Raw genomic sequence first — 56,303 nt, forward strand, 5'->3', positions numbered from 1 at the left:
TTTGTCTCAAGAGGTTTGTCCCTTACACAATCGTCTGATCCCTTTTAATTGTTAGCGACTAACCCACGCGAAACATAAAGATTCAAGCAGGGCCAAACTAATTTCTCTAAGAAGACAAGCAAATTCAAGTTAATTACAGAAACTGCATAAACTAATGGTTGTTATGTAGTAATTATGAGAATTGATTTTTTAACCGTTTGAGGGAAAAAGTGGGTCCTGCCTTTGTATGAAGAAGTTAAAATATGGTTGGAATAGTGAAATAACTGGAAAAAATTGATTTTTTAAGGTGAAAAATTACTACCAAATAGGTGTAAAGAAATAAATTATAATCTAAATTTCAATTCGCCGTCGCTTTCCCCTTTCCAAATTCATCCACGTGAAATACAGACAAAGGGGTAAAAGAGAAATATAAAATAAATAAAAAAGAAAAATCAAATGAAAGCAGCAAATCGAATTTTGTTAGGAATTAACTGACCATCGCAAATTCAGTGAGACTCATTATATTGCCAATAATCAACTGTCAACGATCGCTCGGTGGCTCTCGCGAAACCATAGGGATTACAGATTGACAAATTAAAGTATGGTACTCTTTCAAAAACACTTTAAGCCCCTTAAGTTGTACTTCTGAAATATGAGGAATTAGTAGAAGATGGCCAGCCATCTGGCCTTTAAAAAAAAAATGAAAAATGCAAAAATGTTTAGAACTTTAAAAATCAATGAAGTCCATTTATAGCCTCCAAACTTAAAAAAAGAAAAAGAGAGAAAATACACTGTTCATTTGATTGGAATCTAGACGTCGAAAAAAGGAGAGAAATCGACCTCCAGATGCTGATCATCACTTGACGCCGATCAAAAGCCAATGAAATTGGAAATTTTCTTGCAACCATTGTGGATAATCAATTTTTCAAATAAATCATGCTTATTCTTGAATTTGTTCAAAAATGTATGCAAAAATAATAGTATATGATCATTGTATGCATAAAAAGTGAATTGTGACTTGTTTCGGTAGTAGAGATCGTCGAAAATGGCAATCTCTACTATTTTTTCCAGTGCCTGCGATAAAGTAGGCAGCAACGATGTCACCGTCTAGATCAAGATGAGCCAGACAGCTAGCATACCCATACATTGGGCCTACAAGCCCAGCCATTTTTTTAAATATTGAATTTAATTGTTTATAAATATTTCATGAATTATGTAAATTGTTTATTTAAGTAAAATAATTAAATTTTTTATTTCATTTTATTTAAATAATGAAATAAACAATTTAAATAAATATAATAAACAATTAAAATAAATAAGAAATTAATATAAATAATGAAATAAAGTAAATAAATATGAAATAAACAATTAAAATTAAGTAATTAAAATAATTAATTAAATGGAGTAATTAAATATTAAACAAACAATATACATAACCAATTAAAATAATAAATGATTTAAATAAAAATTTATTTAATATTAAATAAATAATTTAATAAATCAATATTTAATTTAATTGTTTATTTAAATATTTAAGTGATTACTTTAATTGTTTATGTACGTTATTTTTTTAATATATAATTATTTATTTTACACTTTATTTGTTTATTTAAATATTTCATGAATTATGTTAATTGTTTATTTAAGTAAATAATAAATTACTAATTGAAATAATAAACTAATTGAAATAAATATTAATAAAATAATTTAAATAATTAGAATTCAATAAACGAGTAAATTAAATATTAGTTAAGCAATAAAAATAATTAATTAACATAAATAATAAAAAATAATTTATGTAAGTAATTAAATATTAAATAAATAATTTAAACAAACGATTGAAATAAATAATTAGCATTTAAATATTAAATAAATAATTTAAATGAACAATAAATATAAATAATAAAAATAAGTAATTTAAATAAGTAATTAAATATTAAATAAACAATTTCAATAAATAATTAACATTTAAGTATTGAATAAATAATTTAAATGAACCATAACTATAAATAATAAAAATAAGTAATTAAATATTAAATAAAAAATTGAAATAAATAATTTACATTTAAAATAAACAATTAAACATTCAATTAACAAGTAAAATAAATATTAAATACACAACTAAATAATTAAAATACACATTTTAAATAATAATTTAAATAAGTAAATAAACAATTTAAATAAATAATTAACAATTAAATATTCAATAAGCAATTTAATTTTCAAATATTATGCTTCATCCATTGTCTTTTGCACAAAATCCTAACATTTAAAATTTTACAGGATGGATTACCATTTGGACTCCACCATGTGACAAATTCCCAACAAAGTTACATCGAATTATAACTTTGTCAACTTCGTATTAGTCTTAGATTTGTTGGATGAAAAGCACGCAAATATATTACGTCGATCCTACTTCCGACGGTAACTTTGGCATAGTTAGGAGACGTATTCAAGGAATGCAACGATATGCCTGACAAATTGTGTTTATGTTGGAGAGCATACTGAGGTGTCATCACAAGAACCAATTAAGATAATTAATTAATGAAATATATAAAGAATAAATTAAATTAAATTTTAATTTTCTATTCAAATAAGTGATTGGATAAAGTGATCAAATATTAAATAAATAATATACATAACCAATTAAGATAATTAATTAATGAAATATAAAAAAGAATAAATTAAATTAAATATTATTTTTTTATTTAAGTAGGTCTTTAAAATAAATAATTAAATATCATGTCTTATTATGATAGATGGTATTTTAGACGTACGTCTACGTCCAGGAGTACGTGGTCCGACTTTTGGTGGCAACAAATTATTTAGATAGAGAATGTGGTCAATAATTTCCCTCTTGGCTTCGTTTGGTACATGAAATATTGTTTCGACATACGCTGATCTCCAATAATCAGTCATGTAATAAACACTGCATAAGGTGTGTGGTGGAAATCCTGAATGCATAACCACTGGAGTTTATCTTCCACACATACTTTTCTTGTACACATACATTTTAATTTGTTGATGTATATTATTTACTTAGCCCTTGTTTGAGCTATATCTTGCCAAAAAAATGTAATTTTGAATAGTGTATTGATGAGAAATGTGTGGTTAAAAAATAAAGAAAATTTTTAGATTTGCGTCTAATATTATTTTAATAAAAAATATGTGATTGAAATGGAGTTAAATCACTGTTGAAGAATATCTTTTGATAGAAATAATTGGGCTTAAACAAGGGCTTAGTATTTAATTAGTTATTTAATTTATTTATTTCAATTACTTATTTTAATTGTTTATTTCATATTTAGTTTCATTTTTTTAAATATTTCATCAATTATTTTAATTATTTTTATACTATTTATTTACTCTATTCAATTATTTATTTTAATTATTTATTTTATTTTAATTTATTTATTTCAAATCCTTTTTAATTGTTTATTGGATTTTTAAATAATTATTTGAATTGTTTATGTGTATTATTTGTTTAATATTTAATTAATCATTTAATTCATTTCAATTAGTTATTTATTATTTCAATTATTTAATTAATATTTATTTAACTACACAGCATTTAAAAAAAATTATCCAAGCCGGCCGTTATTGTGCCCATCTGCTTTATTTGACGATTTCATAGACGACCATGAATTTTTTCTGAAATAATATGCATGCAGATGAAATTTTTTCTCGTTTTTGCTTAAAAAAGTATAAATCCTTTTAAGATTGTAGAAAATTATCTGTCTACCTCGAAATAAGATTTAAATATTCGAACAATATACTAATTTAACTAAAATGAAATTAAAAAAAGGGTTTGGATTTTTTTTATCTAACTAAAACGATTTTTTTATATCTGTGTTGGAGAAACTGATTTGGTTTTAAAATTCAAGTGGAAAATGTTTGAATTTATTTATAACTTAAAAAAGGTATTATTGTTTTTTGAACAGTAAGATATTTTTGTAATTACAAAACATAATATGTGTAAAAACGTCATGTAAACTTCAAAAGGCCATTGTGATGAATGACAAAAAAAATTGGTCAATGTGAAAAATGATTAGTTTGACTGGGCCAAACTAAAAAGTACCCGATGAAATATTAATGCTTGTGAAAAGTGAAATATAAGAAGCGTCTTAAAAGTAGAATTTATTAGAAATAAAATACAATTCTAGGGAGGGTAATTATATTTATGTTTTTATTTTTTCAGCACATTTTAATTACATTCAAATACTTAAAGTTTTCGATCTTTATTCATTAGAGTACTTATATTCCTGAAATTTTTCATATCATTCTTATCCTCAATTTTTCATTGCATTTCTATCCAAAAATATGTCGAAGGGCATAAAACATCTTACTTTCCATCATATTTTTATAAAATAAATTAATACAAAAATGCTATAAATATATTTTCCTAATTTAAGAATGAAAATAAAACATTTTGACAAAAATTATCATCCGAACAAAATCTATTCATTAATGGGAAGTTGAAAATAAGATTATAAACTAAAAAAAAAAATAAAAAATTAGAGATACACTACAACAAACAAAGATGACAAATATAAGTACAATAAAAATGTGGGGGCAACAAATTAACATCGTGGGGTCAATGCAATCACCCTTCTACAGATACCCATCTTATTTCAAAAATTACAAATATATCCCATAAGGTTTATTTTTAAAAAATGAATCCCATTGTTGGCCAAAAGTGTATTTTTATTTCTTATTTTATCATAGAATATTTATAATATATAATAATATCTAAGAAAATTATATCTTATTTTATCTTTATTTTTTGCATTCATAGCAATTATTGGGATGCTCATGGGACGACCGGTTAAGGTGGCCGTCCCTCACTCTATCAAAGTTTTTAGATAACTAGTGAGTGAATGTGCGTTACATATTAATTGGTTAATGTTTAAAATAAATTTATGTAAATTTTAGAAAAAATCATTTATAAATTTGAAAAGTATTCATAAATTTGTTGAAATTGACTTATTTTTCGTCAATTATCTCTATATATTTTTTTATTCTTCATACGAACATTTGAGAATTTGCATATATTTGTACAAGGCATTTCCATGTACAAAATCTTGTAGAATTTTTTTTTATGCGGAATATATTTTTCTATATATATTAGCTGAGCCTAAAATATGATTTAGCCCACTCAAGCTTTGTCCCTAATCCATACTATGATTATAATAATTAAATATCATCAAGATATATAACATAACAATATCTACACTGTTGCATTAAAAATGGTTTTTCATGTCGACAGGCACCATACAGAATTTTAAATTATAGCTTAAATGTTATATGCAATTTCAAGTATTAATTTTCTTCCAATGACCTGATTTTGTTGTCATTGGAGCTTAACTGTAAGATTGCAAAAATGTCATTAGAATATTAGAAAATAATGTAAACATGGCATAACCATAAATGAAGAAAACCTCTTCAAACTTTTTAAAGTTTAATTAAAAAGAGATTTTAAATTGAACAAAAAATTATATATAATATGAAGAAAAATGAAAATTTAAAACAATTTTCAAAAAATATAATAAAAACAAAACAAATTAAATAAAAGAAAGTTACGAAAAATAAATAAAGAATATATAAATCTTATTTAATTGAAATTGAAAAAAATTAAGTTTTATCATATAAATAGAAAAGAATTTCATTTTTTATCACGAGAGCAAAAACTACGTCGTGTTGTCTTCAATTATTTCTCCATTTTCACATTCACTTTACTGCAACCATCTCTTCCATTGCAATATTTCTCCATTTCACACACCACTTCACTTCATCCAATCCAATACCTATAAAGAAAAGAAACTAAATAATTTAACAAATTAAAGAACGAAAAAAAGAATTGCAAACAAAAAAAATATTATTATGAACTTTTTTAATTAAATTGAAATAATGAAAATTAAAAATAAATATTATTTTTTAAATGAAATTGAAAAAAATTATGTTTTATGATAAAACAAAAAAATTAAAAAGAATTTTAAATCAAAGAAAATATTTATAATATGAAGACAAATGAAATTTTAAAACAAATTTCAAAAAATATATAATAAAAATAAAACAAATTAAACAAAAGAAAGTTACGAAAATTAAATAAAGAATATATAAAAATTATTTAATTAAAATTGAAAAATTAAGTTTATTATTAAGAGAAAAGAATTAAAAAGAATATTAAATCGAAAAAAATTATTTATAACATGAACAAAACAAATTAAAAAAAGAAAAATAAATGAAAAAAACAGAAAAAGAAAAATGAAAAATAAAATCTCTGATGTCCGTGGGATCCAGGATGGACCATGGAGAAATTTTCCATTTGTAGTGATTGTAATTTGATGTATTTTAAGGACTCCACTTAGCGCGAGATTACAACAAATTAATCCATTTATAAATTTGTAAATGAAAATTACAATTAATCTAAAAAAGAAATCTCCAAAAATCTTGCATACTCCGTGCAGCACAAAGTGCACTCTCTGTGCACAGAGAGTGCCAGTGATCCGTGTTGCACGGAGAGTGCTGCGTCACTCTCCACGCAGCACGGACCAGCGCAATGCTCTAAATCCTACAAAACGCCATTGTACATAAACAAGATTATAAATTATTTTTTCCTTTCTCAACATTGTTCATCCGATCTACCTAATAAAACATGTACAAAATTCACAAAATTTCCATCATTTCTAGATCTAAGAAGACACATGTTTTTCCATGAAATATGTAAGCAAAAAGAGATTTTAAAATTTAAAATGAAGTGGGAGAAGTGCACAAACCTGGTTATTGGACTAATTACTCTATCGACGAATTTTACCCCAAATGAATCTCTCTCTTTGAGTCCACCCAAAACCAACACGGTCTACCATTTTCTCCTACTCTTGTCCAATAATCACTATTCAATCTTCGAGATTGGCCTTCTATATCCCTTTAATACGAAAGCAAGTGTGAAATTTACAAACATTTCTCGCCGTTGAATAATTTCTACGTAAGATAAATTAATCTCAATAGTATAGTTCTTACAAAATTATCTCAAAAGCTACAATTCACCATCATCTCAGAGCTATCTTTGAACAAAACAAATATCATGCCCATTTATGCAAACTTAAAACGAAACACGATAATTGAATAAAAATTTAAGAAAAATGGTGATTAATTCAAAATCAGATGACGAATCACACACAACACACACTTAGTGATTGATAAACAACATTTTATGTATTATTCTGTAAATTTTTGGATAACCATAACACCGGACAGTTAACTTACAGACGTGCACGGAAAAAATTCTTCTCCTACAAGCTTTCGACAATTTCGTTGATGCTTTCTTTAAGAGCCATCTCGTTTGGAATGGCGGATTTTTTGAAGAGGCATGGTTGGTAGTATAGGAAAATGGAAAAAGGGTGTTTCTTTGTCAGATTGACTTGAATTAAGAAAATGTGAAGGTATGACCGTGTTGAAAAATCGTGATTTTATTAATTTTGTGTAAAAAAAACTGAAAATGAAAGAGGGAAATCTATACATAATGATGTATAATTTTGACATGTGTCGAACCCATTCATTCGCACTTTTATATATGTGGGATGGGGCAAGGTTAAGGTGGGGCGAATGGTATTTAAAATATCCTCGTTTACCATTTCATTTACTTTAATTTTTAATATAATTTAACTTTAAAATAATAAAATAAGTATAATAATCGACGTAGGTTTGTGAAGGCTAATACGTGACGAGTTGAGGTATGGTATTTTTGAGTTGGATAAAGATATTTGTACAAAATTTTGTTGACAAAATAGTATACCCACTCTGACAAAATTAGCGGACCCTGCGTGAATTTAAAAAATGTCGACTTGTGGTCCACATCTCAATTTTGAGTAGTGAGTAAGGAGTTTGTACATGTAGCATGATCCGAATTTAGTTAATTGTCCCAATAATCATTGAACTTATATCTATATTTTCAATTGTTTACTAAAGTTAAAAATATTAAAATTTGACTGATGAACTTATCCAAACAGTGGATGTTACTCATTAGCTTAACTTTCGTTTATAACCTCTAACTGAAGTGATGACGTGGTCGACGAAATGTTCAGTTGGCATCACATCACCTTTACCACATAAAAAAATGTTTTTCATTGCTCATTATACTTTTAGAAAATGTTTTTGAAAATATCATTAGCCATAAGGAAGGTTTTTGAAACTTACCCTTTTTAAAGGACCAATACATAATTCTTATATAAAAAATTCGCATTTCAAAATTAACGAACTTGTCAAATTATTTCAAAATTCATATATTAATTCTAATTAATAATATATATAATATATAATTAATTGAAATTAATTATCCCCACCCTTCTCCACCACCATATGCCCCACCTCAGGCCACCCCTCTCTACCCATCCAACCCAATCCTACCAGTACAAAATTTTCAGAACTTGAAAACCCTTTCTAGAAATCCCACCCCACCCCATGCAACCTATCCCTACATCCCAAAAAATTTCCAAAAATTAAAAATTGGAATCACATCCCACCTTACGGAACCACCTACCCCACCCCGACCTCCCAAGAAATTTCCAAAAAAAAAAAAAAAAACTGGAGGTTACATCCCATCTTATGAAACCATTATACCATCCCCACAACAACCCACCCTACCACATCCATCCAGAAAAATTTCAAGTCTCCGTATATAACCAAGTCACTGACATGTGCTATCTGTGATTAACCGTGACCAAGTTTGTATTCAATGTGATTAATTGTAATCAAATTTGTATTCAGCGTGACTGTAACCAAATCAGTATTAACTGTGACGATATGTGATCAAGTCACAATCAATTACAATCAACATAGAATTAATCACAATTTTCATAATAAACACGTACTTGCCAACAAAGAGTCACCCCAAGCAAGTAGTAATCTAAGATGAAGTTCAATGAGCATTGATTTAATTAACTCAGTTTTAGAAAGGTTTAAAGTTAACATCAAAGACGCTTTATTTCAATTCCAAATCTAATAATATTGATCAATTTCCTGAATTATTGCAAATATGCGAATCAATCATTTGCTCACCAATTATCGAACTCCATTCAATTTATTTTGATCATTTCAATATTATTGCTATCATCATTCCTCTGTTTCAAGATTTTTTGAAACAACTAAAAATTTTTAATTTAAGTTTTAATAAAAAATTAACTTTCCTTTTAATTGATTCTTTAATATCCTTTAAAATAGGCTAGTTCAAGTTTTTTTGTTTTCGATTGCTTAGATTTTTATTTCTCAAGGGGTGTGGGGGGCGGGAGTAGGGGGGTGTTGAAGAAACTTATTAAACACATCACTATAAGTAACATTTTTGTTATTTTAACTGTTAATCTTCGAGTTCTAAAATTTGACAATTTACATGCACAACGCTTACCCAGTGCATCCAGTTCACCACATTATGCATCATACTGCATGCTATACGAGTTTGGCAATGAATTCTGCCAATTCAACGCATAGAATGCTGCTGTGTGCCATGGAGTTTTAGGGCTCACATGACAAGTAATGGCTCGAATATCAGTTTGATGTCTTAATAACCTCCAACTAATTTTTTCTTCGTCATATACCTAATCTGCGGAGAGGTCGGCTTGATATTTGATAGAATAAGCATCTCCTTTGATAGATCACAACACCCAAAAACAAATACTCTTAGCTAATCCAAGTTATGTTCATCTGATGTTCCTACCAAGGTTCGGAACCTAAGCCAGTCTCATTTTCTAAAACAAAAGTTGTCTCGGCTGTCCAAAACTCACCTTTCTTGTTCCACCTTATTGACTCTTGACTGTCATTATCATCTAAGTCATCCTCGGAACTGAAATCCTCAAATTGGAATAGATCATCTAAACCATCATCGTAATCATCATATTTGTCATCATCAACTTCATCGTTCAATTGACTAGCATTACTTTTCGAGACATCAACTGAAAGATACTCCTTTCTCTTCTCTCTTCTCAATTTCTTCCCTTCCCTAACCAGCTCCATCAGCTGATCTTTTATAGCCAATATCTCATCCTTCTCCAAAAGTGCTCCCTTATCATCATATCCCTCCACCAGAAAGACAGAGTCCCTTAGCCCCTTTAAGCTCACGTAAAACAACTCCGGGTGCCTCACTAACATTCCTCTTAACTTATTCGGCAATCCAAACTCCTTCCTGAAATGTGTCAAATGGTCCACCAATGTTCTCTTCTCGACTGTCATTCCCAATACTTCTCTCACCAAAGCACAAGCCCGCTTCTCCGCTTCAATGGATTCTTTTAAAAAATCTCCTGCTTTAGTCTTGTACGGACACACATCTTGGATTTCCTTGAACTTTATGAGATAATCATGATGACGCCTCTTGATGTTAAGTCCCTTACGAAGTCTTAAATGCTTAAATTTCAACGGCCTGTCTACTATCAATCCAAGTGCCTCTACTTCATCATGCGAGGGTAAACACTTAGCCAGTTCATTATCCCACGAAACAAGCTCAAGTGCACGTCCATAAGAAGTATCCACGACCTTAAATTTATCTGGATGATCATTACAAAGGCGAGAACGGAAGTTAACGGGCATGCCAAGGTCAGGAGCCAAATGAACAAGCTTGGACAACAAAAGCCTGTTGTGTGGTGAGGCGAGCATTAGAAGCTTTTGGAGCTTTTTGGCCAAAGAAATGGACATACGTTTCTTAAGATTGATTTCTTTTTTTGCAAGAGCTGTAGCAGCTGGGGTAAGGCGAACACAGAGTTGGGATAACGGTCCAGTGGCATTGAACGGTGTGGGAGGAGTCGGGACTGAGAAGAGCTCGAAAATGGTGGGGTAACGACGGATCATCGATATGATAGAACGTGGACTAGGCAATGACAAGTAAGCACGGCATTTGTAGAGAATTTGGATGGGCATAAAGTGTTTAGGCTTGGAAAGGAGGAGAGTCTTGAGCTTCTGAACAAACCGTATCTTGTTTTGCTTTACAACATGCTTGTCCAACCTTGGATCACGGACTAGTTTGTGAGAAGATGAAGAACATGTAATAGCTACAGGAGCAGAAAGCGAAGACTTTTTGTTTTTAGGACAATTGTTTCGTTTTATGGTGATGGGCAATGGTGGGATGAGATGGGATTGAAGTGAAACAAACAGTGTTGCATGAATTTGGGATTGAATGGCACCCGGTGGAGCCAATAATGGTGTCATTTGCGAATACTTATCAAGGTTCGATAATAAGTCCCACAAAGTTCCAGTTGGACATATGATCAAACACTTTGTGGGCGACGTATAAGAGGCGATATCATCACCTCGCAAATTATTCCAATAGCAATAGTTAGCGGCTAGTTTTCCCGAACAAGAATATCAATAATTAAGAATGGCTATAAACTGAAATGATTTATGACAGGAGAGGATTAACGGAGAGCCCCAATTCAAGTTGTTGGAGTTGACAGTTGGGAGTGCCGATATTTTTGGAACGAAATCGCTAATTATGAATAAATGCGACTTCTATGCGTTAGAGTCGCTAATCAAGACTAGCGATTTTAGTTGAAATTGGATGCGATTGGAGAAATTTAAAAACCTATATTCCGGAATTTCTTTTCAAAAACATATTTCTCTATTCGTCCTTCACTTATCAGGTTAGTTGCAATGTCATCCCATTCTATCTTCTACAACATCTCCAAACTAGGCCAATTCAAATATATATTTAAAACATATATCTGTTACGTGTTGTCATACGTAGCCAACCTACGTGGGCCTATGGCCCACTCAATCTGAACCACATAGCACTCCAGTCGAGGTGGTTTGTATATCTGAGGCCCTTCAAGCCAAGGCCTGTAAAGATAGTCGAAGCCCTAAAGCGGAAGTACTACATGAGTAGCAGAAGTCCCGAATCTGAAGCTGAAGCAGAAGCAGAAGCAGAAGCCCCTGAACCATGAAGGAACATCTTCCATGATCACTTCTCCCAAGAGATCTTCTATGTAAAGATCTTGTTAGAATGATTGATGAAACGTTTGTCATAAGTATACATGTCAAATCTTGTCATTAGCATGAGGGTTCTGCATAAATAATAAATGCGAAGCAAGCTAGCAAGTCAAGGATGATGTATAGGATTGGATGTTTGAATTAAAGAGATGAGGCCACGTGCCACATTATCTAAGGGTTGCCATTTCACAAATAACACTATAAATACTTCCCTTGTATAACATTGAAGGACTAATATAAGAATCAATACAAGAAACCACACTTTACTCTCTCTTTCATATTAGCTTACAACATAATACGAGTTCATACATATTTACATTCACATTCATGAGCACTGATTGGTAATTATTGAACAATCGGGTTACGAACTTCCCGTCGGACTCCGAACGTTCTCGTCCCGCATCGTTGAACTACTCCCACGCCCCTGATTCTTTCGTTCTAGACCGTTCACATGTTTTAGCGTGTAGGACCTTCGCTCACATGTGAGCGGGTGGATCCAACATCTGTTGGCAACACTTTTTGGAGTCAACAATATCTATTAAGTCCCTATTTGATCTTCTTTCTATAAAAACTCATTTTTCCTCCAACTCATTTTTAACCACGCATTTTACCAAAAAATCACTATTACAAGACTTTTTTCCCCCAAAAATTGAGATTCACTTTATGACAATTCTATCAACATTATATTTACATATTTCAATAGTGTCCTGTTGGCTATTGATCCCACTGTATTATATTTTTATTCAACTTTAAGAAAGAAATAGTCAACCCATTTTTGTACAATTTACAAATATGAATCTAAACCATTAATTTCCATTAAATTGCCATTATTAAGTTCACGTTGAGCATTCATTCAACTTCAAGCCTATTTATAGATTCAACATTTTCCAGAATTCAAAACCATAAAAAGATACATATGCATGTGAAATCACTAATGAACTAAATTGAAAAAAAAAAAAAGAAGAAAAAGAAAAATCCAAAAGAAACGAGCAAAATCAAGTAGAAAAATATTATTTGTATACCATGATTATCACTCCGATATACACTCCCATCTTCTTGTGAGGGGAGTGTCCAGTGTTGATAAAAAAATATGCACTAAAAACAAATTGTTGGCACATTCACTCATCAAAGAGGCATTGGGTTGACATGCATATGTGTCACCTAGCATGTGCTTGCGTCAAAATGAAGCCCAAGTAAGGGGCTCTGGATGCCCATTTGATCTGAGGAGCCGCGCTACAGTGTTAGCGAGGATGACCACGAGGTTGACACAACACACATACATGGAGGTCGAGATTATTTTATTCTAGGGGATCCACGTTGGGGCATGTGAGGGCGCGGTCATCCTTACGGGTCGTTTGGCTTTTTCCTTGATCTAAGTGACGTCCATGATTTCTTTGCACCTGTTTGTCGCCATTTAAAAATTTTAAATTATTTGCTATAGGAATACTTTTCATCATACATTCATACAATAAAATATTTTATGCACAGATCAATAAAGTTTCTTTATTTTTTAACCACACATTCTCCAAAAAATATTATTCAAAACTCTTAGTTTCTAAATAATAGGTGACAAACAAGCTCTTAATATGTAATTGGGAAAATTTCATATCTAAGAGAGTAAGTATAAGTTATTTCAAAATTAAGAAACAAGGTTTAAAACTTCAAAAATCATACATTTATTAAATTTTATTTATGAAATAATTAAATAAAAGTATATCTTATTAATTAAACATATTGAGGTCACAATTTTGCATAATTTGGTTGCAAATTATCAAATTAATTGGTCATAAATTTTTACTCGTCACAAATTACAAATTTTATAGGTCACAAACTTATTTCTCGATCAAAAATTTATCAAATTAACATTTGACATATTATTCTTTGGTCACAATTTTTTTTTTATAAGTCAACTTCTTTAATGGTCACACAATATCAAATTAATAAGTCGCAATAATTTTAAGTAACAAGTTATTAAATTATTGGTCACAATATAACACATTTTTAGGTCACACATTATTTGCTGATATTGGTTACATATTATTTATTGGACATACATTAATTAATTTATTGGTTACAATCAGCCAAATAATTTGTGAACACTTCTTCGACAAACCACAGCCACTAGACCACCACCACCACTGGCTCTCGACAACCGATATCAACACCACGAATTTCACCATCTCAAACAAATCAATTGCACCACCGTGACCACTACAACCACCATTTCCACAACACCTACACCACCATCTATACCATCACCTGCACCATCGTTGAACACCGTCGCTTGTGCCACCATTGAACACTATTGACTGGACCACCATGGCCGCCAAAATAAATGGTCATAAACTGGTGCGAAAGCGTTATAAAATTCTTGTAATAAGAATTATATAATAAACTAAGAAGAATATTAGAATAACTTGCTTTGATATTGATTGAATAATGATTAATTGTTGTAAAAAGTGTACAATAGTCTTATATATATAGACAATATTATTTCCTACTTCCAATAGTATCAGAAAATTGAAACTAATTTAAACTATAATTCTAATCAAATAGAATATAAAAGTCTTATCACAACTATACAAGAAAACTAAAAAGATAAACATAATTGAGACAATAAACACCTAGAAAAGATAAAAACATAATTATAGTAAGGAACTATTAATTGTAGTTATGATGTACTGCATCAATCCCCTCCACTCGAAGAAAAACTCGTCCTCGAGTTTGGTTGAAGAAAAGAAAATCAATCAACCGGGAGGAAAATATTCAAGTACTGATATTGAAGGAATTTCTATTTTTTGATGTGCTCGATAAATGTTATATTCTCCAATTCCATTGTTTGAAGCACAGATAATCCCTATGCAATATTGCTTCATAAATGAAGCATGGTTTGATTTCTCATCCTTGAGTCCATCTTCATAAAAACCATTGATGTTATTTTCGATTCTTCACACTTTTCATCTTTTACTATAATATCTAGTGATACTTTCTTCAATATAAAAAAATTGGTACAAAAACTCAATCCTCATTGTCAGTATTTTCCTTATTCTCATGCAATTTATTGGCACTGAAATTGTAGAAAAGGTCAACAAAATTTTTATTATCAATTTGACACGCCTCACCTTTGATTCCTCCGTGGTGGAAAATTTTAATTCTCTCATCTCTTGTTGGAAAATTCTGAACTTCAACTAGTTCATCATCAAAGTGCAGCTCAATCTTGGGATTTTCAATTGTAATTTCACATGAATGTTTTTCATCTTTACGCTTATTTTTGTTGTTAATTTCCATGTATAAGGGATCACTAGGTTTTGAGTTTTCAACTTGCACATGCTTTTCTTTTTCTGTTGTAGTATTACTGATAGTAACATTTCGATTATCTTGAATTATGGCTTATTTAACCTCATCATCTACCTTGTGGACCTTTTTCTCATTATTTACACTAGTACTCACAAATTGCTTTTCATATGCTACCAAAACAATCTTCTTATCATACCATCAAAATATATACTTATTATCTCAACGTTTGTAAGTGGCATCTACATTACAGTATCATGGTTGTCCTCAGAGTACATGACAATCGTCCATCTCTACTAAGTTACATACAATCTCATCTTTGTAGTATTTTTCCAAGAGAAAGTGAAATTTTGTGTACCTCCATGTATTGCATTTCTTGCCCCCTTTTACCATGTGAAACTTGATAGGAAGATGAATATTTTTCAGTCTTTAAATTAAAACTTCCACTAATGCTTTGGATACCAAGTTCTCACTATTTTCATGATTTATTATCACTTTGCATACTTTATTGTTGATGGTACATCGTGTTCTAAAAATCTTCTTACACTTCAAACTGGACTCTTTTATATCTTCTCCATAAATCGTCATAGAATCCTTAATAACTTGCGTGTATTCAAACTTAACAAGGACTCAAGAAAATTCTCTAGCCACCTATTGTCGTGTTTTAAGATAGTTGAAGCAACCACCATTTATAGCTGTTAAAGTCTGCAAATTCTTACCAGCTTGCTTCCTCATGGGCTCGCGACTCCTTCAAGACTCAACGCTACCATCATCTGCTTGATGTTATGAAGGGTTTCGTCGATCCTCTTGATTCGTTGTTCGAGTTTGTCGAACCTCCGTTTGTCATCAACAGTTCAACTGTCACCAGGACCATTGTCAGCTATCAGATTAAAGCAATTTCCTTGCTCTGATACCAATTTTGGTGCGGAAGCATTATGAAATTCTTGTAATAAGAAGTATGTAATAAACTATAAAGAATATTGGAATAACTTGCTTTCATATTGATTAAATAATGATTGATTCTTGTAAAAATTGTATAGTACTCTTATATTTATAGGTAAGGTTATTCCCTACTTGCAATAGTATTATGAAATTGAAACTATAATCCTAATCAAATAAAAGATAAAAGTCCTATCACAACTATACAAAAAAATAAAAAGATAACATAATTGAAAAGATAAAACATAATTGTAGTGAGAAACTATTAATTGTAGTTGTAATGTATTACATCATAAACTCTCTCCCCAACGCACACAACCACCACATCGTATTGCACACCACCGTCAAATCCATTGTCGGTCCAACAAAACCCGTAGCCGCCAAATCCACTACCACCACTAGCAAAAACCATCACCACCACGAATCACTGCTCGAGGCGCCTTTGCCATCATAACACTGCCACCACCCACAAACGCATCGAGTCCAACTGCACCAACAATCTAACCCCAATAGCATATCACTACAGGGATGCCATCGCAACGGTGGCGCGCTGCTCGATTTGTGCTGACAACTGTCGACGATGTTGCTCGGTGTGGTAGAGAGATAGAGAGAAGGAGAGGTAGAGTAGAGAGTAGAGAATTGACCAGAAAATAATGAAAGAAAAATGGATATTAGGGTTTGGGGTGTGAGTATATAATTAATCGAATTTTATTATAATATTATTTAATATCAAAAATTATATTATCATCTGATTTTTTTATATGTAAACTACCATTCTAATTTTTGAAATGCAATCTTTAAAAGTAGGCTTCTACGTTAATTTCACTATGTAATTTCCATCTTTGATTTTTTATATACTATCCCAACATGACATTATTGTAAAATTGCCTCTAACAACTTTAAAACTTCGTGTTTGGAGTCTAGACTAAATGTTTGATCCACTCCTCAAGATATTCTTCCGACAAAAATATCAAATAGAATAGAGAAATATAAATATAGAATAAAAAAAATACGAAAAAACTCCAAAATCTAAGAAAACCAATATTCCACTATAAAAAAAATATTACAATCATAAATAAACTATCACGCACCCCAAACCTCTCAACGAATCAAAATAAATAAATAAATAAATAAATAAAAATAAAAATAATAGTAATAATAAAATAAAATAAAATTTGTTCGAGTTGAATCTTCTAAAGATTTCAAGTTCTCAGCACAAAATCGCTCATTACTATCTTCAAAATTGAGATAAATTAAGAAAATGGAGTAATTTATTGTTTCCTATTTGAAATATGACTAGTTAATCATGTCCTATTATCCCTTGTATTTCCTTAATTTATCTCAATTTTTAAGATAGTGATGAGCGATTTTGTGATGAGACTTGAAATCTTTTGAAGTTTCACCTTGAAAGATATATATATATATATATATATATATATATATATATACTCCATTGTTTTTCTGGTTCTTCCTTTATTGCTAGTAGATTATTCCATTTATCTGTGATTTCTAGTCCTAATTGTCCTGGTAATTTATGAAACAATTTATTACCAATTTCTTGATTAAATGTATTTCCTGATATTGAGGTTAAATAATGATATTCATTTAAAAAATTCTTAACATATCTTCCTTTAGTCCATATATAAAGACTAAGTTGTTCTAAATCTCTCATAGTTTTTCTTTGTATACTCATATGTCCTGAATTTGGGTCTACACCTGTTATTAATATTTGTATTTTATTAACAAAATTATAAGGATTACTTCTCATATTAACTAATTGTTCAAATTCTTCTTTCTTTTCTAATTTAAATGCTTCCCACATAACTTTTACACTTTCTCCTAAAAATGTTTCTAAGTATCTATACATATCTAAAGCTTCCATTTCTTGAAAATTTCTAATATAATGTCCTATTATAGTATTATTCCATACATCTATTACATTATTCCATGTTTGTGGGTCATGTGTTGTAATATTTAAAATTTGTGCTTTATGATCTGATTGGAATTCTATTTTCTTTTCTAAGGGTCATTCACTTCCTCTTACTATATATTTTCCTTCTGTATTATTATATAAAGGATAAGCTCCTCTTGGGGGAAATCCTCCACCATAAACCATTGCTTCATGTTTAATTGTTCTATCAAAAGGAGTATCACTAAAGGTTCTATATGTATTAGAATCTTCCATAAGTTCTTTTATATAGCCAAGATCCGAATTATCTGAATTATTATCTTCTTTAATAATTCCTATTCTTATATTTTGTTCTTGATCATAATATAAGTATTCAGATTTTGTAATTGTCTTATTAAGATACATTTGGTCTTCTAATTCTAATAATTTTTTATTATCTAAATTCATTCCTAATTCTTTTGGATAAATTATTCTATCAATTTCTTCATCTATTAGTTCTATATGAACTTATTTTGAAATGGTTTATTTTGTTCTTCCTCAGGATTGGTTTCTTCTTCAAAATCATTCTGCCTTTGTACTTGATTGTAATCTAAAAATCTTAAAATAGTTCTTCTATGGATATCTTTATAAGTTAATGCTTCCTGTTGTGCTATAATTGTTTCTTGATTTTCTAAAAATTTATCCATATCCCATTCTAATCCTGCTAGTTGTTCTGATGAATATTCTTTAGATTTAAGCATATTAATTCCTTTACTACTCATTAGATTCACTACTTTTATCTATATAAATTTTATATTTTGTCTGAGAATTAGTTGAACATCTTCCTAAAAATCATATACTAATTAATAAATTATCACCACTTTCTACTTCTTCATATCTTTTTGTTTGAATTCCTATTTTAATTTTATCTGAAAAATCTTTAATAGTTAATAAAAAATCTGGATTACAATAAATTATACCATTATTATTATTCATATCTACTTCTGTACTAGCAATTATGCTTTTATCTATATTATTAATTCTTTCATCATATATAGTAACTAAAACCTTACATCCTAATTTTTTTCTCATTAATCTTTTTATTCCTATAACTATTAATCCTAAATGCATAAATCTAAAGTTTTTCTTTTTTAATTCTCTCTTAGAATCTTCTGATATTAAATTTAATTTTCTTACTTGGTTTCCTATACACTGAACAGATACTTCTCTACTATGTCTGAAAAATTGTGTTTTTGTTTCAAAAATTCCTCTATTATATAATATTTATGGGTTAAGAATTCTTAATCCATTAGTCTGAAATTTTAAATAATCTTGTTGAGGATCTATAATTTCTTCTATATTTTGTTTATATTGTACTGGTCTATTTAAAACTCTTTCTATTATATTTCTGCTTATACTTGAAATATTATGTCTAGATGTAGATGCTTCTTCATTTATTGTTCTAGATCTTCCTAGGAAAGGATTTGTATTCATCTTAGAAATTTGTATTCTTTAGGTAATTTCCTAGTTACCTTTTCTTTTCCTGTTTCTTTAAAACTTAATTTTTCTAATGTATTTGTTAATGATTTTAGGTCTTTTTCTACACTTGATGTAGATCCTATTTCTATTTCTTTAGATTTATTAGAATCTAAAATTCTTTTTATTTCTGTTAAATCTACTTTAGATGGTATTTTTTCTAATTTAACAAGTTTTTCTAGAATACTTAAATTTTGATTTTTAATATAATCTAAAGATTCTTTTATATTTTTAATCTCTTGATTTCTGGTTATAATATTTTCTTTTATAATTTCTAGATAACTATTTTGCTTTTTATTTTCTAATTCTAAATTTTTTGATAAATTTATAATTAGATCTAATAAACAATTCTGACTTGGATCTTCTGAAAATAAACTATGTAATTTATGCTTATTGTTTAAATTACACTTGATTATATTATTATCAATAGTTTGTACTTTTTTACTAGTGTTCCTTAAATCTAAGTCTAAATATTCAAGCTTTCTATTTATATCCAGAGTTCTAAATCGTAAGAGATTCTCTCTGTTATAAAAATATGACTATATTCTTCTACTAAAATTTTCTTCATAATATTTTCTCTTCATTCAACAGGTAAATCTTTAATAATTCTTAAAGTTTCTAAAATTTCAGTTTACTCTTTATAATATGTTCCTACAATATTATCTTCTTCAAAATAACCACAAATATCTATACTATATTTTACTTGGTAAGTTAACAAGTTATCTCTTATACCAGTTAGTTCTAATATCATAAGCTATTTTTTCCTATCCCGATCACTACTTCCTTTTTTGCTCTGATACCAAATGGGGGGGGTTATGCTGTTTTAATAAGCTGTTGTTAATGGACTGTTGTTTTAATAGGCTGTTTTGTTCAAACTTTTAACTTTTAATAACTTTAATCCTACTCAGTACTCTCCTTAGTTTTCTATAAATCCTTCTTAAGAGTCATATATAAATCCCTCCTTTTTTTTCCATCACCTATGACATATAAACTTGAACCTGATTTCTTTTTATAAGGTTACCCGTGGCACTCCCTTACAAAATTCTTAGATTAATTTTTTCTCTTTCCCCAGCATCTCTAGAAAACATCAAAAGGCTCACTCCGACCAAAAATTTTCACTCATTTGGGTCACTCAGGATTAACCTAAAAGCAGTATGGCTTCTAGAAATCAAGTTATGCTTTTATTATATGTATAGGATGAAATGATGAACATAACAAATATTTACTTAAAAAATATAAACATAAAAGAGTAAAATATAAATCAGGGATTTATAAATTCATCTTTAAAGAGATTTACAACTAAGGATTTCCCTTTCGGGAAGTCCCTAAAGTTCTAAAATAAACTTAATATAATACAAGAATACCTTAAATATTCACAAAGATGCTTCAGCTATACAATATTTTTTGGATTGAGAATTTTTCTGAAGAAAGGGTTTTAAAAGTTTTTTGGATAGCAGAGAGTACACAGGTTGTAAACTTCTGCCTATACCAAATGAAACTCATTCCTTAAATAGAAAAATTTTTGGGAGCAAAAGGTCTAAACTACCCCTGAGGAAGGCACTCGTTTCACCGAGAAACTTCTAGCCATTCTGACAAATGGTAAAAATTTCTATGTCTTTTTGCTAAAATTTCTAAAGGTCTACAGTTGGAAATTTTTATTTTACAAGATTTCCATCAACTTTACAAAAAAGCCTATCAAATGTCTAAAAATTCAAATGGGAATCTTTTCTTTTTCAAAAAGTCCCGACACCTTCTCTAATAATAGAGCTTTTTTCTAAATGTCTACAGTATAATGATAAAAGGTCTTTTATCTTTTCTTCTTTTCTTTTTTCAGTTCTGTCTTGTTATGCATCATTGAAGATCTGTATCACGTATCAAGATTGTGGCGTGCCACTGATGAAAATGACATTCCACTGTCTGAATTATTGTATTCTTCATCTTGTGGATCTTCGTCTTCATCTGAAAGTCTGGAATTACTGGCTTCATCTTTTTCTTTTTGTTCTGGGCATTCTAAAATTTCTTTTTCTTCTCCATGATTCTTTTTTAAAATTGTCTCAAATGCTTGATTGACTGCTTCTCTAATTTGTTCTTTCAATCCTTCATCATTTTTCTTCTTCTTAATCTTTTTCTTTTTTCTGGAAGAAGTTCCTTCATCTTTTTTGGATTGCTTCTGAAATTCTTCAATTTTTTCAAAAATATTTTCTAAAGAAACAGTATCTGGATTAGGATCTTGTGATTCTTGAAGAAATAAACAGTCTTGACTATCTTGGGCTAACATTTTTTCTTTTCCTTTACTGGATTGAATTTCTTGGGCTTGTGAAAATTCTGGATTATTTGAAAAATGTTCTGGAGAAAAATGATCTGGTGGACTGTATTTGACTAGATAATCAAATTTTCCACTGGGCTGTCCTAAAAGATCCCAAATTTCTTTACCCTTTTCTGTAGCAGATTTATCAATCTACTGAGTCTGATTATCTAATTTAGTAGAGGAATCAACAGTCCCCTGAGTCTGTTGGGCTTTTGTTAAGTCCACAGCCTTTAACGGATTTGATAAGTCTTTACCAGCTACCGTTTGGGCTGGACTAGCTATGGACTTCTTGGGCTCCATAGTACCTGTTGGATAATGGACTTTTAGATCCAAAATCTCTTTTTCCAATTGAGCCACTTTCTTTTGGAGTTGGGTTCTTTCTAGTGAAAGATTCTGGTTGGTTTCATTGATAACTTTGTAATTTCTCTGCATACACTCACAATGTTGGCAGAAAATATTCTGGTTTTTACTTGGAGAGAAGTCTAATGAAGGATCAGAGTAATTCTTTAGAGAAGAAGATAAATAAAAATTTATTCCTATCTGTTGTCTTGCTACATCTAATGCTTCTTGAAAATTCGTGAAACCTTTATAAAAAGGGTCTGAAAAATTTTTAATACAGTCTAAAACTTCTATCCAAGAATGAAAAATTCTCGGAGTCTTTCCTTTAATAACAACATAAAATTTAAATATTTGCTTGTTCTGACTAAAATGTTCTGACAATGCATTCATACATGCAAGAAAATATTTTTGATCTTTTGGGTTCTTATTATAAGAAATCCATAAGTTATCTAAAATACATTTTTCTTCTTTAGATAGAAAAATATGAGGTAAAATTTTAAAAGAAATATTACTATTGGGAAAAACTATAAGTTCTTGGTTTCCAAACCTTAGTCTGTCTTGTAACATTGGTCTGTTTTAATTAAATGGAGTTTGTGGTAAAAGTCTTGATGCAAATGAATTCCCAGGTAGAATTCCTGATCTTATAGGCCTTGGTCTTGTCATCTGTATAAAGAAATTATGTTAAAAAAATTTAATAATTTCTATCTATTATTATTTTACTTAATATATCTGCCGCCTTATTATCACTACCTTTAATATGCTCAAATTCTATATTAATTCATGTATTTGTGATTCTATCTATAAAGTTTAACCACTTTCTTCTACTACTTCTTTTTTAGTCTATTTTCATTTTATTAACAAAAGAAACTATGGCTACACAGTCTATTCTTATAGTTATTTCTTTCTTAGATATAATAAACAATTCAAAGCTATCTAATGCATAATTTATAGCTAATAATTATGCATCTATGCTACTTAAATTTTCTTTTTTCTTTATAGTTTCCACTATTATACCTACAAATTCTTTCTGTACTTTTATCAGTATATTTATTAGGTTTGCATATTAATATAGCTCCCCATCCTGTCATACTTCCATCTGTTTCTATAATTAGATATTCTGAATCTAATGACATAGCCAGTTCTGGTAGAGTTTTTATCTTTTCTTTTATTTGTTAGACTAATTTTATATCTTCTTGATTAAAAAATCTTTGTCCTGTAGGAGATGTCTTTGCATATAAAGGTCCTGCTACTTTTCCTAAATCTTTTATAAATGGTCTAGCATAATTTACTAATCCTAAAAATTTCTGGATTTGTTTCAAATCTTCTAGTTTATCTGAAAATTCTAAAGCTTTCTTAGCAATATGTGGTTGTAACGTAATCTTACCTTCTCCTATATTAACTCCTAAGAAATCTATAAATTTTTTAAATAAAATCATTTTTTTTTACTAATTATTAAACCATGTTTAATGAATTCTGAGAATACTATTTGTAAATGTCCTCTATGTTCTTGTTTATTTTTATTGAATACTAAAATATCATCTATGTATACTATTACAAACTTACTATGTCTATTAAAAATACTTTCCATTTTTCTTTGGAAAATACTTGGTGCATTCTTAATTCCAAATGGCATTACTAGCCATTCAAAATGTCCTTCTGGACAGGTAAAAGCTGTCCACTTAATACTTTCTGGATGCATTTTTACTTGCCAAAATCCTGACTTTAAATCAAATTTACTAAAAATTTTACAGTTTTGGATTTTATTTATTAAAATTGTCTTATCTGGTATATTATAAGTATCATCTATAGTATTATCATTAAGTCTTTTATAATTAATGACCATTCTACTTTTTCCTTTGACTATTTCTGAATGTTTTCTAACTATAGAGGCTGCTAATCTATGAAGACTATCTGATTTTCTGATTACCCCTAATTCCAAGAGTTCTTTTATATGTGTTTTAAAATCTTCTAAATATAAATTTGTTGCTTCTATTTTCTAGTTTTAATTATGTATTCTGAATTCTTGATTTTTAATTCACATAATATTTTATCTTTCTCCCAGTATTTTAAAACATTTTTTCCTATTATTTTCATCTTTTCTAATCTAGAAATTAAATTTTCTATTTCTTGTTCTGTTATTAACATATCATAAATCTTTTCATTATCAATTAATTCTATAGTTCCAAAATCTAAATTATCTTCTTCTTCTTCTGGAATTTTAGAATTTATTTCCTCTAGATTGTCTTCTATTAGTTGACATTCTCTTTCTTTTTCACACTTACAACTGTTACTGCTGCTACTACCACCACGCTTCTCTACGCACTCTGATGGAAAATAAGTAGTTTGTGTTGGCGTAAATAATGTATGTATTCTTTTGGTAGGGTATATTCTATACTTCTACCACAATTTGTCTCAAAACTAATCTTACTATTTGATTGTAATAATTCTGTATAAGTATAAAGTTCTCCATCCATTTGTTGTGCTTCTATTGGTTTATCCGAATATGTTATATATTGTTTTGGAATTAATTTTTTATTAATGATACAATTGCTACATCCTGAGTCTATTAAACCTAGACATTTTATTTTATATTGTTCTATTCTTATATAACATTTTACCTTAATACTTTTAAATTTTTCTAAATTACATATTACCTAAACATATTCTTTTTCTTTATATTCTATACCTTCACTTTGTTCTTCTATTTCTTTTGTTTTTCCTTTATTATTATATTCTAACATTTCTATCTTATTTATTATAAATTTTTGCATTTCTTCTAAGCTTTCAATTCTTTTTATAAGAATTTTTATCTCTGAAATTTCAATTTTTTCTTTTAAAATTTCTGAATTGACTTCTTCTTTTTCAATAAGATTCTTTTCTTCTAAACATTTTATACATGCTTCTTTATAGCATTCTAAGCATTTGGCTATAAGTTTTCTTACCGGATACCAATTACATAAATAGCAAGCTATATTATCTGCTCCTTTATATTTTTGTCAATTATGTAAACATTCTATAATTACGTTATTCATTAAATTTAGTTCTTCTTCTGATTCTGATTTTTCTTGTAATCTTATATTAGAGAATTCATCTATTATTTCATAATCAGATTCTTTATTTTCTTCTAAATTTTTATCTTCTATTGATATAATGCTATAAATGGATTCTTTATTTGAGATATATTCATCTAATTGTATTAGATCTTCATTAATGCATTCTATTAATGTACTTTTCTTATCATAATTATTTATTCTTTTTGGACAAATCTTAGATAAATGTTCATTACTATTGCAAACATAATAACTAAGTCTATTTTTATAAGTTCTTTCTGGTTTAAATTTCCTCACATGTCTTTTTTCATCTAAATATGGTTTTCTTTTATTGGATTTTCTAAGAAAATATCTTTTTTTAAAAAGTCTTTTATTCTTTCTTTCTTTATTACTATATTTGTTTTTTCTTGAACTAGAGGCTCTATAAGTTTGTGAGATAAAAATATCTTTACAGAATTTATAATCTGTCTTTTTAAGTTGTTTTTGAATTTGTAATTCTACACATTTATTTTCTAAACATCTTATTACATGTTAAAGTCCCGACACCTTCTCTAATAATAGAGCTTTTTTCTAAAAGTCTACAGTATAATGATAAAAGGTCTTCTATCTTTTCTTTCTTCAGTTTTGTTTTGTTATGCATCATTGAAGATCTATATCACATATTAAGATTGTGGCGTGTCACTGATGAAAATGATATTCCACTGTCTGAATTATTGTATCCTTCATCTTGTGGATCTTCGTCTCCATCTGAAAGTCTGGAATTACTGGCTTCATCTTTTTCTTTTTGTTCTGGGCATTCTGAAATTTCTTTTTCTTCTCCATGATTCTTTTTTAAAATTGTCTCAAATGATTGATTGACTGCGTAAATGAATAATAGAAATTAAATTCATATTTTAAGTAGCACAAAAATGAATCATGTTTGACACAAAAATGCAGTTGAATAAGAATTTAAATAAATCTCAGCTTTGATGACAGCCTGTTTGATTGCATAAATACGTAATATTCCACAATATCTATCCTATTTAGAATGTCAGCCATTAATCTGTCGTGAATGTAATTGAATATTAGTAACATTATATGTAAACAGGGTTAAAGGATTGGTTCGTACCTCAATTCATTGACAAGCTGGCAAAAGGTAGGTAAACTTCAAATCATCAATACTTAACCACTAAACTTTTATAATACTATCAATTCTGTCCACATAAACTAGTGTCGAGTCAGATTTAGCTTGCAACATGCTTTTGTTGCTTGAGCATGAACGTTAATTGTTCAAAGAATCCATATGTGACTCCTTTAAACATAACACATTATTAGGGATGTCAACGAATTGAATCGAACTCGAGTTTCGAATTTGTAAAAATGGTTCGAAATTTTTTTGGCCCAAGCAAAAAATCTAGGTTTAACCCGAACTTTCGGCTTGGACTTTATCGAGCAGAGCCAGCTTGCTTTTTTTCTTCTTATTCTTCTTCTTTTTTTATTATAGCTGCCAGCTATAAGTAGTAAGTAGCTACACTAAGACAGCGGTACAACAAGGCAATTATTATTATTATTTTTAAGTTTTGCAGATTTTATTTATTTATTATTTTTTTAAGGCTCAGTTTGTTACGGGCCGAAAATTACCCGTAACATTGGCTGGTTCGGGCAGAGAGTCGACTCTAACTTTTCCTGACCTGAAACATGGGCCGCCTAAGTCAGCAAGCTAAATTGACACCTCTATCTATTATCCATCAGGACACCCAAGTCGATGAGCCAAATTGATACCCCTATCTGTTATCCATCAGAATCATCAAACAACATAAAATAGATAAGGTCGGAACTCGGGATAAATAAATTTTTGTAATAAACACCATCTAGTTGGACGGTTAATATCTACGATTATACTACATAAGCGTATTGTAAGTCAAATCAACTTCGCTGTTAGTTTGTGCAGGATAAAAATTATAAAATCCAATGACTAAATATAGACAATTTAAAATTTAGAGACAATTTCTGAATATGTCTAAAGTTAAGGAACTAATATATAAATATGATGTTAATTATATTGAAAGTGGGGATAGCCTTTTCCCACTTGTTTAGATTATAAAAGAGAAACGCATATCAGCTGTCCCATTTTGCACCGATTTCCGCTGCCAAATCAACAACTAATTATTATGCATATAATTTCAAACTAAAAAGCCAGCATATAACATTAGCACTGAATAAATTGACACATTAGATTACACATTCTATTAATTAAAAAAAAAAATTAGTACCACGAGAAATTAGATTTGATTATTGAAAAAAAAGTGCCACTTATGGTGTTCGACTAGGAGTGATTTTAAGCCGATGGTTCTGCGAAATATGTGAATAAGAAGCATGTAATTATTATGGATTTCACGAAATATTTGAATAAAGTATAAATTATATTTAGCCCCTTTTTAGTGTTATTCCCCTATCTGAACCACTTCAGAAAGTTTTCCACTGTGTCATACAAGGTGTCCAACATCCATTGGAAGTGACTCCATCACCGATGTTGGCGAGCTGCTAACATGCTGCGAGGCATGAACAATTGTACTGAGCCAACTGAAGCGTTCTTGGCTTTGACCTCGAAGTACAATGCACTCCGACGACCTCTGTCAGAAGATCCGTCGCCAATTTCAGAAAAAGATTTGTGTCAAGATACTCTATTCCCCCAAAGTTTAATTGATTTGACGTCTCTATGGGCCTAGTTGATGTGACATATCAACTTTATGTCAACTCAACTCGGGAGAAGTTATTATCCGCCCGCTCTATAGACGCGATTGATTGACGCCTATGAGCAGATGTCTCACACTGTCAGATGTATACACGTGTCCCACATCTAACGGTTCTCTTCAACAATAAATACTCAAGGTTTGAGAAGATGTAAATGTAATAAAACTCTTACAATTTAGCTCTTCATAACAAGTAAATATATATTCTCCTCCCCACCCTTTTCGCACAACCTTGGCACTTTTTTGATCACCAGGAGTTGACTTGACCGTCGAAATGTATGCGGCTGCCGCCACCCCCGTTGGTTCCGGCCGTGTGCATCTAACCGTGCGTTGATTGTGCTCGGAGAGGATTTCGTGGAGCAGCTATCTATTGGCCACGTGGAGGGTCCAATTAGCGAGGTCAACATTTAGTGTTAGCTAAAAACAAAAATTATAATAAATATTAATAAAAGTTGAAGAAATGTGTGATTGAAAAGTTAAAAAAGTTGTGGGTTCAATAAATATTTGATTAAAATTAATCGTTAACTTAAACTTTAATTTTTATTAACTTTAATCTATACGATGGCTAAGTATTTCCAAACATGCACTAAATTAAGATAAACCCAAAACACTAAAACCGACAACCTTATGAGCGGATTCCTTGTCAATGACTTGCTGGGAATAATAATATTCTTACAGAACCATACCAAACACATTTATAATTTATTAAACACGTGGGATACTGTCTTTGTTAGGATTTTATCTTTCCATTATTACATTGAACTTGTTTGGCTAAGTACGACAAAAGTAAAATTTATTTGTAATTAATTTATTGTTTTTGAACATATTTAAACTTACCTTTTTAAATAAGAATTTACTTATTTTTAAATTTTTTTTTCTCATACTCATTTATTTGGAAAATTTGCATTCTCAACCTATAAACCATGTGTGTCACTACCGTACTTGAAATAGTCCCCGACCTACATGGTAAGATTAGTAGACAGTTACATAAAATTCAATCAACAAAATAATTAAATATATAGATATCACCGTCGTGATAAAATTGTAAGGTCAAAAAAAGAAGTCAAAGACTCGAAAGAATTACACCGTAAAATTCGATTTTATGAAAAGGATATATATAATTGAATCATGATCCTAATATTCGACAACAATCGAAATTCATACATTTGTATGTCCTTTTTCTCTTTCTCTAATGATTTTAGTTAAGAAACTAGCCATCATGCCACATGCTTAAATTTATATATTAATTTATCATTTTCCTGCCAACGGTGGGAGCGCACTTCCTCCACCATTATCTCCCTCGATTTCTCATTTTCAGTTGACTACTTCTTCAATTTCTTTCTCTCATTCTCATTCTCATTCTCATTCTCATATACATTTGTATGTCCTTTTTCTCTTTCTCTAATGATTTTAGTTAAGAAACTAGCCATCATGCCACATGCTTAAATTTATATATGAATTTATCATTTTCCTGCCAACGGTGGGAGCGCACTTCCTCCACCATTATCTCCCTCGATTTCTCATTTTCAGTTGACTACTTCTTCAATTTCTTTCTCTCACTCTCATTCTCATTCTCCCTCCCTCTCTCTCTCTCTCTAAGATAGTAAGGTACACGTTGTCTGGGAATTAATACAACTTAAATTATGGAGATTCAGTTACGTTCTTGCTGTAACACGATTGTTCAATAATTTCTGAAAACTCACAAATGTAAAGAGAGATATATAGAGTATCGGATAAATGTGTGGGTTGGGTGTTTACAGTGTATGATCTTTCATTCTTTCATGGACGATGACCAAGTCTTCTAACTTTGTAAGTCTTTCTTTTCTATGCATCCATTTAGTGCATGCACGTCGGTAGATGCATGTATCCACCCGTTAATCTTATCTTTTTGGGGATGTCATATTATGTTTTGTGCTTTTATACATTTGAATCGATGATTATTTTGATTCTGTGATGTTCTTTTGAGGTTTTTAAGGTGATTTAAATGGGTACTAACGATCATGTCAGGTTGTTTGGGATCCAATTTCTGTTTTTTTGTTTCTGATAAGTTCATCAGTTCAAAGTATAAGCTATTGAATTTTGATTCGATTACGATCCCATCATCAACAAGTTAAAAGCTAGAGTAATTATTTTATATGTACACATCAATTTAGTAACAAGAAAAATAAACTCAAAGAGCTTGTAATGAAGGGTAGAACTCACCTAAAAATCGGCTTGTGTCAGGTTGTTTGGGATCCAATTTCTGTTTTTTTGTTTCTGATAAGTTCATCAGTTCAAAGTATAAGCTATTGAATTTTGATTCAATTACGATCCCATCATCAACAAGTTAAAAGCTAGAGTAATTATTTTATATGTACACATCAATTTAGTAACAAGAAAAATAAACTCAAAGAGCTTGTAATGAAGGGTAGAACTCACCTAAAAATCGGCTTGTAAGAGGCGGGTGTCCAAAGTGTTCACAAACCCAGAATCGGAACAAATTGGGCGAAGAATAGTGTAGAGTTTAAAGTGTAGTATACAAAAGATTATTACAACTACAATACGGAAAATATAAACTATAAGTGTAAAACCGAACCAAACAACCCAAAGCTTTTTCAACACCACTAATGGAGTCTCCTATGATGTTGAGCTCAAATTTGTGTCACACCGGATCATACACTGTCGTCCGGGAATGGCAATAGATATACCGAGAAAAAATCCACTGAAAGCCACCAAGAATTTCGCCAGAGATGTAGAATGCTCCCACTTAGTTACCTCTATTCTTTCTCTTCAATGTTATGCCAAGTCCAAAAATAAGAGAATGGAGAAGTCTTGTAATTATAGAGCCAATCGATTTGAATTCAAAATAATTCAAATATTTTACTATGGCAAAGTAGAAAGTAACAATACTAGTATAGGATAACTGACCACAAAATTAAATCCAACTATTGGATTTAATCTATGGTCCATATTATTCCTAAACTAGCGCAATCCACTTCACACTCTCTAGACCAATCAACTAACACCACCTATAGGGTGTGATCCGCCTTACAAATAGTATTCTTATAGCCGAACTCAAATTTATGGTAAATAAGGCTTAAACCTGCTTTCTACCTCTTCCTTTAGTTTTCGGCTGACGAGAGTATATCTTAGTATTAATTAGATATCTCTAATTTCTTCTGTGGTTCTTGCAATATCATGAAATTTCAGTGACTCAGGAATGCTCAGGTAATTAGATTCTCAAATTAATCCTATTTTCTCACAGATTTTCTGGTTGAGCTGCTTAGCTAATACTATTTAGTTTAACGTGAATATCCAATTTTGCACTAGAAGAACTGTGCAGTGTAACATAACTAGAGTTATGGGTTTCTGATCCACATCTCAGAAATTGCTAAACTTACTACTATGCTAAACTCGCTGCTCGTGATCCTTTTTCTTAACAAGATGAATATGTACATCTTTGTACGAGGTTGTCCCCCCAACAATGCGCTTGATAATTTTATCATCACTTGCATATTTTGGACAAGTACATGGTTTTCTGTTTATTCTCTTCGTTTGACAATAAACGGCTCGCTTACGTCCACTTCAAAATTTTCATGTAAGACTAGAGCTTGTTTTACTTAAGTATAGCAATTCATTTGAAAAAAAAATTATATTTGATTGATATTGTCGTTATTGGTTTGTTGATCCATCAGCTGCCTTGTACTTCTCAGGCATTGGTATTCAGAGATCCAAAACATAGAAGGTTCTGTTTCTGCGGTTTCCTTCCTGCAGCTTCTCTATTCTGTCTTGTTCTTTTCATATGGAGTGCGTTGATAGCTCAAAATAGTAAAGAGGTTATTGACGTTCTTTACTGACGTTCCTCTTAGGTTTCTTCGGCCGTAATTGCTCAAGAACTCAAGTTCATGTTAGATTTAGCTAACTCGGAATTTTTATGCAGAATTTCTTGATATGGGGCTTAAGGGGGAGTAATGCTAAATATGGTGCATGCAAGGTTTGTTCGTCTCTCAAAATATTCTTAAACCGATCCTCTGTTGGACCTGAATTCAGCTTCTATATCTAAATGTTAAAGGGTGAATCAAACTTGTAATCACTTTTCAAGGGAAAAAAACCATTTTGCTTCAATGGTTAAAGGAACAATTCGATTATGATTAAACTTCATATCTACTTTTTGGTACATGCAAACTTATATAGTGATGAACATGGATTATAATCTGTTTTATCTCGTTCTAGAATCGATGCAGGCCACCCGGAAGTGAGCCATTACCCGAAGGGATAGTTGCATCGACTTCTAACTTGGAAAAACGACCATTATGGGGTTCTCCGAAGGTAATATCCAAGTGCAATGTCATACTAATAAATTTATCGTAACCCCCGAATTATACTTATTTTTGAACATTTTCCATATTTAATGTAATCTTCCAATCAGAACACAAATACATCTAAAAGTTTATTTGCTGTTGCTGTTGGGATAAAGCAAAAGAAAACTGTAAATGAGATGGTTCAACGGGTAAACTATCTTTTCTTTTGAACTTGACATTCTTGGCAGATATTCACAGTGATAACCGTTTTCACTACCTCAATTTGCAGTTCCTGGCAAGCGATTTTGTTGTGATGCTTTTCCATTATGACGGTATTGTCGATGAGTGGCAGGATTTTGAATGGAGCAACAGTGTAATACACATATCTACTGGAAATCAAACTAAATGGTAGTATTCTCTTTGATGTTTATATTTACTTATAAGTAGAAGTTGGATTATCTTAAGATAGATTTGATGTCTTGACTTGAACCTCCTTTGACAATCTGATGATTTCCTCATTGATTACTGATTAGGTGGTTTGCAAAGAGATTCTTGCATCCGGATATAGTTGCCGAGTATGATTACATTTTCCTGTGGGATGAAGACCTCGGAGTCGAAAACTTCAATCCTGACAGGTATACAAAACTGAATTATTCTAACGAGGGTCGGGGGCAGAGGCCTAAAATCCTGCCTGGGCTTTGATGTGTTTTGCTTAAGAAAAAAGGAAAAACATCTGTTTTTTGTGTAGATATTTGTCAATTGTGAAAGATGAAGGGCTCCAAATATCACAACCAGCTCTCGATATCAGCAAATCTGAGGTGCATCATCTGATTACTGCAAGAGGGAGAAGAAAAAATGTGCACAGGTTAGTTCATTTATTTATAGAATTTACTTTGCCAAATGTGCCTGTTACCTGCAAAGCTAAATCAACAAGCTGAGAGCATTTTCAAAGTCATTTAGTGCACGTTTGGTTTGCTAGAAGACAAAACTGGACAATATCATGAACAAGTTTTAGCTTTTTTCTTTCTTCTATGTATTGAAGACTAAATTTAAATAAAAATGTTTTATCTCTAAGAGCCTAAGTTTTTAGAAGAGTTTATCTTTTCCAGTCAGCTTTTGGTTGTAATTTCTTTAGCTAAAATATTGCAGGAGAACTTACAAGCTTGGAACTACAGGAATTCATTGCGATGAAAATAGCTCTGCTCCTCCGTGCACCGGGTAGAGTTTACCAGTTAAACAACTTCACTTCATTTGCATTTGACATTTTAGATATTTTATCTTGGTTTTCTTTGTGGGACTATTTAGGGGAATTCATTCTGCACAAATTAATTTCTGTAGAAAAACTTTGATGAAGATTCATCTATATTTTGCAGGTGGATAGAAGTGATGGCCCCGGTGTTCTCAAAGGCTGCCTGGCGCTGTGTATGGTACATGATCCAGGTAGTGTTGAGTGTCAAGTCTTAAACATGCTTTAGATACTTATAAACGACAATGTTTAATCACAAGGACGACGATTGATTGTTTGAAATTTTTCACAGAATGACTTGATCCATGCTTGGGGATTAGACATGCAGCTTGGCTATTGTGCACAAGTAATTCCCTACCACTGATTATTCTTTCAAACGCTCTGTTTCTCAATGTTCTATTTGATGACTTGGCGTGCTCGTGCATAGGGCGACCGAACAAAAAATGTAGGAGTTGTCGATGCAGAATACATTGTTCATCTTGGTGTCCCAACACTAGGAGAATCTGATAACAAGGTAAATTCTATGATTTTCTGTTACATTGGTTAGCATTCTACACATGAACTTCAATGGCGATGTAGTGGGAAACTAGAAAGTAAATTTGTAGGTCTCACGTTCTAGTCCCCAAGTTTAGTGCAACGAACGTTATTTTAACTTCTTTTGTACGTTGTCCCCGTCGAGCGTACCAAATATGGCACATGTGCACAAGTGTGATAATAATCTTTGTTATTAACATCATCTGATGTAGAGTAAAGCAGTATCGAGTGGGGATACTTCTCGAGCTGAAAGCAAGGAAACGTCGCATTCCCAAGCAATCGACAAGAGAATTGAAGTAAGTTATATCTTAAAGATTTTAGGCAAATGAGATGAGTTTGCTCGATTGCAAATGACAATTTTGTCGTAGTGTCATCTAGTCTAGCATATAACACGACTTTTGTTTCAGGTGAGAAGACAATCGTATTATGAGTACATGATATTCAAAAGCCGATGGAAGAAAGCGGCCGAGGAGGACAAGTGTTGGGTTGATCCATACTCGGAAACGAAACAAGGGAAACAGACCACACGTTAATTCATAATTCGTTTTTCAACCTGATTCAATTAGTTTATACATGTACATTTTGATTTTTATGTAAAGAGAACAAGAAAAATAGAACAAACAGGAAATGAGTGGTTAAAGATTGGCTTTGGAGTTGTACGTGTGTACAATTTGACAAGGGAAGTTACTTTCACATGGTTAATTCAAATAATATTTAACTTTTTTATGAAGGTGTAAAAGTAAACCTTCAAATTCAAAGACGATGCCATAACCCTAATTTTACAATGTTACAAAATTAGGCCTAAGACTACATTCAGAATTCTAAAAGTAAATCGACTAAATAATTAATTATTAAACAAAAAATTTAGTCATGTATTCTTCGTCCAATTCTCAATATTGTAGCGAATCAATTATTATGTTGTCTAATTTTTGGTCAACAAATCGAGCCCCAGCAACACAATCTGAAATTAAGTTACAATGTTTACAATCTACCGTATTTGAACGTCTATGGGTAGGAATATCAAACGGTCGAGCGGCTTGTCAACTCGATTCGTCAAAACCAGGCTTGTGGGCGGCTCGGGCTCATCAAATGACGAGCCTGAGCAGGGCTTCAAATCAATCCACGAACCGAGCAGGACTCGGCTAGTCGAGCCCACGAGTGGCTTGTGGGCCAGCTCGTCAAAAAATGTTCAAAACATTCAATTTACCAAAAAAAAAAAATTTAAAAATTAAAAAAATCACGAGCTTACTAGCCGATCGTGAGCTTGGATCGGCTCGGCCCGCAAGCTCGGCTCATCTTCCACGAGCCACGAGCTCGTGGGTTAAACGGCCGAGCCGAGCCGGCTCCGCCCATCGCCATCACTATCTATGGGGATTTATATTTCTTGACCAATGACTTTTACAGAGTCGGTCTACTATAGGAGGTAACCCTCTCAACTCGTGCGCAATGGACCATCTCTTCCTCTAAAATGGCTGATGCCAACTTATTTAATGCATTCTTTCACAACTTTTCATATCGTTCATTAAAAAAAAAAAAAACAAAACAAAACGCTAAGACTTTCTCTTGGCTACATTAAATTATTTGAGATATAGATACAAATAAATAAAACCTATAGTAAAAACCCCAATAATAATAATAATAAATACAAGGCATTTTATTGTATCAAATGGTAGCTGGTCTCCAACTACCTACACCCACCCCCTTAATAGTTGTTCCAACTTGGGTTGAACCAATTATGCCATAACCACGCATCCATATTCTTCTCCCCCAACCCCAATAATTGAAACTCATCTAATTTTATTTATTTATTATTGTAGCTCATTTAAACCACTTTGTGCTCCTACCAAACTCTATTTTAACACCCTTCACATTATTTAATTTTTCATTTTCGAAATGAAATAAATTTCTTATAAAATTATATTAGTAAAAGTTTAATACACGGGCTCGGGATCCTTTCATTCACAAGTCCTTTCTTTACCATGTCATGTCAAAATATCTACAATCTGATACACGGATTCAAGATCAGGTCATTCACGATTCCTCTTTTTCTGCATCACGGCAAAGTAACGTCACATCGAAATAGCATCTACTATAGGTTGTATGTTTGTACTAACTATGCATACAGCTGTAAGCAAGGGTCTATCCCAAATCCAATATGAAATGGACCACATTAAATTTATCTCAAAGTGTCCTTTAGCTTGCTTGACTATCTTCCGATAAATGCAAAGTTGGAAATAAGTAAAATTACTTATTGGAGACAAAGTATAGACGAATGAAACGGCAGAACTCGAGTTGAGATATGTTAGCCCAAAATGGCTGCCCCAATACATTTTTCACACAACACTTGCATCTTCCCATTTTTTAAGAAGATGTAATGTGCTCATATGTCGAAATGCATTGAGAATAACTAAGAAAACAAGTTCGGGACCCTAAATTTGAGTGCCTTCATCGTACACACCCGACATGTTTTAAGTATAAAAATACTAATTGGTGCGTTATAGAAATAATTAATGGAAACAAAATAATATCTTAATCTCAGTCATCAGTAGTGTCACATTCCACATAAGAACATGAACTGTCTGCAAACAGACATCATACCCCCAACATCTTCTTACTAACCAACATTAAATTATTACACTGGAAATCACAAAAACTGTAGTTCGACGCTAAACTTTTGCGATTTCAAGCAAATTTTGAACTGTATAGAGAGAGGTGGAGGGGACAAATCCCAATAACTAGCAAAACTTAGCTGGAAATAGCTGTCCCTCAAACCAATTACTCACTCCTATCAATCTAAAACAGATATTCTTTTCTTCCATTTCACATTTGAAAGTCCCAAATAGTAAAATATAAAGAAAATAATATGTTTGATACGTCTTACTAATCAAGTTCGAGTCCAATTTAACTTATCGAACATGTAGACGAACAATTTAGAGATGGCATCCAAAGCAATTACAGGTCCTGGGAGTGAAAGAGCAATAACCGAAGGGCCTGTGTGGTATGTTACAATTGATGGCATAGCAACAAGGAGAAGGCAAACAGTACCTTCTGGAGGCACCTCCACAGCAAGTGCAAAGTGAGCAAATCTGAAAACTCCCAAGCTTTCTCCGGGTTTCGTTTAACATCAGCACCATCTCTGTCTTGCCCGCTTCGATTAGAGGCACCATCTCCGCCGCCGTGACATTTTCTAAGAACCCATTTGCCTGCAAGATCAAGAACCGGTTAAGAATGACGAAGCATGGAATCAAGAAAAGGATTTATATGTTCTACGAATACTCACTCTAAGTTCATGGGGACTAGTCAGGAATAACAAAAGGGAGAAAACCCAGAAAAACCCACCAACAGAAGCAGACATTTCTTCTCAAATTCTTGAATTTTTAATGGAAGAATCTTGAAAATGGTGGTGGAGTTGTGAGTGTGTGATAGAGTGAGAGGGGTATGGATCTTTCTTTTTATTTCAAGAAATTTTGATTTCTCTAATAAATAAAGTTGTTTGGAACGGATAGACTCGTGAGTGTGGGGTTTAATGACATTGTAATGTCAATAAGAATGGTAACTGCAATTCTCTCTTTTATTTGTAATTTTTGGTGGGAGAGAAATGGAAATGTGAAATTGGGGAAGAAGAGGAGTAGTTTATAAGGGCAGATGGCCCATGTTGTGGACTTTTGAGTCCATTTCCACGTGGTATTGAAAGGGAAGGGACGGTTGATAATTAATATCACTATTAAGGGAAAGATAAAGAGTTTGATCCTCAACCTATTCACATCGTTTCGACGTCGAACTCAATCTTCTCTTAGGTTGTGTGGTCGCTTATCTATCTGTTTTGGTGCGGTGTTTGTCCCAGCAACAGCTTCCTTTCATCAGCCAATGAGCATGTTTTGGGACTAAGTGGCTTTCTACCAATTTATTTGACTTACTAGTCGATGCCACGTGCGTTGCACGATTATTGTATTTAATGTGTCTTTATTAGCGTGATGTAGAGATATTTTAGTTTTCTTGGCTGATTATGCTTTTGAAGTTTGAATTAAATTTTTTGGCATGAATCTTCTCTAGCAGTTAGTAAAAATTAGATTTAAAATTGTGGAAATATAAGTAAAAGATAATTTATAATTTTTCTATAGTAAAGAATAATTTAATTTTCTTTTTTCTTTTGTTTTAACCAACTTTTCTTTAGATTATTTTATTATTTTCTTACATTGAAAATTGAAAACATTTTAAATGCATTTAATTACTGAGAGAGTGAGTTTGGCTCCAATTTTCTAAATTAAAATGTTAATTGAAAGAGTTTTTGGAGGATAATTTTAAAGATTGACTCTTTATTATAGAAATTATCTCATGTTTAAAGACTTTCCTAAAGATATTTCATTTAAATAACTCTGAATATTAGAAATGGATTTGGTTTGAAAGTAAGTGGGAATGTGGATTCTTGTAGTTGAGATAGTCAAATTATTGCACTTGTGATAGAGGATGAAAACAAACATGTCTCTTTTTTGCAGGCAAAAGATAAATGTCAAAAAAAAATAAAATATTGCAGAATGCTAAATGCCAAATGTAATTAATGTTAGTAATTATTTTACCAACCTACTTCATTTCTTCACCTCAAATTCATAACTCATTTTTCATCTGCATCTTCAATTCATTCATTTCAAATCTCAAACTAATTACAGTCTGGAATTAAGTAACAAATTCTAAGGTAAGTTGATTTTTATGAATAATGTTATTTATATGAATAACTTACTATTTTTAATGTTGATATTTGTGAAAGAAAGGTGAAGTTTGTGTCGAAAATGAAGTTGGTGGTGTGGAAAATAAGTGGGGGAGATGGCTGCAGTGTAAGATAAAATGTGCGGAGTGCTGAGGAGTCCCCGCAAGGCCAGTGCGAGGAGTCCCCGCACAACTGTGTGGGGACTCCCTGCACCAATTTGGACTCCCCGCACTTGGAACTTACTCTTTTTTTCTTTTTTTTAAAGTTAAATTATAATATTTTTTATATAAATTGAAGACAAAATCTCAGAATTAGAAATACTGATTATTGATATGCATTGATAGTGAATTTTTTTTTTCAGCTTACATGATATATACTTACATGAAATCAGGAAGATATGTTGGTATATGTTATGACATTTTTCATTTCTATTACTTGTGCAGATGTCTCTAGAACCAATGGTTTTCTGATACTATCACTCAATACCCCAATTACCAATATGTAAAAGATTGTATAGCATTGTTTCAAGTAGATAAGCAATCACTTTTAATCTCTAGCGATAGCAGTTTTTATGGATTTATGTATAGAGATGAAGAGTAATAATTCAGCAGTAAACTAATACATGAATTTATAATGAGGTTTGTTGACTGTGGTAAAAGGAATGAGGTGTGGGTGAGGTTGGACGATCATTTTGCTCATTTTGACTTGTAAGAATTTTGTCTAATCACAGGATTACCTTGTCATGAAAAATCTGTTAATCTAGATCCCAACAATTCTCGATTTAGAGATCAATATTTTGAAGGCAAAAAAAGAATTAACATGAGAATGCTTTACGATGCATTCCAATTGTGCGAAGGTCCAAAGGATAAATTAAAATTAAGATTGGTGATGTTGGTAGAATGTGTTTTGACACCAATGGAAAGATATATTGATTACAGAACTTTAGGCATTGTTGAGCAGCTGAATGATTTTTTGTTGTATCCTTGGGCCTGTAAGGCATACTTTATTTTGTTGAAGTCGTTGCAACAATCACATAGTGAAAGAATGCAACAGTCTGGCCAAAATGAATGTAAATATATACGACATGGATATCCCCTTACCTTTCAAGTAATTTTTTTTAATTTATTTACTCTATATTTTGATTTTATACGTATTTAATATTGATTTTGAATTCTCTGTTGTAATTTTGGATATATGAAACATTTCATCAAATTGGAGACAAATTTGGACGACGTATGTATAAGACAGTACATACTCCAAGAATGCATAAATGGAGGCGAAAAAAAATATTAAGTGAGAGAAAAGTAAAGCAATTTTTCACTACCCAAGAGGTACAATAATTTTAGATATACATATAACTATTAATTATCTAATTATTTAATATTGGGAGAGGAAAGTTTTATAATTTTTTATTATATTTGTAGATTAAAGTACTTGCAGTGTTAGCACCCACTGAAGAAGAATTGGACAAAGTTTGGTATATGACTTTATCATTACCAACTGATAACCAACATACTATTTTAGATGGCATCATTAGAGAATTTGAGAATGCACATCAACAAATTCCACAACATATGGACGAGCAACAAATTCCACATCGTATGGACGAGCAACAAACAGGTGTTGCTGATAGTTCAACAGCACAGATTTCAATTGGACTTCAGGAGTCTGGTTGTTCTTCCCTTGATTTCAACTATGTAAGAAGAGAAGAAATGTTCAGTATGTATAGGCAGCATGTAGTGTCAGATATGTCTGGCTTGTGTCATAATCTGAAGACAGACATAGTTGATGAATCAAGAAGACAGGAAGCAGAAACCCTTCAAAACCAGAGACAAATGTTTGAACAACATCAAAAATGGTACGAAGATCAACACGAGCATTTGGGCTTCCAATCTGGGATGCATTCCTATCATACTGCCCAAGAAACAAAAGAACAAGATGCTCGTTATCAAGCATTTATTGATCAACAGAAAGAAATGTTTCAACAACAACAGAAATGGCATGAACAACAGTATCAAGGAATGTTTCAACAACAACAAAAATGTCATGAAGATCAGTATCTGGGAATGCAGTCTTATATGAAGAACAATTTTGCTTTCATGCAGTCTTATATGGACAGTAATTTTGATTCAATGACGATGTACATTGATGACAAAAACGAAAATGTGATGAATCGATTAGATGATTTGGAATCAAAACTGGAAGTTATTGCTTGTTCATAGCTGCAGGATGTTCCTGGTTCTAGTAGTGGCCAGAAAACACTATTTCAGGAAATTCAACCGATGGAAACATCCAGAAAAGAAAAATAAGAAAATAAAATATTCATGTTGTCTATTAGAATACCATCTCATGGAAAGATATAGAACAATAAAAGACTGGGTGGCGCGGAATTCATCCAGGTAAGAAATTTGATTGTTTATATATATATATATATATATATAGTGCATATTGGAATATCGTAGGAAGCGACAACTTATATGGAAGAGATATAATAAAAATTATAATGGATGCAACCGAAGATATCAATATTGTGGTTAGTGAAATTTATAACTTTGGCTTAATTAATTTATTATGCTCAACATATCTAATTTATTTCTATTTATTGTATTAGCATATAGAAATGAAATTAAAGCTATTGAGAGAGTTGATCAATGAAGGTTGCAGTCCCGTTTTCAAAGAATATGCAATTCTAGACTTCAAATTTGAACATGAATGTGCTGCCCAATTGATGTGACAACATAATGTAATGGCAGAATGTTTTAGCCATTCTCAAAAGGATTTATTAACTGTGACTTTGCAGCAATACATGAATGGTGATTTGCCGGTGGTTGGGCATTCATGGATAGCTTGCAACTATTTATTAATTCTGTGTTCATATTCGGAAAAAAGTTGGTATCTCTGTCTTGTTAATTTTCTGGAATGGAAAGTTCAATTATACGATTGTAGTGAGGAGTCTCATACACCAGAAGAAATCAGGGAACAAATAAAGTCATTAGTTGAAATAGTCCAAATTTCATTGAATTCTAGCAAATTTTTTTCTAGGAGACCGAATTTAAGGAAGCATAGAAACAAAAGGCTCAATATGAAAATTATACTTTACCTACCTTGCGCAAACAACATGTATGTATTTAGTGAATTTAAATTGACAACATTTATTCTTTCCTGATTTACGATTTTACTCTTCTACTATTTGTTTTGTCTAACAGAAAACAATTCTTTGATACAGGGCAAATTCTCCAGTATTTTTACTCAAATACATAGAATGCTTTGTTTTAAACTATCCATTAGAAACAGTTGAAGCAGACATGATGAGTATATATAGAAGAAAGATTGCAGTAGACATTTGTTATAATCAATATTTTCTACATCCCCGTAGTTCCTGATTAGTTTTTCATTGTAAATGTGAAGAATTTGTAAATGCTGCCCGATATTTGCAGACAACTTACCGTATTTATCGTATTTGCACCTTACTATTTACAATTTACCGTATTTGCAAACAATTTACTGTATTTTCACCTTACGTATTTGCAGGTATTTTTGCACTTACAAATACTAGAATGCAAAACACCGTAAATTCACTTACCAGCTGAATTTAAAAAAAAATTAGATTTTTATTTGTTCAAAATAAAATAAATATTAAATATATATGAAGTTGGGTGGTATGCATTATCAATATAACCTTCTTTGAACTTGTCATCTATAGATTTTTTTTAAAAAAAAAATCATTACTATTTAGTTTAAAAATTAAAAAAAATATATATATATATATAGTGGAGTTCTTCAAAAAAAAAAAAAAACTGTGCGGGATACTCCGCACGCAGGTCCTACCATTTTTTTAATTTATAAATTATTAATTAGAATTAATTACTATTAATTATTTTTTTAAAATATTCTTTAGATAACAACAAATCTTTTGATTGATGAAAAAATAAATGAAATAATAATGATTTATAAAATTGCACGTAAATTTTTTGGCAAAGTCAAGAAATTCACGTGAAACTTCTGAAAAGTGAATAAAAGAGGAAAAAAACAAAAAGAGGTCATTCTTTCATTTGTTTCATTTCTTTACTTTCTTTAGTAAAGTTTTCTTTCACAGCTACATTCTTCATGTTTCATCCCAAAATCTGAGGAAAACAAATTACAAGGTAATTGTTTAATTTTTAGGATTTTTCTTTATTATTATTTTTTAGTTAATTTATTTTCTATGAACGTGAAAAATTTATTTTCTACAGATTTTTGTTGTGTTAACGTGGTGTAGAAGAAAGAGTTTAATTTGTGGATATATTTGTTAAAGAAAGACTTCAGAGTATCTGTTTCTAATCGGTGGATATATTTGTATTTCAAGGTTGGTTCACTTCAATAAAGAGGACCAACAGAATTTTAAATTTCTTCGTGAAATATGTTATGTTAAATGATACCACCAAAATATGCATACTCCTCAATGTCTTTGTTATTAACCCAAAACATATTTCTCTTTAAAATCAACCATTTTTTCCAAATTTCATGTGATTATCTAGAATTATATATGCTGAGGTAAATTGCTTTATATTAGTTATGTGGATAAAGAGGACAATATTTGTGTAAGACATGTTTTAATTTTTATTTGTAATCCAAATATTAGTTTGTAAATAATTTTTGTGATTTCATGTAGATATCTCTAGATTATGTGTTGTCTCAAGACCAATGGTTCTGTGCTACTGTTTGTCAATATCAAAATCATCAATATGTTAGAGATTTGATAGAATTGTTACAAGCAAACGAACAAACATTATTAATGTTCAGTAATTTCATGGATTTCTATATGGATTTATGTATAGAGACAAAGAGCAACAATTTAGGAGTAAGTTAATACGTGAATTTGTAATGAGGATTGTCAATTTCAGTAAAAACAACGAAGTATGGGTAAGATTTGATGACTATCTTGCTCATTTTGGAATGCAAGAATTCTGCTTAATCACTGTACTACCTTGTCACCAAACGTCTGTTCATCTTGACTCTAGTAATCCTCGACTTAGAAACCAATATTTTAATGGTGTGAAAATGATTTCTATGAGAATGCTCCATGATGCCTTCAATTCATGTGAAGATCGAGAATATAAATTCAAACTTGGATTGGTTATGTTGATAGAGTGTGTTCTCAAACCAACTGAAAAACATATTGATTATAGAATGTTGGGTATGGTTGAGCAGTTTAACGATTTTCTTTTGTATCCATGGGACCGAAAGGCATATTTTGTTTTGTCGAAGTAATTGCAACAATCACCTTTGAAAGAATACTAAGAATGCAACAAGCTCAACAAAGAGAGTGTAAATATTCGCTACATGGATATCCTCTTACTTTTCAGGTATTTGATTTTTACTAAATTTTTATCTTTTGTTTAGTTTAATGTTGTATATATTTAATATATACCTTTAATTTTATTTTGCAGTTTTGGATATATGAAGCATTTCCCAAGATTGGAAAGAAATTTGGATGAAGGAGATACAAGACATTACAAATTTCAAAAATGCACAAATGGAAGCCGAGACAAATATTGACAGACAAAATTGTAAAGTAATATTTGTCTACACACAAGGTATGGTAATTATACGAATATTTATGCATCTAATTATTGTATTATACTATAATATAGAATTCTAATATGTTATTACATTTATAGATTCGAGTGCTTGCAGTATTTCAACCAATAGAAGAAGAATTGCAGACATTCTGGTACACAACTCTATCGTTACCGTTGGACAATAAACACACAATATTAGATGGCATAGCTGGTGAGAGGTTGGCAACATTGTACCACAAATTCCTTATAACAAACAAACAATTAATGCTGATGATGTTGGTACTTCCAGAACATACATTTTAGTTGGAGTGGAGCCTAACTATAATTATGTCACAAAAGAACAGATGGAAGAAATGTTCACTACACATAGACAATATGTATCTATTGTGTATGATGACTTGAAGGTACACATGGTGGAAGAATCAAGAAAACAACATGATGAATATCTTGAAAACCAGAAGGGAATGTTTGAACAACAGTAAAAATGGCATGAAGAATAATATCAACAGCTGCACTCTGCTTATCAATCTGGTATGCAATCTGCATATATGGATTGTCAAGCTTTCTGCCAGGATTTTTTTGGTCAACAGATGGCTAAACAATCAAGAAGACAAGAAAGTAATTATCAAGTAATTGTTAATAATTAGAAAGAATTTTTTCAACAACAATAAAAATGGCAAGAAGATCACCATCAGGAAATGCAATCTCACGTGCAATCTTACGTGGACAATAGTTTAACTTCGATGACATCTTACTTTGAAGAACGGAACAACAACATGCTGAATAGAATGGAAGTTATTGTTGGTTGTTTATAGGAAGATATTCCTGGATCGAGCAGTCAAATTCGTGGCAAGAAAGTAACACCTGAACAAACTCCTCAAACTGAAATGTCCACAGAAGAGATGTATAATAGGAAGATAAAATCTTCAGATTTTTCTCTCGAAGACTATTCTATGGAGAGGTATTTATCAGTTCATCAATGGGTGGTGATGAATACATCGAGGTAAAAAGCCTAACTCTAATTTATTAGTTATATTGTACTTATTTCACACTGATATAAAATATCATCTACAGTACATATTGGGACGTTGGAGGCAATATGTATGGAAGAGACACACTATACAATATACTTGAAGACAAAGATATCAGTATTGCAGTTAGTAAAGGTCACAAATTATAATTAATTTCAATTTATATTTGACATATAATTTATATCTATTTATTGTATTAGACTATAGAGATGAACTTGAAGTTATTGAGGAGATTGATTAAAGAAGGCTCTACTCTCCTCTTTAAGCAACATGAAATTTTGGACTTCAATTTTGAAACTGAATGCAATCCCCAATTGATGTGGCAAACAACTTTAAAAGAAGGAAGTTATAGTGCAGATGATCGTCAGATGGACTTGACTGTATTAAAAAATTTCATAAGTGGCAATCTGCCAGAGAACAGTCGTCCATGGATAGCATATAATTATTTATTAATTCCATGTTTGTATCCAGGCGATTATAATTGTTATCTTCTTGTTGTTTATTCCGTCAATGAAAATTTCAGATATATAATTGCAATAATGACGTCTACACACCAACAGAAATCAGGAAACAAGTACATGCAGTATATGAAATACTTCAAACATTATTCACAACTTCTGAATTTTGTTCAAGCAGACTTGATTTAAGGAAGCACCAAAATAAGAAGCTTAAATTGGAGATCATATCTGATTTGCCTTGCGCAAAAAATGGGTAAGTATTTAAGGCATTTAAATTGTTTATTATTTACTAATATTTTGAAATTTTCGTTTAATTTTGATTTCTATATTCATTATTACTTTAGTCTAACAAATAAATTTTGTATATAGGCCAAATTGTAGACTTTTTCTTCTCAAATATTTAGAATGTTTTCTTCTAAAATATCCATTAGAGCCAGTTGATTTGGAGAGAATGAGGATATATAGAGAGAAAATTGTGATTGACGTTTGTTACAATGAATATTTTTTAAATCCGTGATTATAATTGTAATTGTGATATACATCCTCAATGTTGAAAAGGATTGCTATGTAATAAGTAAGTTTTTTTATCAATTTGAAATTATTTTTTCTTCTTGTTTTTTAATTCATATACATATATATTGGTTTAATATAAAAAGAAAGAATAATATAAATATAATTATATGGTGAGGAATTCTGTTATTTGATTAATATTTTGTGGGTGTAGACATATATTTAATCGATTAAACTCTTATTCTTGTTGCTAGGAAAATTAGAAATTTCATACCTTAATCTTTGAAATTTTTTGGAATTCAGGAGTAATCGAAAGTAAATGAAAAATAGAAAATATAAATGCTTTATAAGCCGTTCACATTTGTGAAATTACATATTTTGCTATCCAACCATACAATAGAGTTTAAGCATAAATGACGTAAATGTTAACCTACATACATCATTTGTCAATAAGAATGTGCTTGGCAATTTTCAAATAAAATTATACTAATGAAGAAAACAAAAGTGAAGACTAATTCGATAAAATACAAATGTCTTGATTAATGTTGTTGACATTTTTCATTACCCAAATTACTTGCTATCCAACCATATAAAATGATGTAAGTATCGGTTTACAGACATCATTTGTCAACAACAACATGTTTGACACTTTCAAAACAAAATTACTATTCAGGAAAAGAGAAGCTAAGACTAATACCAATCAGAAATAGCAAAATAAATACTTCAATCATAGTTTTTTTAATCTATCTTTTGTTTTGGAACCAAAAGATCTATGCAGGACACAACCAAACTGCTGCTTTCATCATATGGAATACTCCCTTCATCTGATGATCTAAAGAGGGCTTTCTTCGCTAGAGGCGACAAATCCTCTTCAGAATCTAAAGAGTGTATGTAGATATCTTTCCCGCGTGATTTAACATCAACATTTGCTTCATTTTTTCCTCTTGGGCTTGACTGGTCTAAATCTGTGACAGAGATAATGTCAAATCTATAGCTTGATGAATTAGACGCAATTTGGATTGCTTTCAGGTAGAATACTCGTTGAGTATTTTGCATTTTCTTGACGACATCTTCAAAGTATGCTATTTGTGAATCCTATATATTAATGTTGATTCATCAATTAATATTGCTCGAGCAACATGTTTTAGGCTGCAAAATGTTGAAGTTAAATTAAAATTCTTACAGAATCGGTTTATTCCATCAAAGATTGTGCACTTGTAAATAAGAGCTTCTCTGCTGCTTCACCAATTGCACTTGCATTAAGCGAGCCTACATCTGACTACTGCACATATGCTCGAGCCCTAAAATATATTTGGTTTATATAGTTTTTATACTCACAAATGATGAAGACAATTAAAGATGTATATATCCATATAATAAAGTAAAATATACCGAGAAATAGTTTTAGAGTTTGGATTCTTGCAAAAAATATAGAGATAACTTTCTCCAAATTCAACATTTGATCATTTATAACAGTTGTTGCAAGCCATGTACCAAGATTTGCTATCAATTTTGTTTGTAACTGCCGTGCCATTTATCCAATAAAACTTCCCTGTGTCAAAACATAGAGGGTGTCAAAACTGAAATAAAGAATATGTATGTACAATTTTTTATATGTATATATATAAAAATTGTCAGAAATAGCATTACCGCTAAGAGACGTCCTTGAAGATTCAGAAGAGGAGTGAATTTACTTCGTATAGGTGAAGAAAGATTTGTTGGGCTTCTTTCCATATACGATTTTTTCAATATCGAATCATCTATTTTGATTGAATTTTCTTTGACCCTAATAAACGTAGTAAATAAGGTGAAATAATCTCAAGAAACTATCCCTAGTGGCGAGGGAATAGGAAAAAAGAATAATAAAATAAAATCAATTTATTCTACATACCATTCCCTCATCTCTTTTACTTCCATGAAAGGTGTATTTATGAAGAAAGTACTACGGACTTTTGTGGACAATTTCAAACATACATACATGTGCAAACTATCACATATATATGCTGTATTATATGCTAATGTAAGGTAAAACATACCAGCAACTAAACACATAACACATACCAAAGAAAGACGTAACTCTGAGACGTGTTGCAAAGACGACTGATTTTTCCTCTATATTCTCAGCTATTACTACACATTCTCTATCAACAAAGAAATCCCAAAGTGTAAGCATCATTGTTTTGAAATTTTTGTCCAGGAGCAATACATCATGTACCCATGTTTGGTTGCCATCTTTTGATTAAATCATTCGTTTAGGCGTCATATCAATTGCAATAGCGAGTATAACTGAAAGTATAAATTTTAAAATGACTCTCTACTTATTTTTTTAAATATACTAACTAATAAATAATTGAATAATCCAAGATAACATGATGAATAACAAAAAATATGTATTTCTTACTTATATCAGCATCTGTATCCAAATACTCTTCTATTTCATGAAAAGCTGTCAGCTGATATGTTGAAAAAACAAATTCCGGATTATCTTCATTTAGTTCAACAAGACGAGTTTGTATTCTTCTTCCATTTTATCTAATCTAAAATTAATAATATGTCAAATGCAGTTAGAATGCAGCAGAAGAGGATGATGGTAATATCAGAAGGGAAATGAAATGATTTAAATTGATATAGTATAATTTATCAAATTTTTTTAAAAAATGAGATAAAATCAGTGAAGTATGGAGAAGTATTGCTAAGTAAATCAGTTGATTGATTAATCTGAATTTTTTTTTATCAAGTATATTCTATAAAAGTACATTGTAGAGTATAATGTATAGAAATGGATTAGTCTCTGTATGATGAAATGTGTAGAGTAATGGATTACTTTCGTATGATAAAATCTGTAAGGTATGGGATAGAAAAAAGATATGTATACCAGTTTGGAGAAGGTAGTATGGTGAAGGTATGGCAAGCAAGTCACGACAGTAAACAATCAAAAATAATTAATTATTTAGTAAAAAATAATTATGGATAAAAGAAGGGGAAAAAATTTGCTCTACAAGAGTTGCAGAAATTGCTCCACACTATTTGGAGCACTAAAAGGAAAAAAAAAATCACTCTTGTGCAAGAGAAATGAAATGGTTTAAATTATAAAAAAAAAATTAGATAAAATCGGTGAAATATGATAAGTTATATAAAAGTACATTCTAGAATATGACAAGTTATATAAGTACATTCTAGAGTATAATGTATTTGGAATGGATTAGTCTGAAATTTATAAGTACATTCGAATAGAGTAGTTTACCATGTATGCGTGTAAAAATAGAGGTATGGCGCATGACATAAATAATTAATAATAAATAATAATTTCAATCCAAAAGAAAAAAAAATCTAAAAGGAAAAAAAAATTGCTCAAGCCGAGCAATTTGTGCGGGGAGTCCCTGCACACTGTCCCCGCACAACTGTGTGGGAAGTCCCTGCACGAATTTGGTGCGGACTCCGCACGACTATGTGAGGACTCCTTGCAACAAATTTGGACTCCCACACTCGGAACTTATTCTTTTTTTTTAAAGTTAAATTATAATTCTTTTTAATATAAATTGGAGACAAAATCTCAGCAGCATTTGCTCCGCATAGTGCTGAGCAACTCCAACAAGTGCTCCGCACATTGCGGAGTATTTTACCTTTTTTTTTCTTTTTTTTATTTAAATTTTTATTTACTAAATTATTAATTTTGAATTGTTTAATAATTGTTCTACTGATTAATCAAATAATTTGATTAATATATTAGCCAATTTTTTTTTTTTTTTTGCATCTTAATCAAAGTTGTTCATGTGGAGCATTCTAGCTAATACTCTGTTGTTTTTTGTTTGGCAATTTAAATTATTTATTATTAATTGTTTACTTTGTCAGTAAACAAACAATCAATTGCCATATTAGACCATATCAAATCAATTGGACAATTTTATTGTATAACTAAACTATTCATTTGTTAATTACATAAAATTATATTTTTATTTCTTCTTAATCTCATTAGTCATTTTTTTTATTTCAACACTTTACATCTTAGTAATAAAATTCATTTTTAACCAAATCTAGAAGTATGTAAAAAATAAATCGTTTTGTCTAAAGTTTGTCCACTGTCCATTGTGCGGAATGCTCGAAACAATGCAGAGCAACTCCAACAAGTACTCCTCACTTTACTTTGCGGAGTATTTCCTTCTTTTTTTTATTTAAATTTTTATTTATTAAATTATTAATTTTTAATTGTTTAGTAATTGTTTTATCGATTAATCAAATAATTTGATTAATATGTTAGCCTTTTTTTTTGGCTTAATCATAACAAAGTTGTCCGCACTTAATCAAACCGTAGTAAAGTTACTCCGCACATTGGCAACATATCCGCATGTTGTTTTTTTGGCACTTTAAATTATTAATTATTAATTGTATCAAACCAATTGGATAATTTTATTGTATAACTAAACTATTTTTTTGTTAATTACATAAAATTATACTTTTATTTCTTCTTAATCTTATTAGTCATTTTTTATTTTATTTCAACAGTTTACATCTTAGTAATAAAATTCATTTCTAAGAAAATCTAGCAGTATCTAAAAAATAATCCTGGGGTCTGAAGTACTTTGTCTATTTTTTACTTTATCTATTTCAATATTCCTACCCGTGAAGTTGTTGTCAAATCTTTTCTCAAAAAAGAACAAAAAGGACAAGTATTGTTTAGTTTAAATAGTTTCTCATACCACTTCTTTATACTTAACTAATTTACATATCTCTTTATCTCTACCTATCAACCTTTCCTAAAAATAATCAGGTTTAATGTAGTATTTCTTTCTTGATTCTTACTATAATTGTTTCAAAATAAATTATTAGTTTTAAATGATATATAATTTTCAATCTTTAACTGTATTAAAAATCATACATACTGTAGTTTATCAACACAAAAATGGATGTACCACATAGCTTATCGACGTTTCACTAAATCATAACATCCGTTTGGTAAGTTAGATAAAATATAATATCTTCTTTCATTTCATATTTGTATGAATGTTTTATTTACTGCCTATATTTTTTTCATATATTGTAGATGATTCCTACAGCTTTTGTCAATTGTTGGAGACAAGAATTAGGTGATAGAGTACGATTAACTTCGTATGATGGTATAATTGTAACAATACAATTACAAACAATCGATGGAGAAACATATTTAACTAATAGATGTTAGCAATTTTTTGACCGACATAAATTACAGGATGATTTTGTTGTAGTATTTGAATATGATGAAAATTCAACGTTCAATATGAGGATATTTGATCATTCTAGATCAGAGATTACATAAGGTTCTGATGTTGAAGAAGATGAGGCTTTACATCTGGATAATCCTGTATTTGAAGTAACACTGACGCTACATCATAACAATATTCAAGAAATTGTAGGCTATCTTTAATATATCATTCTATATTTACCTTTTTCAGATTATTTTAATCTTAACATTATTCATATTTTTCTGAAGTCTATACCAGGAAGGTTTGCAAGACACCATCTACCAAGATATGTGCGTAATGTTCGGCTTCATGATTCTTTACATCACAACTGGGATATCACTGCAAATTCAAGACCAAACGTTGCGATGCGCCGACTTACTGTAGGCTGGGCCAATTTTTTGACAGAGAAGGAGCTATAAATTGGAGATAGATGTCTATTTGAATTATTAAATAGCGAATCTCCAATGTTCATGGTTTACAAAAAAAATCACAACGATGAAACTCTAACTCGTCTGTGAAACTTTGTACACCAGTAATGTTTAATATTTTTGTTTATCCATTTCACTTTTTCAGTACTTATCTTAAACAATTGCATACAGATTTTAAATTACACTTTTTCCTTTCTTTACAATTAAAAAATACTACAGTCTTTCTAACTAAAACGTAACATTCTCTTATTTAATAATATATGGTTACATCAACACACATATATACATGGATTTACCTTCAATAAGATGTTTTCAAGTAGAATCATCCTGTGTTTTGTAATAATATCACTTACCATAGGAATATATTTACATAAGAATATAAATATGGAATGGTAACTTACACAAGTGGTTTCCACAAATGGTTTTGTCATCTCTATCTAAAATTCTAAATATCAACTTCACCAATTGTATTCCTATTAAGCATCGCGCAATATTTGACAGCTACACACCCTAATATGAAAAACAAATGATGATTAGTAAACAGAAAAAATAATACAATGAAAAAAGTTATGTGTAATCAATACTTATATTCAGAAAATATATTTCTCGAAAGAATAACTTCAGAAATCCTTTTTGCAAAGATAAAATTTTGCAAAATCAATATTTTATCATGACAATCAGAAGTCATAAGTTTAGATTTGTTATTAATTTTGTGTTTGTAAAAATAAATATAACCAATAAAGAATTATAAGAAACAATTAAGCATATACTTGAAGATTTAATATTTACCGTGAACTAAATTCAAAATTTCATGATAGACAACATTTTTGGTACATCAATTATACGATTTGTTTTTGACAAAAGGTTTGATAAGAACTTTTATATTTTCTCTTGTTCTAGCTCGGGACAATGCGACATACAATTGACCATGGAAAAATACAGGTTCTGGAAGATATAAGTTAACAAAATCTAGAGTTTGACCTTGAGATTGTTAATGGTAATTGCAAAACATGGACGAATTGGAAATTGAGTTTTTTTAAATGGTACAGACTGTTTATCGCGTTTAAGAGGAATAAATGGAATTCTAGGTAAAAATACTAGCTTTCCACGATATTCTCGTATTCCAATTTCAACCAAGATAACATTCTGCTTAAAGTCACGACAAATAAGTCTAGTTCCATTGCATAAACCTTCTGCATGATTGATATTTCTCAACAACATAACTGGACAAATTTTTTTTTTTCAATATAAGTTCATGTGGAGGTATACCATTTGGAACTAGACTATTCAAAAAATCTTCATTTTTATCAATCACTTCATCAAAACTAAAATATGTGACTTTCTTTCCCGAAATTTCCTTAAGCAACATATTGTTTATTAAATCTACATATTCATTTTTTGAGGTTAAAATAATTCTATTAATCATAATATGTAGGTTGTTTCCATATGTTTGGAAATTGGGAAACACTATGTCAATTAATTCCTTCAATGATTTAAATTCATCTTCAAAATGGATGGTAATATCTTCAGGAAGTATAATCATTTGGCATGAATATATTCTCTTTATTTCATTCCCAATCTTCAGCAAATATTCACAAAATGAAGAATCTAATTTAGCTCTCATATTTTCGGTTAATACTGGTTAATACTAGCTGTGTAAAAGAAGGCCATAAATGCGAAAAAAACTAAACTTGTCTTCATTATATCATCTTTTGTTCATCTTTGTACTACTGGTAAAACTTGTCGAAAACCTCCTCCACACACAATGACTTTTCCACCAAATGGTAATTGACATTCAGTAATGTCTCTCAACATTTTATCTAAAGCCTCAAAAGTATATTTATGAATCATTGGTGTTTCATCCCAGATTATTAGCCTAGTCAATGCTAAAAGTTTACCAAGCGCAGACCGTTTACTCACCAAACAACACATATCACAACTTCAAGTGGAATTTTGAATCTTGAATGTCCCGTTCTACTAGCTGGTAATAGAGATGCAGCCACACCTGATGATGTCGTTGCTAGTGCAATAAGATTTCGAGACCGTACACCAAAAAGTAATGCCTTGTACAAATATATTTTTCCAGTGCCTCTCGGACCATCAATAAAAAACATTCCATTCTTATCATTTAAAACACAATCCAAAATAATATCATAGGTATTTTGTTGCTCTTTATTTAAACTTTCACTATAATGTATGTCTGACTGAAATTAATATTACTTGTTTCTTCGACAATCATGGTTTGAAAGATATCATCATCATTCATAGTTAAATCAAAATCTACCAAACAAAAATCAATTATATTCTTACCAACACCTTCTAAGAAAGAATTTATACACTGTAAAACTTTCATTTCAGCACTTTGTTGTGTGAAACCTTTATGAAAATAATCTTCTATCATGAAATTCTTAATTTATTCCATAAATTCCTTGAATTTGTAGGGCAAGATAAACTCAATACATTGGCAAATAGTCGTCGCAGTTATACAGGCATTTGGTAAGCAACTATCTCAGATAAACACATCTCAGAATAGTTATCTCCACTAAGAATACCATGGGAAAGTGCTGCTTCACAATAAATAGATAAAACAATACCATTGACTGTTTTTAAATCTTCAAAAGATTTTGACCCTCTAATATGATTTAGCAAAATTCTTAAAAAATACCTCACATTCACATGGATTAGCACTGACTATTCTACCAATAACATTTTTTCTTTCTTTAGGAGTCCAAATTCGCGTGGATGTATCCTATACGAAATATGTTGGAAAATCTTTATACAGTAAAGTTTTTGCCTTTTCATTTGAAATATTCATTGTAAAAAATTCTGTTAATTGTTCGGTGAACAAAATCTTTATTTATAACTTTTGATAAATCATCTGTTTCCTTGTATGTAACCATTTGAGCATCTTTAGTATGTAACTGTAAAGAGATTACTGTATGAGATATATCAAATAAATCAAAACTAAATATCCTCCACATAGCTTCAGGTGGAAATATTCATCTAGCTGTTTGGTAGTTTGAAATCTCATCAACGAATTCTTTGTTTGTTTCTTTATTTAAAGTAAAATGAATGCGATCATGTCCCTTATATACATATTTGTATAGATATTTAACAGCTTTAACAGAAGAACACACCTCCACATTAATGTGACAATCATATTTAGCTAAAATGTAAGAATTATACGGCACAACCCATCTATTATCCAACATACACCCTCTTACTTTAACACTTACACCATCATTACGACGTTTGTAAAGTGGGTAGGAATCATTACCCAAAGAAGTATTTTCAACATAATCTCTCGGATATTTATTTTTACACACAAAATTCTTTTCCATACAAACATTCTTAGGATTCAAATTCCCAGAAGGACCATGCATCATATGTTTTACAACAGTGGCATGTAGGTAAGGGTAAATTTTTTTGTCTGGTATTTCTGACGAGACAATTTCATCGACTTGTATAGATGATAAGTATGTTTTTACACACTTATTTGGTTCACAAACATGACTTAAACATGGATAAAATGGTTGAATTGTAGCTTAATCTTATTAAATTCATGCAATGTAGGTATTTCAATGAAAATTGTGGAATTCAGGAGAAAAGAGCCGAAGAAGGACCAAAACTCAACAAAGTGATAGTTCGAGGACCAAATGTGCAAATATTGAGAAGTTGAGCTAAATGAAAAACGAGAGTAACAACATGCCAAGTATGAGCTCAATGACAAATCAAAACAATTGGAAGAAGAAAGAAGTGAAAAGGGACTGAATTGAAGACAATTGAAAGATTCAGGACTAAAGGTGCAAATACTCAAAAGATGTGCCGAATGAGTGGCATGAGATTTGATGGTGTGAATCATCAATCGGAAGATAAAATTTGTTAAAAAGATGAAGAAATCGAAGAAAGAAGTCAAGAGAAGCAACAAGGAAGTTCAGGGACCAAAATGTAAGGACTACATAGTTGGTTATATCTATGCGACCGCATAGTGTAACCATCTATGCGGTCGCATAGAAGGTTGCAGGGAATTCTAGAGGAAAATTTATTGTTCTATGCGACCGCATAGAAACCTTCTATGCGGTCGCATAGTTATACATCGGGGGCCTCAGTTGCAGTTTTTTGTTTTCGTTGAAACTCTTTTCCTACTTGATTTTTACGCGATATAAAAACCCAAAATCATAAAATTGAGGGCATGAACGACCAGGGAGAAAAAATACACTCAATTTGAAGGCAAGAAACACAATCTTGGGCTTGATTTCACAAGGATTCAAGAAGGAATTGAAGATTACACACAAAATT

The 56,303-nt window shown here is 30.7% G+C and overlaps 4 protein-coding genes across 5 annotated transcripts in view; 1 reads left to right on the forward strand and 3 right to left on the reverse strand.

Annotated features, from left to right (window-relative positions):
- The window catches only part of LOC111402118 (R3H domain-containing protein 2-like), a 30,706-nt gene extending 30,055 nt beyond the window's left edge, over window positions 1-651 (reverse strand). The window contains exon 1 of the mRNA XM_023030198.1: window positions 476-651. Within this exon, the coding sequence (XP_022885966.1) occupies window positions 476-499 (24 nt within the window). The 5' untranslated portion in view covers window positions 500-651. The remainder of the gene's footprint in view (window positions 1-475) is intronic.
- An 8,653-nt stretch (window positions 652-9,304) lies between these two features.
- On the reverse strand, window positions 9,305-11,488 carry LOC111402119 (protein WHAT'S THIS FACTOR 1). The gene has a single exon (XM_023030199.1). It carries the CDS (start codon window positions 11,167-11,169, stop codon window positions 9,685-9,687), a length of 1,485 nt encoding a protein of 494 aa, XP_022885967.1. The 5' UTR covers window positions 11,170-11,488; the 3' UTR covers window positions 9,305-9,684.
- Window positions 11,489-29,530: 18,042 nt separating this feature from the next.
- On the forward strand, window positions 29,531-34,850 carry LOC111402120. Of its 2 annotated transcripts, XM_023030200.1 has the most exons (14): window positions 29,531-29,841; window positions 31,725-31,847; window positions 31,952-32,005; window positions 32,245-32,340; window positions 32,441-32,521; window positions 32,602-32,720; window positions 32,846-32,947; window positions 33,061-33,177; window positions 33,462-33,530; window positions 33,686-33,752; window positions 33,851-33,904; window positions 33,986-34,072; window positions 34,305-34,388; window positions 34,500-34,850. In XM_023030200.1, exons 1-14 carry the CDS (start codon window positions 29,821-29,823, stop codon window positions 34,623-34,625), a joined length of 1,200 nt encoding a protein of 399 aa, XP_022885968.1. In that variant the 5' UTR covers window positions 29,531-29,820; the 3' UTR covers window positions 34,626-34,850. The 2 variants fall into 2 exon arrangements, with proteins under 2 accessions (XP_022885968.1, XP_022885969.1); XM_023030201.1 differs by lacking the exon at window positions 32,441-32,521.
- Window positions 34,851-36,600: 1,750 nt separating this feature from the next.
- On the reverse strand, window positions 36,601-37,709 carry LOC111402122. The gene is made up of 2 exons (XM_023030202.1): window positions 37,373-37,709; window positions 36,601-37,295 (listed from the first exon to the last, which is right to left on the reverse strand). Exons 1-2 carry the CDS (start codon window positions 37,445-37,447, stop codon window positions 37,023-37,025), a joined length of 348 nt encoding a protein of 115 aa, XP_022885970.1. The 5' UTR covers window positions 37,448-37,709; the 3' UTR covers window positions 36,601-37,022.
- Window positions 37,710-56,303: the final 18,594 nt, after the last annotated feature.

This window comes from Olea europaea, chromosome 10 (genome assembly GCF_002742605.1).
Source record: "Olea europaea var. sylvestris chromosome 10, O_europaea_v1, whole genome shotgun sequence".
NCBI lineage: Eukaryota > Viridiplantae > Streptophyta > Magnoliopsida > Lamiales > Oleaceae > Olea > Olea europaea.

Coding starts and splice junctions, on each gene's coding strand:
- LOC111402119 (XM_023030199.1), bottom strand. CDS start 11,169: ATGACACCATTATTGGCTCCACCGGGTGCCATTCAATCCCAAATTCAT.
- LOC111402120 (XM_023030200.1), top strand. CDS start 29,821: ATGACCAAGTCTTCTAACTTT. Junction 32,522..32,601: donor TAAATGAGATGGTTCAACGG/GTAAACTATCTT, acceptor CTCAATTTGCAG/TTCCTGGCAAGCGATTTTGT. Junction 33,905..33,985: donor AGCTTGGCTATTGTGCACAA/GTAATTCCCTAC, acceptor GCTCGTGCATAG/GGCGACCGAACAAAAAATGT.
- LOC111402122 (XM_023030202.1), bottom strand. CDS start 37,447: ATGTCTGCTTCTGTTGGTGGGTTTTTCTGGGTTTTCTCCCTTTTGTTA. Junction 37,296..37,372: donor CTAGTCCCCATGAACTTAGA/GTGAGTATTCGT, acceptor TTGATCTTGCAG/GCAAATGGGTTCTTAGAAAA.